This window comes from Muntiacus reevesi, chromosome 5, assembly GCF_963930625.1.
Source record: "Muntiacus reevesi chromosome 5, mMunRee1.1, whole genome shotgun sequence".
Taxonomy (NCBI): Eukaryota; Metazoa; Chordata; class Mammalia; order Artiodactyla; family Cervidae; genus Muntiacus; species Muntiacus reevesi.
In genome coordinates, this window is record NC_089253.1 from 47,266,155 (window position 1) to 47,335,961 (window position 69,807).

The window sequence follows — 69,807 nt, forward strand, 5'->3', positions numbered from 1 at the left end:
TCTGCACTTTGAACTCAGGGAAGGTAGGTCATTGAGACTGGAGCCTTGCCCACAAGAACTAGGGGGACAGAAAGGCCTCTCTGCCTGGGAGCCCCACAGGGCCCCATTCAGATTCATTTCCACTCACTAATAACGAACACTTGGAAATCAAAGGGGTTTGGCCCAGTTTTTTATTTTGTTTTGTCTTTGGCTGCCCCACAGACCACATGGGGTCTTAGTTCCCCAATCAGGGTCTGAACCTCTGCCCCCTACATCGGAAGGGCAGGACAGTGGACCACCAGGGAAGTCCCCAAAACTGAAGTTTCAGAAAACCACTTACAAGAGAATATAAATAGTGAATATTTAGGTTATAATTTGACAAAAGAGGACCAAGACTTGAACTCTGAAACTATAAAATATTTAAGAGAAATTATAAAATAAACAGAGATATACAGTATCCATGGATAGAAAAAAAAAAAGGTGAAATCAGTGTTGTTCCCCAAATGATTTACAGATTCAACCCAATCTGAGTCAAAACTCCAGAAGAATATTTTTTGTAGAAATTGACAAGCTTATTCCAAAATTCATATGAAAATGCAAAGGACAAAAGATGACTAAAATGATTCTGAAAAAGAGCACTGCTGAGCAGCTTGCCCTATGGGATTTATTATAAAACTTCAGTAAAGGCCAAACGTGCATAATGTTGGTATAAAAATAGACACATAGGTAGATGGATCGGATTAATGTCCAAAACCAAACCCAGGTGCACATGGCTAACAAGGCCATTTAATAGAGAATGGATTAAACACCTTTTAAACAAAAGGTGTTGACTCTAAGGAATTTATAATAAAGAATGTGACCTTATTATTTAAAAAAAATAAAAAATAAAAAAATAAACAAAAGGTGTTGGAACAACTAGGTCGCCATAACATAGACAACAAACCTTACCTCACATTGTAGACAAAAATTAATCCATGGACCTAATACAAGACAGAAAGTAGTAAAGTTGTAGGAAAAAAAGCATAGGTAAAAATCTTACTGACCTCAAGGTTAGCAAAGATTTATTAAATAAAACGTGTTAAAAAGAGCATAAAAGGAACATACACCAATAAAATTGACATTAATTTTTTTATACATCTCTTTGAAAGATACTGTTCAAGAAATGAACAGACAAGTCACAGGCACGAAAAAAAAAAAAAAAATGCTTGCAATGCGTATAGCTTTTTGCAGAAACACAAAGACTTGTGTCCAGAATACATGAAGAAGCCTTTCTGCTCAGCAATAAGACAGCACGCTAGGAAAAGAGGGCAAAGATGTGAGTGAGCAAAGAAGAAACGGTCAACGAGCACATGGAGCGACGCCCTAGTTCCTAAGTCACTGGGGAAACACAAGCTAGAACCACGTGAGAAACCAGCAAACACGCATCTGAACAGTTAAGGTGGAGCCTGCCAACCACAAAAAGGGCCGGTGAGGCTGCGGGGCCGTGGGGCTCCTCGTGCTGGGCCAGGGGCAGCGGAACACGAAACGAGCGCTTGGCGAACACCGTCTGAACACATATTTAAACACTACCCACTCCAAGCATATGACACAGCCATCCCACCACCGGACATTTACTCAGGACCAAGAGCAGGCATGCCCACAAACGTCCCAGCAGCCTTAGGCGGCGGGGTCCTCGGCTGGAATCCACCACGCGTCCGCCAACACGTACCCAGAAGGACAGCAGACTTATTACAGGAGCGACTGATGCTAAGTCGCTTCAGTTCTGTCTGGCTCTTTGCACACCTGAGTACTGTGGCCCACCACGCTCCTCTGTCCATGGGATTCCCCAGGCAAGAATACTGGAGAGAGCTGCTATTTCCTTCTCCAGGGGACCCCCTGACCCAGGAACTGAACCCACATCGCTTGTGTCCCCTGCTCTGGCAGGCAGGTTCTCTGCCACTGGGGACACCTGGGGAACCCCTCTTATAGGAGAGTACATGTCAGCAAAAAGCAGGAACCCCCCTGCACCGTTGGTGGGAATGGAAGCCGGTGCAGTCCCTGTGGAGAAAGTATAGATGTTCCGCAAAAAACTAAAAACAGAATCACCATATGATCATCAATCCCACTCCCGGTGGGGGACATGGACAAAATGCTTATCTGAAAAGACATATGTTCACACCCCAGTGTTCACGGCAGCACTGTTCATAACAGTCAAGGCTCAGAAACAAACGCACATCAGCAAAAGAATGTATCCAGAATCTGTGACATATGCACCACGGGGAACCACTCAGACATAAAGAGAATGACATAATGCCATTTGCAGCAACACGGATACGACCAGAGATTATCACACTGAGTGAAGCAAGCCAGAAAGAGAAAGACAAACACATGATCTATTTTATATGACAAGTATGTAATATATGATGTCGCTTATATGTGGAATCTAAAAAAATGCTACAAACGAACTTATTCAAAGGACAGAAGCAGACTCAGACGTAGAAAGTAAACTTATGGCGCCAGAGGGGAAGCGTTGGGGAGAGGTTTTAGAGTTTCGCACTGAAGTATGCGCACGACTGTATGTAAAACAGACAGCCAGCAGAGACCTACTGGGCCCCAGCATCTCGCGATAATCGATAATGGAAAAGAATCCGTACAAACCGAATCACTTTTCTGTACACTGGGAACTAACACAGCATTGTAGATCAAAGGTATTTCAGTGAAAATATTTAAAAGCTAATGAGACTGACCGTGGGGGCAGAACAAAGCTCCCTAAAGACACCCACGTGCTAACCCACGGAGCCCGTGATCCCGTCCAGTTACAAAGGGGAACTGAGGTTGCTGGGCACTTGACCTCAAAATGGGGGATTATCTGGATTACTCCAGTGAGTGACGTGATCACGAGGGGCTTAGAAGTGGGCGAGGGAGGGAAGACGGAAACGGGGGGGACGTGTGACTGCCTGACTGCCATGGGTTGGGGACTGGCCACCACTGGCAATCGCTTTAGGGCTGGAGGTGGGCCACCAGCCAAGGGATGGGGGCCCCCAGCAGCTGAAAGTGCCAGGATTCAGGTTTTCTCTTGAAGTCCCTGCGGGAGCTTGGTCCTGTGACCCCTGGATTCAGGCCCAGTGAAACCCGATTCAGGCCTCTGGCCTTCAGACCTGCAAAATCCTAGATCTGGGTTGTTTCAGGCCACTCGGTACAGGGGGCTCTGCAGCAGCAGGAACCTCCTTCCCTGATGGAGGCAGGCAGGCAGCTGGATCTCCAAGCGATGATGCAGAACAAGAAGTAGCAGAGGAAGGGCCCCGCGCTGACCCCAGCCCCACTCGCCTCTGGGACAGGAGCGTGTCTGCAGGGCCGGGAGGCCAGGCCACTCTGGGGACGCCTAGAGCCAGCAGGGCGGGAGCGGAGAGGGGTCATGGGCAATGGAACACTTGTGGCAGATCACACCATGTGACCCAAGGTGTGCCCGCAGAGCAGCCGTGGATGGAAACACTCAGGTGCCCTTTGAAGACGTGGTCTGGGGCAGGGCCAGAGACACAGGTGAAGAGAGCAGGCTCGTGCACACACGGAGAGAAGGGGATGGTGGGACGGACTGATGGAGCGGCGCTGACATAGAGGCACTCCTGGGAGGGGAGCAGACAGCCGGTGGAAGCTGCTGTCTACACAGTGAGCTCAGCTCGGGGCTCTGTGGTGGCCTGGAGGGTGGGATGGGGGGGCAGGGGCGGTCCAAGTGGGAGGGACATGTGTGTACATGTAGCTGATTCCCTTCACCGTGCAGAGGAAACCAACACAACACTGTGAAGCAGCTCGACTCCAATCAAAAAGTAAACAGGCATCGCCCTGGTGGTCCAGTGGTTAAGACGCCTCACGCCCAGTGCAGGGGGCCAGGGTTCAACCCCTGGTCGGGGAACTAGATCCCATGTGCTGCTTCGAAGGTCGCATGTGCTGCAACTAGGACCCGTGCAGCTCCATAAACAAGGAATAATTTTGAAAAAAGAGGGAAAAAAATACATAAATAAGTAAAGCTTTTGAAAAATAAAGGAAGATGAGAATTTCAAGGGTAAAAGAGTTTTTTAAAAGACGTGGTTTATTGCAGGTCCCATGTGCACCAAATAAAGCGGGGAGGGGGAGACGGTGCAGTCTGTTCGATGGTCTTGGAGCCGGTGCAGGGGCGGCCATGTGGGAAGGGTCAGGAGGAGCGCGAGGGGGGACCTCATGGGGTGAGCAGGCTTCTGCGAGCGTGGCATGGGCGGTGTCACCTGAGGACAGGAGAGGGGGCGGGCGGAGGAGCCAGCACCCCCGGGGCTCAGGGGGAAGGGTCTCCAGGGTGCACGGGTCCGCAGCGGCGCACCGGCCTTCAGGCCTGGGGAGAGCCGATAGAACTTGGCTCTGCTTCCAAGTACTCTGGCGTCCTCGGGGAGTTTCTGGAGGAGAGGACGATGGGGGAGGGCGGAGAAGGCAGATTCACCCTTGACGAGCTCCCGAGTCTGGGGGCTCCAGGGAGCAAAGCGGAGAGGGCCGGCAGGCCCAGGGTGGGCCTCGAGAAGCGGTGCAGGAGAACGCTTGGGGGAGGAATGCGCAGCTCTGTCTTCCGTCCTGGGAAGTCAGCACATGATCCAGACAGAAATAGCACGAACAGCGGCTGCTGTTTAGAAATAGCTGCTCTTTGGAAATAAGCTGTTATTTAGAAACACGGAGGTGAGCGCAGCAAGAATCTACTGAAAGAGCGGGGTGCTTCGGGTGAGGAAACAGGGGGCGGGGGGGGACATGCCCACGACGGACTGAGATGTGTCCCCAAAAGTCTCCGTTTAGAGTCCTGACCCCAGCACCCCAGAAATTTGGAGGTGGTGCCTTTAAAGTTGGGGTTAAGGTAAAGTGGGGTCATGGGGGTGGGTCCTAATCCCGCAGGACGAGGGTCCTCAAAGAAGAGGCGCTCAGGATGCGGACACTCACAGAGGGATGACCCGGTGAAGATGTGGGGAGGAGACAGCCGTCTGCACCCCCAGGGGGAGGCCTCAGGAGGACCAGCCCTGCCCACACCTGGGTCTTGGATTCCAGTCTCCAGGACGGGAGACAGGGAGTGTCCGCCCTGTAAGCCCGCAGGCTGTAGGTCTGTCCCGGGACCCCGGGTTGATGCTCACACTGAACAACCTCTGAGCCCTCTTGGCCTTCATCACAGGGGGCATAAAGCTGATAACACACAAGCATGCATCCATCCAAGGATGGGCAGGAGGGACTCGTTGACACTGGGAGTCTGTTTCTGATGCAGGGACAACGGCAGGAGGGGTGCGGGCCAGATGCCCTGTCCCCGGCCTGTGCGGGGGAAGGGAGGCACAGAGGCTGGATGGACGCCCCCGGGCCCTCTGTCCTGGGGAGCTCAGCCCTGGGAGCCAGACTCTGGGGTGACAGTCCTGATTCCCCTGCTCGGGAGCTCCTCACACCACCTGTCCGAGCCTCCGTCCTCTCCCGTGGCGGGCGCTTGGGCCGCCCACGCCGGCCGCTCTCTTGCTCTCAGGACATTCCTGCTGACGGGTCACCACCTCACTTTCACCCCACTCACCTCGCTGAACTTCCCTCTTAGTCATAGAGTCTGATCCATACAGGGCTACCTGCCCCTGGCCCCAGCAAGTGAGGACTGGTCTAATCTTCAGATCCTACAGCTTGATTGGTACAGGTCTGCATACTTGTCCCCGGAGCCAGTGAGTAAGGACTGAGCTATCCTCACTAACCGACCAGAACTATCTCCACTGTGATCATCGTCAGAAGGGCAGGGAGGGCACGCGCCTCTGCTGGTCTCCCTCTAACCCTGGAGCCAACCTGATGTCAGCTTCAGGTACGTGACCAGTAACCGCACATGGCCGGGTTGCTCCGGGACCACCCCCTGTCCATTAAACCATCCGTCTCTCTCTCTCACCCACTCTGAGCTCTTTCTTTTTTGGTCTTGAGTGGGGCAGGCATAGGGTTTGCCGGCCTGTGGGATGAGATGTCAATGCCCATGAAATGGGAACACGGCTCCGTCTCTCGAAGCATCTCAAAGGCCGGATGCTCCCTACCTGAGCTTTCCAGGCCACCTTCTGCCCTGGCATGGTAAACACACAGGAATGCAGTCATCACTCGGCCTGTGGCTGCGAGCCGGGGACTTGTGGGTGAGAGGCCAGTGAGGGTGACCGCCTCCGTGCTGCCCTCGGGCTGAGCAGTTTCTAGAAAATGCTCTCACTTTTAAAGCAGGAAAAACCCCGGCTGACTGGGTGTTTGGTCACCTGCCCGGGGTTCTGAGTCACTTTGCTACAGGGACTGAGCCAGTTACCGCCAGTGTCGGGCTTAACACACATCCATCATCTTACAGCTGGGGCAGGGGCATGCAGCGCAGGTCTCGCGGGCTAAAGCCAAGGTGTCACAGGCTGGCCTCTCTTGGAGGCCCCAGGGGTGAATCCGTTTTGACTTTCCCAGCTTCTAGAGGCCCCGCATCCTTGGCCTGCAGCCTGCTTCTGCTCCATCTCCAAAGGTGGCGGCGTCGAGACTTCCAGACTCCCTCGGACTCTGACCCTCCTGCCCCTTCTTGTGGGACCCTTGTGATCACTTTTAAGGCCTCCCTATTCATCCAAGATGGTCTTCCCTTGTAGCTCAGTTAGTAAAGGATCTGCCTGCAGTGCAGGAGACCTGGGTTCAATCCCTGGGTTGGGAAGGTCCCCTGGAGAAGAAAATGGAAAACCACTCCAGTATCCTTGCCTGGAAAATCTCATGGACAGAGGAGCCTGGTGGGCTGCAGTCCATGGGGTCACAAAGAGTCGGACATGACTGAGCGAATAACACATTCATCCAAGATGATTGCCGTATCGCGCCATCCTTCCACTGATCATATCTGCAACATCCCCTCACCACATGGGGTCACAGAGCCCCAGGTCCTGGGGACCCAGAGGCTGCATAGCTCAGGGCTCTCGAGAGACACAGAACCGATAAGATGTCTGACTATCTCAATCCACCTTCCTTTCTTGTAGTGAACTGATCACCCGATTACAGAGGCGGAGTCCCAGCGTCTAGGGTCTCTGGGCTGGAGGCCCCGGAGCAGGCAGTGCGGCTCCGGTCTGCCGCAGTGTGGACCCGAGCCCCAGCTCAAGCTGGCCAGCAGGAAGACAGTGGAGCATAGAGGAGCCTGGCTCCTATCCGCAGACCGCGGGCTCACAGGGCCAGTCACGACTAGCGACTGAACAGCTCGTCAAGAAACACCCTCCCAGACACACGTTTAAACGAATACCTGGGACCCCCCCAGGGGCCAGTCGAGTTGACACAGAAAATTCACCTTCACAGGAGTGGCTGCCTCCTGGAGGATTAGGTGGCAGGAGGGGTGGCCAGAAAGGCAGCTCGGAGCAGGCCTCAAGCCCTCTGCCCGGCAGGGACCTCTGTCCCCGTGGAGGAGGGGCTCTCTGTCCAGGACATGACAAGGAGGCCCACAGTTTCTGCAGGGAGGGGACCCTGACTGTCCCCCTGACAGGGCCGGGGGCTTCTGCAAGAGTGGGGCTGGGGGCATCCTCGAGTGCATGGATAGGATCAGGTGAGGATGGGCCTGCGGGTGGAGCCAGCGGCGGGGCTGTGGGGGCGCTGGCCGCCAGTCTGCAGGCAGAGGCTTCTAGGACCCCTGCCCCACTCCACATTGCTCCCCTCCCGGCCCCACGCTGGTCTCTTGACCCCCCCGCCTCGCCCCGTCCCCGCTGCTGTCAGCCTGAGTCCCAGGCCAGAGTTCCCCCCTCTGGAAACCACCGGCCTGCTGCCCTGGGGCTCAGCTGGGCTACCCGCAAGCCCAGCCCCCAGGGTAAGAACAGCTCCGTGTCTGGGCTCCCGCAGGCTGTCTGCACCCCAGTGGGGGCACCCCGGGTCAAGGGGGCGCCCCTGCCGTGGTCTCAGCAGGTGGAAGGAGGGGCGCCCTGGGCAGGGCCCAGCCGGGGCAACAGGAACCACAAGCCTCCCTCCGCCTGAAACGCCAGGTCGGTGGGCAAGGGGTGGGGTGGGGGGCGCTGCTCAGAGCAGAGGGGCTGACCCCCTGCCTCCGCCCGGACGGAGCGGGGCAGAACCCAGGTTCGAGGCAGCCTCACGTGTCTCCTGACACAGACAGCGGGAACCCCGCGCAGAAAGGGAAGGAAGCGGCTGGCTGGCCCGCCCCGCGCAGGTCAGCAGGCCTGGGGCCCCGGGCACTCGGTCAGGCGCTGGGCTGGGGGGCGGGGAGGCGGCCTCCAGCTGCCTGGCTGATCCTGGGAGGCTGGCCCCCGGTCTCAGCCTCTGCACCCCCCTCAACCCCTGACACCCGAGGCCATCTCCCCGCGAGGCTCTCCCGGGGACACGTCTTTACCACTGCCCCCCCTCCCCCTCGCGGCCACCCTCCTGGGAAGGACCACACCCCCCGAGTCTTGGCCCCCCACGGGACCACTCCAAGCTGCTCCTGGCCGTCCCCAGGGCCACACAGGCGGCCTCGGTGGCGCCTCCCAGCCTGGGCCCCTGGTGGCATCATAGCATTGGCCAGGCTGACGGCTGTTCCAGGGTGGCTGCGGCCTGCTCCCGGCTTCCAGAACCTTCTCTGCCCCTGTTAGATCCTCTCCAGCGCTCCGTCTCCTGCTCTTCCGGCTCCTCCTTGGGGGTCCCCGCCCCTGCAGTGCACACCGAGCCGGGGCCTCCTCAGACCCCAGACCTCGGGTCCCACTGCCCACTGGCACCTGATGGGGCCGTAGCAGCATTCACACGCGCCCCTCAGACGTGCTCCTCCGTGGGGGGCATCTTCTGGGAGGGGCCAGGGACCCCTCCTCTCTCTCCCCTCGGCCAGCCCATCCTGCCAGCCTCCCCCGTCCTCTCCTGACCAGGTTTCCTGCTTCCCCCCACCACTGGCCACACCTGGTGCCTTCTGCTTCACAGCCCCACGAAGGCCCCACAGCTCTGGAGTCCTTCCTCGGAAGCCCCGCACGCTCTAGCCCGAGCCCCTCCTGTCCCACCCTAAGCTAACCCCAACCCCTAACCCGTAACCTAACCCAGCAGGCCAGAGGGGACGGAGCGGGGTGGGTTACACGGCGAGCTGCCCACCCCCAACCCCCATATAGACACACAGGAGTACATATGCACGTGCACACACGCGCACACATGCACACACGCACACACATGCACGCGTGCACGCGCACACACGCACACATGCACACATGCGCGCATCCACACACATGCACACATGCACACACGCACGTACACACATGTACACGCGCGCACAAACATGCGCATACACACGCACACACATGCACACGCGCATACACACGCACACGCACATGCACACACACGCACGCACGCACACACGTCCCTGCCCTGGGCTCTCTCCCTGCAGGACAGAGTCTGCAACATGACCCCACTTTACAGACAAGAGACTGAGGCACAGGAGGCTGGGGAACCCTCCTCCGAGGGCTGGCGCTGGGGAGGCGTCTGCTGTCGTCCGGACTCCCGTGGGCAGTTAACTGGGGAAGAGCCAGGACACCCCGGGGCCCCGCGCAGAGTGGGGGTCAGAGTCCTCGCTCCCAGTCCCTCCAGGATTGGAAGTGAAGGCCTCCCAGTGGGGCCGAGGCCCCTGCTTCCCGCCCCTCAGCTCCCGCTCTGGCCACGACAGAATCAGCTGGTGTCCCCGCGACTGAAGCCGGGCCTGGAAGAAGCAGGGCATTGTTCTGGGGACACAGGGGCTCCCCCCCACCCCGCCCACTCGCCCTGCTCTGCTGAGTCACTGCTCCTAAGTCAGTGGGTGTCACAGCCCCAGGCTTGTCTGTCCGGCTGCCTGGGAGGGGTGGGCACCTCGGAGGAGCCGGCACCCCCAGAATGGGCAGGTACTGACCACCCACCACCTGCCCACCACCGGGAACCGGCCCTGCACGGCCGTGGCCGGAGGGTGGGTGGGGGCATCGGGAAGAGCTACACGGTGTGTTTCAGGAACAAGCCGTCCTGGGACTGGGGGGGAACCCACGCCCGGCTCCTGGGGGGGCGGGGTCCCCTCCACTTGTGCCCCCATCCCGGGAGCTCCCGTGGCCCCACCCTGAGGAGTCAGTGATGCGGGCACCCCCTTGCTCTGCTCCAAGGACATCTCCAGGTGGACTGGGGCGTGTGGAGGCTGGGCCCCTCCTCGCGGGAAGCTGGCACAGGGTGGGGCTGTGGGCGGAGGCCGGCCACGGCCAGCTGCCTGGTGGACGGGCCCCAGCCCCGGGTGGGGTGGAGGTGAGTGCAGATTCTCGGGCGAGGTCCCTCTGCCCATCTTTGCTCTGCGGGGCACCAGGAGGGCCCGTGAGTGCTCAGCGGAAGCCACAGACCTTGCTCAACTCTTCCCAACACACACAGAGTCGGCGGCAAAAACCAGCAGTGCAGGGCCAGCCCAGCCCAGCCCAGCCCAGCAGACTCGGGAAGAACAGAGCCGCCGCCAACCCGCCCCTCAGCCCTGGAGCCTCCCGAGTCCAGCCTCCCTGCCCTCCCAGCCCAACCTGGGCCCGGTCTCTCTGGGGCCTCCACCCGGCGCCCCCTGAAACTACCCACTTCCTCTCACTGCCTCGCCCGACTAGCGCCACTGCCCGCTGACTCAGCCCGACCCCGCCCGGCCTTGCTCTGACCTCGCCCCACATGTCCACGTGGCCTGGGGACACCTGTTCCAGCAGGACCAGCCCACCAGCACCACACACGCTCCGGGCCTCAGACTGAACTTCCCGGGGCTTCCCTGGTGGTCCAGGGCTGCGAATCCACCTGCCACGGGGCAGCTGAGCCCCTGCGCCCTACCTACCCAGCCCGAGCTCCAGAGCCCGTGTCTGTAGCAAGAGCAGCCACCACACCACGACTGGCGAGCAGCCCCCGATCGCCGAAATGAGACGAGACCCACACAACACCGGAGACCCAGCACGCAAAGATAAAGAGACAAGAAAATTTAAAAACGGAACTCCTTGTCATCACCTCAATGTTCCCCATTTCAACAAGCGACAGTGCTTGTGGGGGGGCAGAGTAATACCCCCCCCCAAAGCCGTCCACGCCGCACCTCCCTACACCTGTGGAGTGTGACCTGCCGTGACCAAGGGGCCTCTGGGGGTGAGCGAGCTGAGGACCTTGAGAAGGACAGGGTCCTGGGCTCCCCGGGTGGGTCCAGGGTCACTGCAAGGGTCTTAGTAAGTGAAGGAAAGGATGGTGCGCCAGCAGCCAAAAGGATGGGAAAAGGACCACAGAGGAGCCCATGGCGCCTCCAGAAGCGGGAACAGCAGGAACAGATCGGCCCCGGGTCCCGCAGCAGGAAGCAGCCTGCCACACCCGATTTTAGCCCAAAGCAGCCAAGTTCAGACTAGGGGTCTCCAAGCTGTGGGGCGTGACTCTGTGGATTGTGGGGCTTTTTCCAGCAGCCACGGGACCCAGACAGGAGTGCCTCTCCTCACCTACAGGAGCCAGGAGCGGGAAACAGTCGGGGCAGCCTGGCCCTCTTCCTCAGCCCCTGCGGTCACCCATCCCTGTCTGGTCAGTCCCTCCGTCTGTCCCCAAGGCACCATCCTCATCAGGCCCACGCCCTCTACCTGGAGGACCACCAGGCTGCCGTCACATGCAGGAGGTGGGGGACATCCAGGGGACCCCTGGATCCCTGCTCTCTCCACGTCCCCACAGCTCTCATGGCTTCAGGCCTGCCTGAGAACCAGCCTCCTGGCGTCCACACACCATCATTCTGTGGGTGCCTGTGGGTGCTTTGACTATGCCAAAGCCTTTGACTGTGCAGATCACAATAAACTGTGGAAAACTATTAAAACTGTGGAATACTAGATCACCTGACCTGCCTCTTGAGAAAGCTGTATTCAGGTCAGGAAGCAACAGTTAGAACCAGACATGGAACAACAGACTGGTTCCAAATAGGAAAAGGAGTACGTCAAGACTATATATTGCCACCCTGCTTATTTAACTTATATGCAGAGTACATCATGAGAAACACTGGGCTGGATGAAGCACAAGCTGGAATCAAGATTGCTGGGAGAAATATCAATAACCTCAGATATGCAGGTGACACTACCTTTATGGCAGAGAGTGAAGAAGAACTAAAGAGCCTCTTGATGAAGGTGAAAGAGGAGAGTGAAAAGGCTGTCTTAAAACTCAACATTCAGAAAACTAAGATAATGGCATCCAGTCCCATCACTTCATGGCAAATAGATGGGGAAACAGTGGAAACAGTGGCTGACTTTATTTTTCTGGGCTCCTAAATCACGGCAGATAGTGACTGCAGCCATGAAATTGAAAGACGCTTACTCCTTGGAAAGAAAGTTATGACCAACGTAGATAGCATATTAAAAAGCAGAGACATTACTTTGCCAACAAAGGTCCATCTAGTCAAGCCTATGGTTTTCCAGTGGTCATGTACGGATGTGAGAGTTGGACTATAAAAATAGCTGAGCGCTGAAGAATTGATGCTTTTTAACTGTGGTGTTGGAGAAGACTCTTGAGAGTCCATTGGACTGTAAGGAGATCCAACCAGTCCATCCTGAAGGAAATCAGTCCTGAATATTCATTGGAAGGACTGATGCTGAAGCTGAAACTCCAGTGTTTTGGCCATCTGACGCGAAGAGCTGACTCATTTGAAAAGACCCTGATGCTGGGAAAGATTGAAGGTGGGGGGAGAAGGGGACGACAGAGGATGAGATGGTTGGATGGCATAACCGACTCAATGGACCTGAGTTTGAGTAAACTCCGTGAGTTGCTGATGGACAGGGAGGCCTGGTGTGCTGCGGTCCGTGGGGTCACAGAGTCGGACGCAACTGAGTGGCTGAGCTGAACTGTGGGCCCGTGAGTGGGGCCGGGGCTCTCACTTCAGGGCCTCCCACAGCCTGGCATAGCCCCCTGGACACACCACATGGGGCCAGGCAGCCAGCCATCCCTCTGCCCACCGCCCACTCTCCCACCTCCCCCAGAGCTTCTCTGCACCCTGGAGCTGCCCCGCATCCCACCCCAGGGCCTTTGCCCACGCCGCTCCCCAAGTCCCAAAGGCCTGCTGGGCCTCCCCTCACCCTCCTGCACTGTTGCTGGGCGGCCTCCTGCTCGTGGTTCAGGAGGGTGGTGGTCCTCCGCGCTGGGCCGCAGTGGTCCCCTCGGCACAAGCCCCAGCCTATGTCCAGGCCGTGCACTGGTGAAGACGTGGTTTGGGTCTAGATGCCCCAGGAAAGGCCTCCGTGGTGACTCAGGTGGTGAAGAATCTATGTGCAATGCGGGAGACCTGGGTTTGATACCTGGGTCAGGAAGATCCCCTAGAGAAGGAAATGGTTACCCCCTCCGGTATTCCTGCCTGGAGAATCTCATGGACAGAGGACCCTGGCAGACTGCAGCGCATGCGGTCGCAAAGAGTCACACTCACACTTTCACCAGGAAGTCAGAGCTGCCTAGGTCCTGTCCAACCGAAGCGTGCGGCGTGGAAGCTGGCACCTGGGAGCGTGGAGGGCTCTGTTAGGGAAGGAGGGACCCCCAGCCAAACGTGTGGGGGAGGCAAGTCCGCCTGCAGCCGCCCCAGGCGCCCAGCGCAGGAGTCTCTGTGGGCTCCTGGGGCCGCAAGGGCCCCGTGTGGCTGCCCACCCCCTCCTCCCCGCCCATCACACCTTCCCAGAGAAAACACGACGGAGGCAGGCCGTGGCTCAGGGCTCTACTCTCGGGGCTGGGAGGCCTGCTCCAGAGGGCTTGTGAGCCCCTGGGACCCTGGCCTTCCTTTCCCCGGTGCCTGGACAGAGGCCCTGAGCGCCACAGTGCTCTCTCTCCATCTCAGAACCTGGGATTTCACGAAGCCCAGCAGCATCGACCTCTAGCGGTCACGCACACGCATGTGGACGTGTGGTGGGCGGGGAGGGGAATAACCGCACAGGTCGACAGGTCCACCCACGGGACCGGAGAAGGCGACTCTGCCCTGTAGCGTCTGGGCCTATCAGGGGCACCAGAAACACCCACCCAAGCCGCCACCCGCCCACAGCTCCATGTTGGTCTCGAGTCAGGCCCACGCTGGGCTTGCAACTGGAGGACACTCCTGGCCGGGCGGCAGGGCGGAAGCAGAGGCCAGTGGGGAGGAGATGTCCAGGGCGAGCGTGAAGCCACCGTGTGCCCTGGACGCTGTCTCTCCCCGTCCTGCAGAGACCTGGACTGAGGCGACGGGAGCAGAGGCCAGGGCAGGAGACCCTGAATGACCCTGTCCGGGGATCGGGGATGGGGGTGGGGAGGGTGCTTCAGCCAAGCCAGGGCCTGCCCCGCAGGGCGCCCAGGGTCCCTAAGCTGCACCAGGGGTAACTCCGAGCACCTGTGCCCAAGCTTGCACCTACCCGTGCTCCCCGTGCCTGGGCGTGGAACCCCCGATCCCCCTCTGGGCCCAGGCACAGACTCCCCATCCTCCTCTATTCCTGGCCATGGACCTCGCTGATCCCCCTCTGGGTCCGGGCGTGGACCCCCGATCCCCCTCTGGGTCCCAGCATGGACCTCCCTGATCCACCCTGGGCCCAGGCATGGACCCTGTGCCATCTTCCCCTTCGCTCAGGCACCCCCTTCTCTGCCCTAACTCTCCAACAACTCACAGCTCCACCCTTCCCCCACCAGCAGCCCCAGTCCAGGGTCGGCTGACCTGAAGCTAATCCCCTCACGTGGCCCCGGCAGCACAGAGCCTTATGTCTGCCCCCCCCCCCCCCCCCGCCCGCCTGCGGGCCTGAGGGCAGGGTGACTTCGGCCTGAGAGGCAGGCCAGGCAGGGAGGACATGTAGGGGCCCCCACCCACCCCGGGGAGGACCTGGTGACAAAGCACTTCCGCCCGCACCCAAGGGCACCGTGCCGGCTCTGCCCTCCCCCGTGCCCGTCTGCTGCACGCCTCCTCCCTCCAGATGCTGCGAAGTCGCAGGCGCAGAGCATCACTCAAGCCTGGGGGTCAGAGACCCATCCAGACCCGATCCGGGGCAGAGGCCGGTGCAGAGAGCGCCCACTGCCCACCTGCGCCCTCCCTGCCCGCTCCACGGCTGACGGGAGGCAGGGGAACAGGACCGGACGCCTGGCCACCGCCCCACCCGAGTCTGTGGGTCCACACGCGCTGCTGCTCACGCTGCAGGCTGAGTGGCCCGTGCCGCGGAGCGCCCACCGCCCTCCAACCCGGGGACGAAGCTCCCGTGGGCTGCGGGCTTTCCTGTGGGGCAGTTACAGCTCGTTCTCTGCCTCCGTGACCAGGTGCCTTTCTGCCGGATCTGCCCCGCTGGCCAGGACCGCTGGGGAGCAGCCCCAGTGGGCAGGGCCACCCGGCCTCGGAGGGCCGGTCCCCGCTCCCTGGCGTGCCCACCTGCCCCGCACCCCAGCCACGCTTGTCTCATCCCGTGTTTCCCCTGGAGCCGTTCCGGAGGGTGTGTGGGATCGCCACCTGGAACTTGACTGGCGCTTCCTGGATGACACGGAAGATAAGCCCTTTTCTTGTCTGCTTGGCACCCAGGGTCTCTCTGCGTGTGTGCCAGAGGTCAATTGGCCTGGCTTTCTTTTCTCTATCAGGTTGTCTTTTTATGGGTTTGATGCTCTTTTTGTGTCTCAGATACTAGTTGCTCATCATATTTGTGCAATGAAAACAATTTTTTCCTTCTGTGGCCTCCTTTCAGTCTCCTAATATGGCATATTTTGAGAAACAGAAGTTATTAATCTTGGTATAAACTGATCGATCATTTCTCCGCTGAGAAATTGAGAGAGATCAATGCCCGTTTTTCTTTCTTTTTTTTCCAAAAATATGTTTTATATTTTATAAACAAGTATTTTAAATATATTCTAAGGTAAAATCCTGTGAAGGAAGTAGAATGGAAATATGAAATCAAGGAAATATAAATTCAATATGAAAAAAGAAATACATAAAGATTCTCTTCTGTTAAAGAAAAACTTTTCTATAGCCAATTAACAATGTTGTGACAGTTTCAGGTCCATTTTTCTATCAGTACTTTATTTTTTAGAACAGTTTTACACATACAGAGAAATTGGCAGGCAGCACAGAGTTCTACCTGGAGTATCAATCACGGGAAGGACTGATGCTGAAGCTGAAGCTCTAGAACTTTGGCCAGAGCCAAAAGTACTGATGCAAAGAGCTGACTGATGCTGGGAAAGACTGAAGGCAGGAGGAGAAGGGGATGACAGAGGATGAGATGGTTGGATGGCATCACTGACTCGATGGACACAAGTTTGAGCAAACTTCAGGAGGTAGGGAAGGACAGAGGAGACTGGCGTGCTACAGACCGTGGGGTCAAAAAGAGCCAGACACAACTTATTGAAAGAACAACGAACAAGAGTTCCCCTAAACCCACCCCCAGCACACGCAGACACACACACACGTCCCCTATTATAACATCTGGCATTATTGATACATTTGCTAAAATTGATAAGCTAATGTGTACATGTGTGTTAGTCACTTAGTCGTGTCTAACTCTTTGCGACCTCATGGAATGTAGCCCGCCAGGCTCCTCTGTCCATGGAATTCTCCAGGCAAGAATACTGGAGTGGGTTTGCCATTTCCTACTCTAGAGCCAATACATTAGCATTAGCCAAAGTCCATAGCTGACAGTCAGGTTCATTCTTGAGCTGTACATTCTGTGGGTTTTGAGAAATCCAGAATGTCCCGTATCCACCCTTAAACCACCAGCAGCGTCCTTCACCTGCCCTCGTAAGGACTGTGCTGCCTCCCCAGCGATCCTCCTCCCCTCCCCCACCCCCAAATCACTGACCCTTTGCTGTCTCAGTAACTGCCTTCTCCACAATGTCACACGGACGGAACCACACAGACTGTAGCCTTTTCAGATTGGCTTCTTTCACCCACAAATGTGCATCTATGTGTGTCTTTTCATAGCTTGATAGCTCATTTCTTTTTAGTGCTGGATAATATTCCACTGGACCTGAACTTGGGCAAACTCCAGGAGACGGTGAGGGACAGGGAGGCCCGATGTGCTGCCGTCCATCGGGGTCACAAAGAGTCGGATACGTCTTGGCAGCTGAGCAACAGCAACAGCAAAGCTCCATCGTCTGGATGGACCACAGTGTATTTTTTCATTCACCTACTGAAGGGCATCTCAGTGGCTTCCAGATTTGGCAATTAAGAGAAAGCAGCTATAAACATTCATGGGCAGGTTTTTGTGTAGATTCACGTTTTCATCTCCTTTGTGTAAGTTCCAAGGAGCATGGCTCCTGGATCATATACTAAGAGTAGCTTTGGTTTTGTAAGAAACCGCTAAACCGTCTTCCAAAGCAGCGGAGCCATTTGCATCCCCACCAGGGGTGGATGTCAGTTCCTGTTGCCCCATATCCTCACCAGCACTAGGTGTTGTAAGGGTCTGGCCACTCCCGACGGTGTGCAGAGGTAGCTGGTTGCAGTTTTAACATGCATTTCGCTGCAGACCTGAATGTCTCTCCATGGGCTTCCCTGCTCTCTGGACTTCTCACTCGCTAAGGTGTCTGTTCTTGTTCACTTGTTGATTGTTGGATTTTAAGACTTTTCACGTATTTGGGGGACTTCCCTGGTGGTCCAGTGGCTAAGATTCTATTCTCCCAGTGCAGGGGCCCAGGTTCAATTCCCTGTCAGGGAACTAGATCCCACACGCCACAACTAAAGATCTTGCATGCCGAAACTAAGACACGGCACAGCCCAATAAATACACATTTTTTTAAAAAAAGAAGAGTTTTCACGTACTTTGGATGTCAGAGGTCTGTTTCTCGTCGATGGCTTTTCTTCTTGTTCTCCTCACTCTTTCTGTCTCTTTCACAGATTTGGGGGGTTGCATGCATTTCTATTTAAACCACAAATCTGTGTTGGTTTCAAGGTCATGAAGGGAGCCTCCTTGACTTATTCCCTGATATGTTTACTGTTGACCTAACTGACCTAAGGGCTTCCCAGGTCACGCAGTGGTAAAGAGCTCACTTGCCAACGCAGGACACACAAGAGACTCAGGTTTGATTCCTGGGTCGGGAAGTTTCCCTGGAGAAGGAAATGGCAACCTGCTCCAGTATTCTTGCTTGGAAAATCTCATGGACAGAGGAGCCTGTCGGGCTACAGTCCATGGAGTTGCAGAGTCAGACCTGATTGAGTGACCAAGTACAACAACAACAGTACTGACCTGGAATTTACCACCTGGACTGAGGGCTGTGTGCGGTGTGAGAGAGGGATCAAGTCCTCCCGTGAGGCTGGGAAAGACCAAGGGCAGGAGGAAAAGGGGCGACAGAGGATGAGACGGTTGGACGGCATCATTGACTCAATGGACATGAGTCTGAGCGAACTCTGGGAGACGGTGAAGGACAGGGAGGCCTGGTGTGTGCCGGGCCAGCCGGGAGATTTCAGCGAGCAACACGACGCGTTCCTTTAGGCTAAGAAATAAAGACACAGAACAGATGGGGTTGAGAGGATCGCTGCAGTCAGCGATGATTCTTTATTTCTCAGGGTTACATTTATACTAAACCAAGAAGAGAATCTTAAGAAGAGAAAATATTTTTCCATAAACATCAATTTGAGATAACAATCACCAGAACTCTCTGATAACACCAAAGGCATCCCGTTTATCTTAAGGGTGGTCGTGAAAGGCTTATCCACCTGCGTCATGTGTGCATTCAAGGCTTACTAGTGTTCTATTTAACTTTGGATAGTAAATTCCAGGAGAGGGGTGGCAGGACAGAGAGCTATGTCCTTGAAGGGACCCTTGATAATCAATCAAGGCAGCTCCCAGAGTCAGCTCTTTCAAGCCGCTCCCCGCAGGTGTGCTGCAGTCCACGGGGTCACAAAGAGTCGGACACGACTGAGCGACTGAACAGCAACAGAAGTCACCCCCCTGCCCCTCAGTGCGAGGCTCTCCTGCTCCCCCGTCCATCCACCTGTCTTTCTGCATCAATACACACTGTCTCACCAGCAGGCCTTTACTAGAGCGGCTCTCTCTTCACTGACACTGCTCTCCTCCAGGCCACGTTGCTAAGTCCCGTGGTCACTGCCGAGTCCCCGCCTGCCCCTGGCCCATCGTCAGCAACCCCCCACCACGTTCCATTCAGCATCCAGGCCCCCCTCTTGCTCGCAGCCTCTCCCACTGTCTCCTTTGCTGGTCCCCCCGATTCTCTGACCTCACACAGCCGGGAGCCCTCAGGGGCTAGTCTGTCTGCACATCACCGGCGGTTTTGTCTGACCTCACTGCTCAGAAGCTGCTGAGCGCTGATGACTCAAGTTTCTGTCTCAGCTTGGGTCTCTTCCCTCAACCCCCAGCCGCGTGAGCCGCTGCCCCTGAGCAGTGCCACTGCCTGTCCCCGGGGCCACATCATCCCAGCATGACAAACCTCCGAACGAACAGAGCTCCTGGGCTTCCTCCCCCGCCCCTCCTCCTGCCTCTGACCCGTCTCGGCAGGTAACAGGCCCTCCTTTCAGCTAGTTTGGACACACGCGAGTCAGTGTTAAGCCTTCTGCTGCACACCGTCTTTCCAATCCACCAGGAAATCCTACAACCACCCCCGTCCCACCTCAAAAGTCCTCCAGAGCCCAGCTGCTTGTCCCAGCCTCCTTGGCCACTGCGGGGTCCAGGCCATCCCAGTCCCCACAGCAGGACAGGAGCCCCAGCCTCCCAGCTGGTCCACTGCCACCCTCCTTCCCGCTTCCCCCCTCCACAGGGCGGTCAGACTCCCCAGATCGTCCCAGCTGGGTCCTCTTGGAGGCTGGACGTCCGAGTGACCTGCAGAGCTCCGCTCTGACCCCTGACCTCGTCTCTCCTGCCCCCCATCCCTGCCTGGGCTCAGCTGACTTAACAGGCTCCCTCAAGGCTTCCCTGATTGCAACACCCCTTGCTGTCACCCTAGGTCCCCCCTCTGCCCCCACTTTCCCCACAAGCTTCTCCCTCCAGTGACCTGGTCAGTGCCTCTATCATGTGTCACCTGCCTCCCCTGCCTGGAGGATAAACGCCACAAGGCAGGAAGCCTGCTTCCTTCCCTTCACTTCCCCAGCACCCAGAGCTTACCCGGCACAAAGGGGGTGCTCCCTGATCACGTGTAGGGATGAAGCGGACACACATGGTCCCAGAGGGACTGGCCCATGAGATGCCAAGTGGAGGTTAAGGGGAGGGGCTGCCCATGCCACTCTTCTCGACCCTCACCTCGGGTAGACCCCCACCACACACACACACACGCGGACACATGCATGTACACACACACACATCCACACACGCACACACATGCACGCGCACACACATGCCCGGGCCAGGGCTCGCCCTCCTGGAGCACCCAGGGCTGGGCTGGGAGCAGCACAGAGAGCGTCTCTGCTCTGTAATAAAAGGACAAGCAACCTCTGCAGCGGGTAGGGGCCTCTCCACCCTTTGGGCCACCGGAGGGTCCCTTCTCAGAGGCCCCCTGCCACCCTCAGGGGAAAGTCAAGGGTGTCGGCTTGCCTCCCACGAGCTCCAGCTCAGGACAGTCAGAGCTGGATGCCAGATCAAGCCCGTGGCTCCTCCAACAGTTCACACTGCCTCGTGCCCAGAGCCCCCAGGGGCCTCGTAAATGTCTCTGAAGAAGAAGGAGATGATGCTCTAAACGTTTCTTTTCTTAGAGGCCCGCTTCTGAGCACTGCCGTTGCAGATGTCACGGCCCCACTGGGCATCGGGACCAGGGAACACCAGCTGGGACTACCTTCCACCGAGTGCCCGAGTCCAGCCCAACTAGGGCCTCGATGACCACTCCAACACCAGGGCCGGGTAACGACTGGAGCTAGGGCCCCACTTCTGGGCCTGTGTGGGGGACAGCCTTGGCCCCGAGGCCAAGGTCCGGTTCAAGGGCAGGATATGAACCTGCTTGGCCCCTGGCTTTACTCCTTCAGAACCAGGGGAACCCAGTAAACACTTGCGGAATGGCCAGGAGAGGACGCAGGGCAAAGGAAGGGTCACTCATCTGTGGACATCAGGCTGACCAGCATGGGGGGGGTGGTGGTGGTTAAGGTCAGGATCCTGGTTTATTTGGTAGTTACAGAAAAGATGGGAATTCCAATCTTGCCTGTGTAAGCTACAGAACCTCGGTTTGACCCCCCGTTTAGGTGGGGAACTGGGAGGACCACTCAAGAAAAAGTGTCCCTGAGTGAGTCCCCCTGTGAAGATTCCCCCTGTTCACATCTTGCTCAAATGTCACCTCCTCAGAGAGGCCTGGCCCCTGTGAACTAGAAATTGGCACTTGCCATCTGCCTCAGCGAGGATGAAGTCACGTGCTGCTGTGGCTGCTGACCTCCAACAACCCCCGAAGGGAGTCCAAGGTGAAGAAGGGACAAGGCACTCGGTGCTCAGGGGGAAAAATGGCAGGACAGGTCTCTAGAGAGTTAGAAGTCTTCAGGAACTGACTTTATGAGCCCAATTCTTGCATCTCCTCACATCTAGAAAAGCATCAAAGTCCTTCATGGAGACAACTGTTCTTCATGACTAGCGAAGCTTCACAAGACTAGCAGAATCCTTCTGGGAAAATATATGCTTGATAGCATGCAATCCCCCTTCACCAAAATCACATACACTGGCCATCCCCCCTCTTCTCTGGAGCAGTTTCTCAGAGCTATCTGAGGTGCTGTCTCCCAGGTTGCAATCCTCATTTTGCCCCCAAATAAAACTTAAGTCACCACTCACATGTTGTGCATTTTTAAAGTCGACAGTTCTTGGTGACCAACCAAGTTACCCAGAGTGGACTGGAGCCTTGGTACACGACCAGAGGCCTCTTATACCTGTCTGCCTCCTTGGAGAGTCCAGACAAATCTGGGTAGGTGAACAGCGAAGTCTAGCATGCTGCAGTCATTGGGGTCCCAAAGAGTTGGAACAACAACTCCTGGTTCTCGGATCTCCCATATTGGTTGATAATCCTGAATTTTATTTGGTGGTGCAACAGGCACCTGCCCACTTCCAAATGAAAGATACTGGGGGGGTGGGGTGCAGATGCTGGTTGACCCAGACTAGGGCACACTCATCTAAAGTCTAGATACTGGGTGGGGCTCTGTTGAAAGATACCAGGGTTTGCTCAGTTGTAGGAGACTGAGTGGTCTTGGCTGAAGTGGTTAGCTCAGAGGCTGATCTGATACTTTTCCTCAATAGAAAAGCTACCTTAGTAGAATTTGTCAGGATAAAAGTGAAGATATTTATTACATAAGAGCTTTGCTCCAAAGAAAAGGGACAACTTTCACGTTGTGCATTTTTTTAAGTCAACACCCCCACATCAGTCACTTCCCGGCATAGTTTTCTGCTGAATTTCCTTCTTCCCGTGACCTTCTCTGAAATGACCTGTCCGAATTCCTTTCCTTGATAACACCCACCCCCTCCTTTGGCTGGAACCAGGGTGGAGGTTGAAGCTGATTCTCCCCTTGGGCAGCAGGACCTCAGCTCCCAGGCTGAGGGGTCACTGGGGCCTCAGACAGGGCCGTGAACTAGCCAGACCAAGGGACGCGCTGTCCTACCCCAGAGGCTGGCAAAAGCGGATCCCGAGTGGCTGAACTGTGACCTGCTGTCCCCTCCGCCCTACACACACACACACACACACACACACACACACACTCCCCCCATGGCTGGCAAAAGCTGATCCCAAGTGGCACACACACACACACACACACACACACACACACACACACACTCCCCATGGCAGCCTTTGAGATTCGCTGTAAGGTTGGGATGGGGCCAGTCTACAGTGGGAGGAGAGCCCAGGGTTACCAGGGCCGGGCCGGGCCTGGTGCTGCTCTGAGGTGCGGCGCTGGGGCTGGGAGGGCTGTGGGCCACTTGGAGGATGAGGGCGGCTGGAGTCTCCAGAGAGACCACCTGGGAGGCTCCCAGGGCGAAGGAAGAGCTGGGGACAAGCGCGCCCAGGGAGGGAGCAGGTGGAGCGGGGAGCCCTGGGGAGCCTTGGGGAGCCGCGCGCCCGGGGTGGGGAAGCAGCCGCGGCTCCGGGAGCCTCGCCCGGCTGAGGGGTCTAGCAGGGCCAGGTCCGGTCCCCTTCTGCCCCAAGAGGGCCGTGGCAATTCTCCGGATCGGCACGTGGCCCGAGGGGGGACAGGAGGCCGGCGCGCCCGGAGCAGACGCGGCAGCTCCTAGGCGCGGGTGGCCCCGCCCCTCGCTCCCCAGAGCCGCCCCGCCCCGCCCCCTCGCTCAGGCCCCGCCCCGGCCAGGCCAGGCCCCGCCCCCATCGCCCAGGCCCAGGCCCGGCCCGGCCCCGCCCCCATCGCCCAGGCCCCGCCCCGCGCCGGCCCGGCCCCGCCCCGCCCCCCGCCGCCAGCCGCAGCCCACGTGACCAGCCCCGGTGCAAACAAGCCGGTCAGCTGACGCGGCCCAACTGCGCCGTCATCCCGGCTATAAGCGCGCGACCTCCCGGGCTCTCCGCTTCGACCGGGCCGCCACCGCCATGCAGACGCCCAGCCTGCTGCCGCTGCTGCTCGCCCTCGGCCTGCTGGCCGCACCCGCCGCCGCGGTCATCAGGTGAGCCGCGCAGCTCGCGCTCCCCGCGGACGCCCGCGCACCCTTGTGCGCCCGCCGGGGTGCAGCTGGGCCGCCCCCGGGCCTCCTGCGGGGCCTACCTGCGGGCGGGGCGGGGGAGTCTGCAGGTGCGGGGCTCGCCCGGGGGTCTGCGCGTCTTCTCCTCCCTGCCATCATGGGGTGGGCCGGAGGTAGCAGGAGGGCTGTGACTGGGAGTCGGCTCAGCGTCCCCAGGACAGGTAGGGTGGGAGCGTGTGCCCAGGGGCCCGCACTCGGCTGGAAGACAGGAGACCCAGCGGCAGGCCCCGGAGGCCCCTGGGCTTGGGTAAGTCATCTTTGCGCCTAGGGTCTCCCTGGCCAGCTGTGAGCTGGGCGTGGCCTCATCCCGGTCTGTTCGGCCTGAGATCTTCCCACAGGCCCTGGGCCGGTTGGAGGACCCTCTGGACACCCTGAGGCCCACAGGGTCGAGAGGGAGTCAGCCTCAGGATGGGTCTGGGGGAGTGGCCCAGCTGGCACCAGGCCCTGGGCGGCTTCCCCCACTGCTGGGCTGGGGCTCTGTCCCACCAATACCTGTTGCCTCAGTAAGGACCACGCCCTCCCCAGGCCTGGGGGCCCCCACTGGGTCCAGCGAGGCCGAGGACTATCAGGCTGGTCCAGGGCTGTGCCATGCTGTGTCAGCGAGATGGAGGGTCCCCCCACCCTCTGGACCTCACCAGGCAGGCTGCTTGCCCAGCAGGAGAGGCATGCGGCAGGCCCACCCGCTTCTGCCCTGCCCCCACCCTTGCCCAGGCCTGGAGCCTAGTGCTGGGCCTGGGCCGGCATTCTTCCAGCTCTGCTGTGGGCCTTTTGCCTGTGGGCAGGTGGGTGGGGTTTCGGGGCTGCAGGAGCTGACAGGGCCCCCCCGCAGACCTGAGCCTTGCCAAAGAGCTGGCTTGTGTGGGCCCCTGCGTGGGCTGTGGCCTAGGGGCAAGTAGCCCTAGCTGGAGCAGTTGTGGGGAGCAGCTGCAGGCCTGGACCTGCCCTGGCCTCACCCCCAGGCCTTCCACTGGGGGCGCCAGCCTGGAGCTTCTCTGGTTGGGGCAGCTGAACCCAAGCCCCCACATCTTCGCGTCCCGTGGCACTACTGGCATCTGTCTCCTTAGTGACTGGAGGGTGTGTCCCCCTCCCCCACCCCCAGACAAGAAGCCCAGGCTCTCCCAGCCTGTCCCTTCTTAGGCAAGAGCCGGTCCCACATCTTCCTGGAGCATGCCCTTGGCCTGCTGGGAGGAGCCACTGCGACCTTGAACTCGCAGATCCCCAGGCTGGGAAGACGTTTCATGCAGTAGTTCTTCTTGTCAGGTGGTTTCTTCTCCCACCTCCTGGGGCAAGTTCAGACCCCTGTGGAGCTAGGGGTGGAGAAGGACCCCTCACACTGCCCCTGCTGCTGGGCAGACCACCCAGGCTGGCATGTGTGCTGGGAGGCGGGACTCCTGGGAAGGGTCCTCCATGCAGGGGCACCGGGCCTCGCATGGAGTGTGGCCAGCCTGGCAGCCCCCACCTCCAGGCCCCAGGTGTCAACCTTGACCTTAATGGGGAGAGAGTGACGGGGTTCAGTGCGGCCTGGGATGAGGACTGGAAGGAAAGAGGGGGTCCTGTGAGGAGCCTGGGGGTGGTCAGGGAGAGCTGGCTGCTCAGAGTGGGTAGCCTGGAAGTCCCTCCTGGCGGCCAGAAGGTGGCCACCCCGCAAGTCAGACGGGTGAGCTGGGACCATCTCTGTGGGGTCTGGGTGGGGAGAGCCAGGCAGAGGGGGCCCCACGGAGGGCTTTGGGCAGATGCGATAGCTGACCACTGACCCTGGACCCATTCAGAGTAGGGACGGAAGACCACAGCGGTGCATGTTGGAGCCCCCAGTGGCTGGGGGCGGGGGGTGGGGGAGGAGCAGGCATGCTGGGCCTCCAGCTTGGTCGTGGGTGCGGGAGCCTCCCGGTGGGCCGTGCAGCCAGCCAGGCCTGACGAGCCCGACCCCTCTCTTGACAGGATCCCACTGCACAAGTTCACGTCCATCCGCCGGACCATGTCGGAGGCGATGGGCCCCGTGGAACACCTGATTGCCAAGGGCCCCATCTCGAAATACGCCACCGGGGAGCCAGCTGTGAGGCATGAGCCAGTTCCCGAGCTGCTCAGGAACTACATGGATGTGAGTGTGGGGGCGGGGAGGCAGCCTGGGGCCAGGGGCAGCGGGCTGACTGCCCACAGCGCTGCGGGCAGCAGCCGGTTCCCTGAGCCAGCGTGGGTTTCGGTGAAATCCTCTGTTCTCAGCCTCCAGTGGTTTGCAAGCTTCAGCCGTGTGGGGGGCGGGGCTTCCGCCCAGCCACCCTTGTGATGGGTGTGTCCTCGATGCCCTCCTGACTGAGGGCTGTGACCTCCCTGGCCCCAGCTCCGGGCTCTGCTGCCCGTCCTGGCCCGGGGGGGCGGGGGGGGGGGGTGGCCAGGAGGGTTGGCTGGAGCGGCCTGAGTGCCTCCCCGCCTGCCACCGAGCATCGGCTCAGAGCCGGGCTGGCATCTTCATCCTGGTGACCAGCCCCGCGGGGCTGCCCCAGGCCCTGCAGCACATGAGGGAGCCGGCCCGGCGCGGAGGAGCCCAGAGTCAGGCCGCGGCCTGCCCGCGAGGCTGTGGGTGGGGGCCGGGGGTCCCTCAGCTTGGGTCACCTGGGCTCACCTGCCTGGGAGGCACCCACTGCCCTGGAACCTCGTGCTCGTCTTGCCTGTCTCGTTGGCAGGCCTGGGGCAACCACCGCCCAGTCCCTGCCCCCTACCTTCCTCTTCGGTCAGTGACCGGCCCATGTGCCCACTGCTTATGGAGGGGAAAGCCAGCTCAGAGGTGGAACATTCTGGAACACACAGCATGCTGGGGCAGGTCGTCTGGGGCTGCCCAGTGACATCCTCTCCACGCCCCCCACTCCCTGCGTCTTGGGAAGCCAGCCCCTCGCTGCCATCCGGCCTCTGGCCCACTCAGGTTTAGGGCAGGTAGCCGCGCCCTCTGTCCTGCCCGGGCCAGGAAGCTGTGGCCTCTCGCAGGCATGTGATCGGGCGGGGGGGCGGGGGGGTCTGCCTGGGGCCTGACTGACCAGTTCCTGATTCCTGGTCCCCAGCGTACACGCACACAGATACGCATGTGCACGCGCACCATGCGTATGGAGATTTGCTGAGTCATTCTCCGACCCCCCAGGCCTAGACACTTCTGCTGGGTCATGAGTTACTGGCCCGAGAGAGATACCCGGAGGGGCTGGAGCCAGAGCCCAGCAGACCCCAAAGTCACAAATGCCCGTGCCCCTGACCTCTGAGGGGCCGAGGACGGGGTTCCCCTGGAGACATGTGCCCCTTCATGCTCGCCAGAGCCCTCATCCCGCATCTGGGCCTCCCCCCAAGCTGCCTCTGCTGCCCCGTGTGCGGAGGGGGAAACTGAGGCCCAGAGCAGTGAAGGCAGCGTTGCCAGCACTGAGGGACTTGACCTCCCCATGCGCCTCCTCCCCTGGGCCCCTCGGACCCCTCTGCCCGGGGGCCCTCCAGGCTCGGCCCTGTGGGATCTGAGGGCCCAGAGTCAGGCCCTCACTCAACCCTCATGCTGGGGAGGAGACCTTCCCTCCCAGAGACCTGGACCCAACCAAGGACTCAGGCAGGAATGGCGGGTTGGGCGACTGAGGCAGCAGGCCTGGCCCCGGGCCCCTCCCCTGGCCTGGGCCTTCTCTCGCCCCATGGGGAGCCCCGCGCCCCGCCCTGACAGACCCCACCCCCCAGGCCCAGTACTACGGGGAGATCGGCATCGGGACGCCTCCGCAGTGCTTCACGGTGGTCTTCGACACCGGCTCCGCCAACCTGTGGGTTCCGTCCATCCACTGCAAGCTGCTGGACATCGCCTGCTGTGAGTCCGTCTGTCCCAGGGCCTGCCGTGGACCCCAGAGGGAGGGACCCCGGGCAGAGGAGTGCTGCCCCCACCCCTCTGCCCGCTCTCCCCTCAGGCGCTGGAGGCCAGCCATTCGGCCTCAGCCCACCCTCTCCCGTCCTGGGGCAGAGACCTCCTGGGCCACCTGCCGTTCCCACCTCAGCCACACGCAACAGGCGGCCCCTCCCGAGTCCCTACCCTCCTCCCTTCCTCAATTCAGGGCTGGGACCGTGGGGGTCGAGGGCTGGACCACCCGCCCAGGGGCTTGCTCAACAGGCTGCAGCAGGCAGCAGGGCCCCGCAGAGCTGGTGCAGGGCTGGGAGGGTTGAGGCTGCAGTTGGGGCTGGGCCGGTGGGCTGACAGCCCCGATCGGCACAGGGACCCACCACAAATACAACAGCGGCAAGTCCAGCACGTACGTGAAGAACGGCACGACCTTCAGCATCCACTACGGCTCAGGCAGCCTCTCAGGGTACCTGAGCCAGGACACTGTATCGGTGAGTGTCTCAGGGCCGCACGCCAGGCCGGGGGATTCACCCCCGACCCCAGGGCTGGGCAGGGGTCCACTGAACAACGGAGCCAGGGTCTCAGCTGAGCAGAGGCCCAGGGGGGGAACAGCTGAGTGAGCTTGGCTGGGATACATGACGGGGGGGATGTGGTCCTGTGTGCACGCCGGGCGGTGCCAGGAGGGCTGGAAGGAGAGGCCAGGAGCAAGAGTGCCAGGCCCAGGACCAGCGACTGATGAGTGGCGAGGCTCCTGGCCACCCAGCCAGGCAGAGGAGCTGGTGGGCGGCGGGGGCCACTGGGTGCCGGGGTCGGGTGTGGCCCCATCCCCACAGCCAAAGCTGCTGGCCAGGGGCACCCTCCGAGGGTGCCGGGCAGGACGCTGAGCGGCATCTGAGGAGGTGCCCGCAGGACGTGCCCACCTCCCTGGGGGGCGGGGCGGGGCCCTCGTGGGCTCTGCTCGGGCGGAGCCCCTGGTGCCTGGCCACAGGAGGGGTCTGGGTCGGGAGCTGCGGGGAGCAGGAGCAGAGTAGGAGGTGGTCCCCTCCCAGCCCGCATTCCCTGGAAGGCCGCGGGGCCTGCCCTGAGCCTTGTTGGCAGGGAGGACCCTTCCTCCAGCCGGCCTGGTGGGCCAGGGGCCGTGGCTCCCTGCGGGCCACCCTCCCCCTCCGCGTCTGCCTAGTGGGAGTGGGGGCCTCTGCCAGGCTCCCTCTGAGCCTGAGACAGGATGTCGCACACCCCTCCTCCGCCCCCCAGTGTCAACCCCAAACAGCCCTCCTTCCCACATCCTCCCCGTGTGTGTCTGCAGCCTCTACCCTGGCCTGGGGGAGGGGATGGCGTGGCCTTGAGTCCAAGGTCAGATCCGGGGTCCCGAGGGCGGGGTAGGCGGGTGGGAGGACCTGAGCTCAGGAGGAGCCCGCCGCCTCCTGCTCCCCGGCTCTGCACCCGTCCTTGAAACCGGCCCGGCGGCGCATGGGCCCCGCACCCCCGCTGTCCCCACCCAGGTCTGGTGCAGCGTCAGCAGCCCTTTCTCCTGGGCTGAGTCCCGTGCGCCAGACGACGGGCAGTGGCTGAGCTGGCTTTCATGGCCATGGCTGCCCGCAGGGACGGGGGAGAGGGGCTGCCAGGGGCCCAGCATCAGGCTTGGTGCCCACACGGCCCACTGACCCTGCTGCCCCCACCGCGTGGCCCGCAGGTCCCCTGTGACCCGTCCTCATCCAGCCCGGGCAGCGTCACGGTGCAGAGGCAGACCTTCGGGGAGGCCATCAAGCAGCCGGGCGTGGTCTTTATCGCGGCCAAGTTCGACGGCATCCTGGGCATGGCCTACCCCCGCATCTCCGTCAACAACGTGCTGCCTGTCTTCGACAATCTGATGCAGCAGAAGCTGGTGGAGAAGAACATCTTCTCCTTCTTCCTGAACAGGTGTGGGGGTGGGCTCCGTCGTCCCAGCCCTCCCCGCGGCCCCCTGCCAGGCACTGAGCCACAGCCCTCACTGCCCAGGGGTTGGCGCCCTCCCACAGGCGGACAAACAGTCCATACCGAAGGCTGGGTCCCCCAGCGGGGCGGCCCTGTATCCGGGATCTTGGTCGTTGGGCCTGCCTCCTACGACAGCCCGAGCTGGGCCAGGCACCCTTGCGGTCAGTCTGCCTGATGTTCCTGGGCCTGGTGACGGGCAGACTGGTCCCTGCCTCTGGGTCACTTTCGGCTCAGAGGGGATCAGGCGTCAAGCCCTGATCTGTGCCAGGAGCTCTGGAGGCAAGGGGGCTGGGGCTTTCCCATGGGGGGGACCCCCAGGAGAGCCAGGGTGATGCTCCCACGTTGTAGAAGCAACACCTGGTACCTATCATGCTGGGGAGGGAGTCCTTGGAAAGGGGTCTCAGTTCTCCAGCCCCTGGCCTCTTCCCGGGATGGTGCTACAGGTCTTGAGAGGAAGCCCCCGATGCGGGCAGTGGTGCAGGTGTGGCAAGGGGGGGTGTGGGCGGGGGGGCCGGGCAGCCTGCCGCTCCTGGTCACTGGCCACCACGCCCCACGTGCCCCCTCTGGGTCCGACCCTGGGCACTTCTGGTGGAATTCCAGCCCAGAGCCTTTGGCCCGGCCTCTGTGTGGATGCTGGCCTCTGCCCCTTGCTCAGTCAGTGGCAAAAACTGAGCAGCTGCCGGGGGCCGAGCCGCCTGCTAGGCACTGGGAGCACGTGAGCTCTCGGGTCCAGGGGAGGTGGGAGGACCCAGGAGCTCGGCGCTGGGAGCATGTGAGCCCTCGGGTCCAGGGGAGGCAGGCGGGCTGCAGAGGACCCAGGAGCTCGGCCCGGCCTGAGGTCGGGACAGATGGCCTGTCTCTCTGATTCCCCGGGTGCAGGCTCGGGCAGGAAGTGGGGGCAGGGCAGCTGGCTTGCAAGGGCAGGGCTGAGGCTGAGGAGGGCACCACGTGGGTGGTGGAGGTGACGGGAGGTGGCGGCCACAGCGATGGGTGGAGGACGAGTTTGGCACGTGCCGGAGATAGCCGGGCAGATGATGCTGAAACCACGAGTGTGAGTAAGAGGTGGGGAGGGTCGGAAGCGGAGATCTGAAGCGGGGGCCAGTCTTGTGGTGGTCGGGACGGAGAGCGTCCCCCGGAGCGGCAGGTGCAGAGGACCTGGGGCGGGCACAGTGGCTCCAGCCCTTCTCCTGCAAGCCCCTGGCTTTCCTTCCAGGCGGGTGAGGTCCCTGCCCCGGGTCTCCCAGCACTCGCATCCTCCTCTGCCTGCTGGCCCAACCCTGGCCATCCTAAGGGGGCAGACCGGGACCCCTTGCGGCCCAGGCAGGATCTCCTGTCAGGAAGGGGCTTGGCCTGTGGTTCCCGGGGTGTGAGATTGGAGCTCTCCCCCCTGCCAGATCCTCCCACCCCTGCACGCCCAGGAAGGGTTCTGGTCACCTTCTGAGGGCCCCGCACCAACCCTGACCCCTGTGCCCATCCAGCCTGGCCACCCGCAGGCTGGATGCCTGGTGCAGAGGCGGGCAGGACATGTGACTGCCTCCTCCCCCACAGGGACCCGAAAAGCCAGCCTGGGGGCGAGCTGATGCTGGGCGGGATCGACTCCAAGTACTACAGAGGCAGCCTGACCTACCACAACGTCACCCGCAAGGCCTACTGGCAGATCCACATGGACCAGTGAGCGCGGGGCGGGGTCCCGCCCTCGGCTCCGCAGGGTGGGACGTGGCTCGTGGGGGCGCCGCCCATGGCCTTGCGTGTAGCAGGGGCCTGTGGGGGGCTGGGGGGCCTGCCCAAGGGGACCTGGGCCCCGTGTGCTGCCAGCCCTAGGTGCTTCCTGCCAGCTCCCGGTGTCCAGCCAGTGGCCTCCCCCGCACGTAGCTCCCTTGGGTGACCTGTTCTTGGCTCCTCCGGCCCCTCCCCACCCCCACTCTGCTCACGCCCCAGTCCTGCAGGGGCGGGCAGGGGCCCCGGGGCCCCGGGAGGGGACTCAGGCCCGCGCCCCTCCCCGCAGGCTGGACGTGGGCAGCAGTCTGACCGTGTGCAAGGGCGGCTGTGAGGCTATCGTGGATACGGGCACGTCCCTGATCGTGGGCCCTGTGGAGGAGGTGCGGGAGCTGCAGAAGGCCATCGGGGCCGTGCCGCTGATGCAGGGCGAGGTGAGCGCCGGCAGGGCCGGGGCGGGCATCCCCGCCGCCGCGGCCCCGCTCACCGGCTCCCCTCTGACCCCCTGCAGTACATGATCCCCTGCGAGAAGGTGTCCAGCCTGCCTCAGGTCACCGTGAAACTGGGGGGTAAGGGCTACGCGCTGTCCCCGGAAGACTACACGCTGAAGGTGCGCGGGGACTGCGGGCGTGGGGCGCGGGCGCGGGGCGTGGGGCGCGGGGCGCGGGTGGCGACCGGCGCTGACGCTGTCGGCCGTCGCAGGTGTCGCAGGCCGGGACGACCGTGTGCCTCAGCGGCTTCATGGGCATGGACATCCCCCCGCCCGGTGGGCCGCTCTGGATCCTGGGGGACGTCTTCATCGGGCGCTACTACACCGTGTTTGACCGGGACCAGAACCGGGTGGGCCTGGCCGAGGCCGCCCAGCTCTAGTTGGCCGCGCCTGCAGGCAGAGTCCGGAGGAGGGGGCGCCCCGCCACACACACTCACACTCATGCACACTGCACTCACGCACCCAGCCCGGTCCTCCCGAGGCCCGTCGGGCTGCAGTTCCGCTCTGTGGTTCCCCTTCCCTGGTGTCTGAAATGTTGCTTGCTTATCTGTCTGTCTGTCTGATGGAGAGGTGGCCTGGGGCAGAGCCAGCAGGCAGCCCCGGTGCAGAGTCCTCTCTCTAACTTGGAAGACACAGCCTGTTAGGTGGCTGTGTGTCCCGGGACCCCCGCCCTGGGTGGTTCCCTCGGGCCGGCTGCCCTCCCGGTCGCTGCGCCCGCCTGTTCGTCCTGGACGCCGTGAGGGAGGGGCCTGCTGAGGCCTGAGGACGAGCTGGCAAGGGTGGCAGGGGCCAGAAGCCAGTCTCGCGGGGCCGTGCCGGGGCTCGCCTTGTCGCGGAGAGCGTCCAGGGCATTCTCTGGCCCCAGGTGGGGTGGCATCGGAGGGGAGGGCACTGGGGCCAGCCTTCTCTGTGGCCGCCCCTTTCTTGAGTGGCTGGGAGCCAAAGTTGGCACGAAAATAAAATTGTTCAGACCTCTGCCCGTGTGTCGGTATCTTTTGTGCCCGGTGGGGAGGGCACGCTCCCTGTGGAGGCGGGCGAGGAGCTGGCGCGAGCAAGCGGCCCTGCGCTCGCCTCAAAGGGAGGGCGGGCTCAGCCTGGGGCACCCAGGGCCCAGACACTTTCGCCTCCTTCCCAGCCTCGTGGCTGAGATTCTGCTGCTGGGGGTGCTAGCTCGTGGGGGGCCCAGCGCAGTGACCAGTGATGTGGGCCTAGCTCGGGGCCTCTCTTGGGAGCGCCTGCACCAACGCACGGTTTTCAGGCCCAGGCGAGTGCCCGCCACACGTCCTTAGCAAGTGTTCCACCAGCAGTGGGGCCCCCAGTGTTCCCCGAGCCCCCTGCACCCCTGACGGGCCTTAGGAGGAGCCTGATGGGGCAGGTGGCGCATGGTCAGCCTGCCTCCCTCCTGGGCCTCCTCACCAGTCCAGGGAAGCAGTGTCTCCATGACTAAGCCCTGCCAGTGCTGGGTTGGCAGGGTCCAGGGATCCAACACCGGCGTCCCCTCAGGCTGGTCTGGCCTGTTTGCTAGAGGGATTGGGGGTCGGTCAGAGCAGTTGCAGAGCCAGGAGGTTTTGAGGGATGAATAGGAGTTTCTGAATGCTTGGTGGTGGGGCAGATGCCTCTGGGATGGGTAAATGGACCCTGCTTGGAGCCCACCCTCCCGCAGGGGTTGGGGTCTGATGTGACATTTGTTCTCAGCCGGCAGAGCTGTACCTGTCACCGGCCTGGCCCCAGGGAGCCTGGAGACTGTACCCCAGAGCCGGGCCCTAGCAGGACCCGGCCTCTTCCAGAATTGCAGGAGGGATCGTGAACACGTGCCCAGTGTTCTCTGCACCTGAAATTCGAGCCAGGAGCGGGCAGAGCTCTGCAGGGCTCCTGGGAGACGGTCATCAGCGCCAGTGACCTGGGAGCCTGCAGGGCGGAGCTGCCAGGGGGGAGGCCCTCACGGCCCCTGCCCCTTGGCTGTGCGGGGCCTCTCTGTCCTTAGAGCCTCCCAACCCCCCAGGCTGGCAGGGGCCCCCTCCTCCACCTGCCTCGCTCACGGAGACTCTCAGCAGAAGGCTGTCGGGTCTGCAGGGTGGGGGCCACGTGTCCTCGCCTCTGGGACAGAGGGACGAGACCCCTGAATGCCACATGGGTTATTAGCGCAGACTGAGCCCCCAGCTCCTAACCCAGGCCAGCAGGGTGCCAGTGTCCTGCCCGGAGTCGGCTCCACCCAATTGGCTGGGCTTCTCTGGCCCCTGGAGTCTGATTCTGGGCTCGGACCCAGCTTCTGTGACCCGACCCTGAGCCTCGAGTCTCTGTCCTGGGAAGGCAGGTGACAGCTGGGTACTCCTGGCCGCAGGCCTGACGGACGCCAGGAGGAGCCCAGCACAGGGCCTGGCGTTCCGCTCCAAACGCTGGCCCTCACTCTGGCTGGCTCGGCCCTGCTCTGCGCCAGCCCAGCGGGCTCCGGTGGACACGTCCTGGCTGGAGGACACCCAGTCTCGGGCTGAGCTCTCAGGAGCTGACCTGAGTCCAGCGCCTTCCCTCGGCTGCTGTGATGAAGGCCCTGCGGGATGATGCATCCCGGGCAGTGGGCTGGGGTGGGGAGAGGTAGCCCGGCTCCACCCAGTGTCCAGGAGCAGACCCCTGTGGGCCTGGCACCCTCTCCCACACCCGAGGACCAGCTGGACTCGGGCAGGCCAGCCCGTCGGCCTTGCAGCCTGCACAGCCCTGGGCAGCACCTGGCCCAGGGAGGCCAGCCGGCACGCCAGGGAGACCAGGTTCCCAGGCCACACACAGGCTCAACGGGCCCCTTAGGTCAGGCGCCACCTGAGACGGATCTGGCCACCCCTGGGCCAGGCCCTTGGAAAGGGGGCGGTGGCGGATGGGTGAGGGGAGAACTGAACCCCGCTCCCCAGAAGTCCCATCGCCCTCTCACCTGTGGGCCTGCGCCAGCCTAGGGTGTGGTCGGGCAGGGGCGGGGCTTGCTCTGGGACCCCGCCCCCTGGAAGGGGGTTTTAGTAGCATCTTTAAAGCCAGCTCTTCCTGGGTTCCTGATCAGCCCCAACCAAGGCCAGGCCAGGGGCCAGAGGGCTGGGGGCTGAGCAGGGGAGCAGTGGGCCTGGACAGGAGAGGGGGCCTGGCCAGGGAGGAGGCTGCAGACAAGGGCTCGGGCTGTGTGTGCAGGGGTTCTCGAGAGAAGGGGCTTCAGAGAGGGCCTGGCACAGGCGGGCCAGGAGTCTGAGGAGGAAGGGCCCCTGGGAAGGACCCAGGCTGGGAGGAGAGGGGGTCCTGGAGACAAGGGAGGTGGGTTGAGCCGGTCAGAGCAGAAGCAGCCTTCACAGGAGGAAGGGCTGGAGCGCAGCCTGTGGGGGGAACAGGGGCTGGAGGGAGGGGCCAGGCTGCCACCGGGAGGGTGGCTTCGTGGGGAGGGGGTGGAGGGAGGGGCCGCTGCTGAGAGGAGGACTACTCAGGAGGCCCCTGCCCAGCGAGGAGGGGGCCGCGGCTTCCCCAGGGCGAGGGTGTTGTTGGGACGACTGCAGGAAGGGCAAGCCATGTGGGGCGAGTGTCAGAGAGAATGGGAGGGAGGCGGGGTAGACGGGGCTGGGGGCCTGGGAGGGGAGTGAGGGCGATAGGGCCTGCAGGGCAGCTTGGGCAGGTGGGGACCTGAGCTCCAGGGGACAAGTGTCACAGGGTCTGGGAAAGGACACCCGGCCTCAGGGCCAGAGGCCCATCAGCTGAGGGGTCGCAGTCTCCTAGACAAGACGAGGCTTCATGAGGGAGCCGTGTTCCCCGGGCACACGCAGGGGCTCTGGGTTTGGGGAGCGTGAGTTCAGATCTGGGGGAAAGTGGGGGCAGGAACTCTGTGGGGGTGGGCTCAGGGAGGACGGAGTCCCGGCCCGGGTCAGGTGGTGGCCTGGTGGGGGGCACCCTGCTCAGGGAAGGACTGCAGTTGGGGGCCCCAGGCCCGGGAGGGGCCCGAGACTCAGGAGGAACTAGGGCCCTGGTGGGGGCTTGGATAGGAGCGGGGTCCTGTGGGGACAGGCGTGCAGACAGGAGTCTGGCTAGACGTGAGGGCTGACTTGGTGAGGACAGGCTGGGGGCCCCTGGGCTCTCTGGGCAGAGGGCTTGGGGAGGCCCAGATGCCCACCGGGCCTGGGACTAGGTGTGTGGGGGCAAAGGCTGAGAGGCAGAGAGAGCCGGTGGAGCAGGAAACTCACGGGCAGAGAAGGGGCAGCACAGAGGGGAAGGGGCTCTCCCCGGGGAGGCAGGTGGGGAGCTCAGCGAGGTGCTGGGGGCTCAGCCAGAGGGAGGAGGCAGGGAGCGGGGTGGGGTTCGGGAGACGCAGTCGGGTGGCGCGGGCACCGGGGCTGGGCGCTGCGGGACAGCCCATCCCTGCCCAGCTCTGCCCGCCCGCGAGGGTCGCCGCTTCGGCCGGCGCCCCCAGCGCCCACCCCACCGGCGGGAGGAGGCGGGGAGGTGGCTGCGCCAGCCGCCACCGTGAGTCAGGCTTGGGCTGCAGCCGCCGGCCGGTCCTGGCGCTGCGGAGGGCGCGCAGGCGGCTGAGGAGCGGCGCTGCCAGTCCGTGCCCCTCCCCGCGCCGCCCCGCGCGCTCCCCGCGCCGAGGTCTGGCCGCCGGGACGCGGAGCGGCGGGACAGCCAGCCACCGGCGGGACGGCGGAAGGACGCGCGCAGCGAGCGCAGGGTCGGGCCCGGCCGCCAAGCAGTCGCCAGTAGGTGAGCGCGCGCCTTCCCGGCGGCTGCGGCAGACCTGGGCCGGGCTGGGGGCCGCGGGGGCCGGGCGGGGGCGGGCGCGGCGGGGCCCCGGCTGCCCGACCCCCGGGGCGGCGCGGGGCGGGGGCGCGTGGTCTGAGAGGGCTCGTTTCGCAGAGTGTCGCTGTGCGTCTGCTCCTGGCACCCGGCGAGTGCGCGCGCTTGGGGTCCCAGCGCCGCTCCGGGCCGGGTCCGGAGCCGGGGCGATGCGCGGGAGTTCGGAGCCCCGCGGGCGGCGGGTTCATCCTTCTGCGACTGTCTCGGGCCGGTGGCGCGGTGTGTGTGAGGGTCACAGTGCGGGCTTGTTTACCTGGCGGCCTCTCCGAGCGCACGGGGTGTGCTGGTGTCTGGAGAGCCGGGCGGTGGTGCTGGCGTTTGTGGCCCAAGTGTCAGCGTGTGCCAGCGTGCAGGTGCCGGGCAGAGCCTGGCGGAGGCCGTGTCATTGTGGGCGTGCGTCCCTGTATGTGCGCCGTGTCTGGGTGCTGCTTGCTGTGTTTACTGCAAGAGCCTGTCGGTCGGGGTGCTGCGGGGTGTGGGGGTGCTGCTGTGTGTCAGTGGGTGAATGTTTGTGTGCAGACGGCGAAGTGGTGGCCGTCCCTGCCAAGGCTGCCTGGAGGGCTTTGGCATGGGTGGGGGTGGGGAAGGCAGGTGGCTGGCCAGCAGTCGGCTGCCCCTGTGGGATTTCCAGCCCCCGGAGCTGTTTGTGAGACTGCAGGGGGAGTCTGTAGGGGCCAAGGTGGGCCCAGCTCACCCTCCATCTCCCCCTCCCTGCAGGCCCAGGGCCCCGGCCAGTGCCCAGCCCCGCTGGGAGCCCCGGCCAGCACCACGGACGGCGCCCAGGAAGCCCGAGTCCCCCTGGACGGGGCCTTCTGGATCCCAAGGCCCCCAGCAGGTTCGCCCAAGGGCTGCTTCGCCTGCGTGTCCAAGCCCCCAGCTCTGCAGGCTCCGGCGGCCCCGGCCCCCGAGCCCTCGGCCTCGCCCCCCATGGCGCCCACTCTGTTCCCCATGGAGTCCAAGAGCAGCAAGACAGACAGCGTGCGGGCTGCCGGCGCCCCCCCGACCTGCAAGCACCTGGCGGAGAAGAAGACCATGACGAACCCCACAACCGTCATCGAAGTCTACCCAGACACCACGGAGGTGAATGACTACTACCTGTGGTCCATCTTCAACTTCGTCTACCTCAACTTCTGCTGCCTGGGCTTCATCGCCCTGGCCTACTCCCTCAAGGTGAGCCGGAAGGATGGAGGAGGGGCCTGGGGGGGTCTGGAGAGCCGGGGGGTGGTGCTGTCCCCCCTCCCTCACAGAGAAGCCCGTGGGTGCAGCAGGTGTAGCGGAGAGAGTGGGGGACCTAGGGAGACGCAGAGGTCGGCCAGGTAGCTCAGGACAGCAGAGGGCCTGCCCATCCCGCCCTGAGCCAGGGAGCCTTCCAGGGTGTCCTGGCAGGGCTCAGCGTCCTCGGGGCGAGGGTCTCTGCATGGCCAGTTTGGCCTCTGAGGTGGGGACCTCAGTGTCCTGTCCCCTGGGTGGGGACCTGGGAATTAGGCCTGGCCGCAGCTGCCCCTGGGCATTGGGATGGAGCCAGCGTGGAGGTGCAGAGAGCTTGGACTCCTTCCCCTGTCGACAGGAGGAGGGCTGACGTCACTGCTGGAGACCTTGTCCCAGCCGTGCACGGGGAGCCTGAGGCCAGGCAGGCACTCGAGGGGGCTGTGACCGTCACGGGGAGCTGCCCCTCACACGGTTTCCAGTGACCCATCCTGGGGGAGTGGGGCAGGGAGGCCGGGGCAGGGAGACCTGAGTGTGTCCCATGCAGCCCGACCCCACACTCTGGGTGTGCACGACTCAGAAGGCCCTCCCTCACTGCTGTGATGGGAGCTGGCCGGAGCGGAGCAGACAGGATACCCCCGTCCCCCGCTCCCACCCTCGAGGGTGCAGTGGAGAGAAAAGGCCCAGGACGGGGGAGGGAGCTGTGGTCGACTCACACTTGGGGTCCGGAGATCCCTGCGGGTGTGTCAGGACCCAAGAGCCTGGGGCTGCTGGAGCCCAACCCGCGGAGGGGCGGGGGTACACCCGGGCCTCCCTCTCTCCTCCGGCCTCCCCAAGGGCTGGGCTCTCGTCTCGCCAGGTCATCCCTTTTCTTGGGCCCAGATTTGAGTGTCCGGGGCCGGGCGCATTTCCCTGATTGCAGCTGCCTGAGGCGGGGGTGGGGAGAGGGACCATGGCGGGGTGCGGGCTGGCACCAGGGGGATGGAGGCTGAGACAGCTCTTCTTGCTGCTCTGAGCATGGAGCACCCCCACCCGCCCCTGCCCCAGCGTCACACAGCCTGGCCACCTGGCCTTCCTGCCTCCTGACTCATCCTCAGGGCCTCCATCACCCCTACTGCTCATCTCCAGGCTAGTGTATCCAGCCCTGGGCTCCATCAGACAGGAACTGTGTCCCGTGAGTGTGTGTGCATGTGGTTACGTGCGAGTGTGTGCGAGGGCATGAGTGTGTGTGCAAGAGTGCATGCATGCATATAGGTGTGAGCGTGTGTGTGTGTGTATGCCTGAGCTGTGCAGGCATGAGAGTGCATGTGTGTTTGAATGAGGGTGTGAGTGTGCAAGTGTGTGTAATTGTGTGTTCTGTGTATGTGTGCATATAGGTATCAGCGGGCATGTGCCTGTAACTATGTGTGGATGTGTGAGTGTGTCTATGCACGTGTGTACAACTGTGTGTGTGTGAGTGTGCTCGTGTGCTGCAGAGGCAGCAAAGGGAAGGGGGGCCCAGGGAATCCGGGGGAAGCGCCCCCAGCCTCAGCTCTGCCTCCGGGGCCCTCTGCCAGTCCCGCCAGCAGCCCGTGGACCCGGGCACGGCTGTGAGGCTCCTGTGGGCGCCGGCGGGCCCTGGGCAGGCCCATCTGCCGCGGGTTGTAGGTAGGTCACAGGTTTCTGGACTGAATGCAAGGCTCCGCGCTGGGGTGGGGGTGGGAGATGGTGCTTCTGAGAGGCAGGAGGGGCCCCACAGCGCCTCCAGCCGGGCGCTCCCCCACGTCTTCCCTGGGGGCTCTCAGGGCAGAGGGGCGTGGGGCTTCCTGGGTGGGGGGCACGGGCAGCCAGCAAGGCAAGCCCCCTGTCCCCGGCAGAGGGGAGGGCGGACCTGCTGGCCCGGGCTCCCGCACCGGGAGTTCGGCCATCTGTCCGTCCAGCTGCACGTCTCCTGGCCTGCCGCTCCAGACGTTGTTTGCAGCCAGTCACGGGCACTAGCAAGGGCACCTCACGGCCCTGGGGTCAGGAGGCCTTGGCTGGACTCCTGGGTCCCTCCGAGCGCTGATCCCGCGTCACAGAGCCCGTCCCCTTCTCCACTCGCAGAACGCGGCCAAACAAAACAGCGTCCCGGGAGCGCCTGGGGCAGGATGGCCTGCCGAGTCCCCACTGCCCCGTCTGTCCCACGGCCCCCGCCCCAGGCGCGGTCAGGACAGACGGGAGCCTGGGGTCACGGCCTGTGCTGTGGCGGGGGGCAGGGGTGGCCAGACAGGAGCCGCTCCGTCTGCGCCATCTGCTCTTCTGCTTGAGCAGCTCACGACGACCCCCAGCCCCACTTCTTGGTTGGGAGGAGTCTGGCCCCTCCTCCTAGCACTCAGGGCCCCGCACGACCCACTCTCACCTTCGCTTTCTCCTCTTCTCTTTTCTCCTATACATTTGCTCACCCCACACCTGCCTCTAGCCTCCCATTAACTCCTCCATCCACACTGTCTAACACACTTTCTTCAGCTCTTCCCCCGACCCCACAACCACCCGGTCCATCCATCAGCTCTTTCTGTCTAGGTTGCCCACACACCTTCATGGATGCATTTCATCTCTTTTCTTCTCCCCCATCTCCTCTTGACACCTTCATCTCCCAGTTTCCCTGCATCTGTGTGTTTATTCATTTGCCCACACCCTGATTATCGTACCTATCACCTTCTTCCGCCCCTTCCCTCCCTGACCTGTATATAGCCATATCCATTCATTAAACTCTTCTAGTCAATCACCCACTCATTAGTTCATTCAGACACTTCAGCATCCTTTCACTCTCCATCCATTTGTCCCATGAGTAATAAATAATGCTTAGTGCCTAGTAAGTGACAAGCAACACATGGTCCCTGTCCAGGAGAGCTTACCTCCTGATCGGGAGTCAGACAGTGATAAAACCTAGGCTTATGTGAGTCAGGTAGTGATGCCAGCTATGAAGAACAAATGAAACATCATCGAGGACACATGGGGTGCTGGTTTATACACAGTGAGCAAGGAAGGCCTCTTTGATGAGATGATATCTGCGTATAAACCTGAATGAATTCATGCGGTAGCCATAAATGCATCCGGGAAAGCAGATGCCAGGAAAACGCACTGGGTATTGCAAAAGCCCCGAGGCGAAGCCAGGTCATGGGGGTGAGCCTTGGAGCTGGGCCCGGGGGGGTGTATGGGGCCAGGCCACATGCACTGTGTCTGCCCCCGTTGGATTTTGTTTCGCTTTGAGTGAAATCTTTGATGAATTATAAACGAAGAGTCAATATTATGTGGCTTGTGTTAAAAATGATTGTCCTTATTACCGGGGAAGATAGCCCATAAGGACTTAAGGTGTTGGGGAGCTGGGACCCGATCAAAGGCTGTTGCCTCAGTCAAGTCTTGGTTCAGAGGGTGGGAGCAGAGAGTGGAAGCGGGTCCTGTATTTTGAAGGGAAAGTCAGTAGACGGTCCTGGTGGATTGGACATGAGGTGAGAGGAAAGAGAGAAGCGCCAAAGACTGCTGCTGTTGAGTTGCTCAGCCGTGTCCGACTCTCTGCGACCCCACGGACTGCAGCCCACGAGGCTCCTCTGTCCACGGGGTTTCCCAGGCAAGAATACTGGAGTGGGGTGCCGTTTCCTGCTCCAGGGGATCTTCCCGACCTAGGGATGGAACCTGTGTCTCCTGCATTGCAAGCAGATTCTTTACCTCTGAGCCGCCAGGGAGCTCAAAGGATACTCATCTGATGTATTGAGAGAACAGAGGTGCCATTTATAGACGGGGAAGGAGGCTGCAGAAGGGACAGGTCTGCGAGAAAAAGACCCTCACTCACCTCGTCCACCCACCAACGCATGCACTCGTGTTTCCACCTCTCTACCCGTCCGTTTTCTCTCTATAAATTCATATATTCATCTCCCTTCCTTCCAGAATTTCTCTTCCATGCTGCCAACCATCCCTAGATTCACTCCTCCACTTCCTTATTAAACTCCTGTTCCTTCTGGCATTTCTTTCTTTCTTTCCTCCTGCTGTTTATCCCCCAACCTCATCCATCCAGTAACAAAAAGACAGCAAATACTGATAACCACCAAACAGCAATAGTTATTCATTGAGCTTATATATTCCAGGCACCCTTCTAAGCATGTCTCATTCTTTAATTAAATGTAATATTTTATTTAAAGGTAGCAAAACCCTATGAGATTGGTGCAGTTAACTCCAGATGAGGAAATGGGGGCACAGAGGTACAAGGTAACTTCCCTGAGGTCACCATCAAGTTCCTTTCTTGGACCCTTTGACTCATTACACTTTTCTTTCTGTAGTCATCACCCTTTTTTTTTAAACTAATTTGTTTTTTAATTGAAGGATAATTGCTTTACAGAATTTTGTTGTTTTTCTGTCAAACCTCAGCATGAATCAGCCATAGGTATGCATATACCCCCTCCCTTCTGAACCTCCCTCCCATCTCCCTCCCCACCCCGCCCCTCTAGGTTGGTACAGAGCCCATCTGAGTTTCCTGAGTGAAACAGGGAATTCCCGTAGGCTGTCTATTTTACACATGGTGATGTAAGTCTCCATGTCACTCTTTCCCTACATCTCACCCTCTCCTCCCCTCTCCCCATGTCCATAAGTCTATTCTCTATGTCTGTTTCTCTGTTGCTGCCCTGCAAATGAATTCGTCAGTACCGTTTTTCTAGATTCCGTATATATGCATTAGAATACAGTATTTATCTTTCTCTTTCTGACTTACTTCATTCTGTATAGTAGGCTCTAGGTTCATCCACCTCATCAGAACTGACTCAAATGAGTTCCTTTTTATGTCTGAGTAATATTCCATGGTGTATATGTACCACAACTTCTTTATCCATTCATCTGTCTATGGACATCTAAGTTGCTTCCATGTTCTAGCTATTGTAAACAGTGCTGCAATGAACAATGGGATACACGTGTCTTTTTCAGTTTTGGTTTCCACAGGGTATATGCCTAGGAGTGGGATTGCTAGATCATATGGTGGTTTTATTCCTAGTTTTTTAAGGAATCTCCATACCATCTTCCACAGTGGCTGTATCAACTTACATTCCCACCAGCAGTGCCAGAGCATCCCCTTTCTCTACACGCTCTCCAGCATTTGTTGTTTATAGACTTTGATGACGGCCACTTTGGTGTGAGGTGATGTCTCATTGTGGTTTTGATTTGCATTTCGCTGTTGTTTTCCTCTAGTTCTTTGCACTGATCACTGAGGAAGGCTTTCTTATCTCTCCTTGCTGTTCTTTGGAACTCTGCATTCAAATGGGAATATCTTTCCTTTTCTCCTTTGCTTTTTGCTTCTCTTCTTTTCACAGCTATTTGTAAGGCCTCCTCAGACAGCCATTTTGCTTTTTTGCATTTGTTTTCCATGGGGATGGTCTTGATCCCTGTCTCCTGTACAATGTCATGAACCTCCATCTGTAGTTCATCAAGCATTCTGTCTATCAGATCCAGTCCCTTAAATCTATTTCTCACTTCCACTATATAATCATAAGGGATTTCATTTAGGTTGTACCTAAATGGTCTAGTGATTTTCCCTACTTTCTTCAGTTTAAGTCTGAATTTGGCAATAAGGAGTTCATGATCTGAGCCACAGTCAGCTCCTGGTCTTGTTTTTGCTGACTGTATAGAGCTTCTCCATCTTTGGCTGCAAAAAATATAATCAATCTGATTTCGGAGTCAACCATCTGGTGATGTCCATGTGTAGAGTCTTCTCTTGTGTTGTTGGAAGAGGGTGTTTGCTATGACCAGTGCATTCTCTTGGCAAAACTCTATTAGCCTTTGCCCTGCTTCATTTCGTACTCCAAGGCCAAATTTGCCTGTTACTCCAGGTGTTTCTTGACTTCCTACTTTTGCATTCTAGTCCCCTATAATGAAAAGGACATCTTTTTTGGGTGTTAGTTTAAAAGGTCTTGTAGGTCTTCATAGAACCATTCAACTTCAGCTTCTTCAGCGTTACTGGTTGGAGCATAGGCTTGGATTACCGTGATATTGAATGGTTTGCCTTGGAAATGAACAGAGACCATTCTGTCATTTCTGAGATTGCATCCAAGTACTGCATTTCGGACTCTTTTGTTGACCATGATGGCTACTCCACTTCTTCTAAGGGATTCCTGCCCACAGTAGTAGATATAATGGTCATATGCAGATACACCACCCTTATGGCAGAAAGTGAAGAGGAACTAAAGAGCCTCTTGATGAAAGTGAAAGAAGAGAGTCAAAAAGTTGGCTTAAAGCTCAACATTCAGAAAACTAAGATCATGCCATCTGGTCCCATCACTTCATGGGAAATAGATAGGGAAACAGTGGCTGACTTTATTTTGGGGGGCTCCAAAATCACTGCAGATGGTGATTGCAGCCATGAAATTAAAAGACGCTTACTCCTTGGAAGGAAAGTTATGACCAACCTAGATAGCATATTAAAAACCAGAGATATTACTTTGCCAACAAAGGTCCGTCTAGTCAAGGCTATGGTTTTTCCAGTGGTCATGTCTGGATGTGGGAGTTGGATTGTGAAGAAAGCTGAGCGCCGAAAAATTGATGCCTTTGAACTGTGATGTTGGAGAAGAGTCTTGAGAGTCCCTTGGACTGTAAGGAGATCCAACTAGTCCATCCTAAAGGAGATCAGTCCTGGGTGTTCATTGGAAGGAGTGATACCGAAGCTGAAACTCCAATACTTTGGCCACCTCATGCAAAGAGTTGACTCATTGGAAAAGACCCTGATGCTGGGAGGGATTGGGGGCAGGAGGAGAAGGGGACGACAGAGGATGAGATGGCTGGATGGCATCACCGACTCGATGGACATGAGTTTGAGTAAGCTCCGTGAGTTGGTGATGGACAGGGAGGCCTGGCGTGCTGCAACTCATGGGGTCGCAAAGAGTCGGACACGACTGAGCGACTGAACTGAACTGAATAATGAGCAATGTTGAGCATCTTTTTATGTGTTTGTTAGCCATCTGTATGTCTTCTTTGGAGAGATGTCTGTTTAGGTCTTTTTCCCACTTTTTGATTGGGTGGTTTGTTTTTCTGATATTGAGTTTTATAAGCTGCTCGTATATGTTGAAAATTAATCCTTTGTCAGTTGTTTCATTTGCTATTATTTTCTCCCATTCTGAGGGTTGTCTTTTCACCTTGTTTTTAGTTTCCCTCGCTGTGCAAAAGCTGTTAAGTTTAATCAGGTCCCACGTGTTTACTTTCGCTTTTATTTATTTATTTTTTAAAACATGTTTTGGCCATGCTCTGTGGCAGCAGGATCCTAGTTCCCTGACCAGGGGTTGAACCCGAACCCCTCGCACTGGCACCACTGTACCAGGGAGGTCCCGTCTAGCCATCACCTCGTGCCTGTTCATTCACTCATCTCTTCCTATTTCACCACACTTTCTATCCATCTTTCATCTCTCATTTACTCATTCACTCATCCAACTACACAGCCTTCCTTTCTGCTCTTCTCCACCCTTTCTCTCTATCTAGCCACCCCTTCTATCAATACAGCTAATCATTCATTCATTAAAACTTGGACTCATCAATCCTCCTTCTCTCTCGACTTTTTTCTCCTCTTGACCTTGTATCTACCGACTCACACCCCAGCCAGTCATCTGCCAACCATCGGTACATTTCTGTGTCTTCCTTTCATTTATTCACGCTTCCTGTTCAGTCACCTCTAAATTAAGTTGCTCCTTCATCCGTTTGTGTATTCACCCTCCCTTTCTTCCCTCTACTCCTTTCTCCCAATTACTCAGCACATCCACCCAGGTAGGCAGCTCTTGCGCTGGTGTCAATTCATCTACGCACCCATCCACTCATCTTCCCCCGCTTCCCTTCACACACTCTCAGTCTATCACCCCAGTAATACACACACTCATCAAAAAGCTGCCCATCCATTTATCCACCTGCTCATCCTCCTGTTTTTCTCATTTCCTTGCTTCAGTTGTCTGGCCCACCTACTCATCCATCAGTCTGTTCACTTGCTGAAGGGCCTTCCTTCTCTTTCCCTCATGCAGCCAACATCACCCAACGACCTCTCTGCCCCCAGGCCACACATCCGTTTATCCATTACGTTCCTCCATGTTTATTCCTCCTCTGTTCAGCCATTTCCCCCACCGCCATCCTTCCCTTCTCTTTGGCTTTCTTCTGATCTGTTTTTTTTGGGGGGGTGGCGGCTACTCTGGGTCTTCCCTGCAGCTCACGGGCTCCTCTATTTGCAGCACAGGCTTAGTTGCCCCTCAGCACCCAAACATCCCTGCTCTGTGGGTTCTTTCCTTAGTGTCCACAGGTCTTAATTCCCCGACCAGGGATCGAACCCATGTTCCCTGCGTCGGAAGGCAGATTCTTAACCACTGGGCCACCAGGGAAGCCCTGTTCCTTCTGCTATTCTCGCCTGCTCGTCTCAGCCTCCCCTCCTGACTGCTCCTGCTTCCCAGATCTCCTAATGGGGTGCTCCCAGGCATGGTCCTTGGCCCTCCTTTTCCCGACGTCAGCCCTCATCCCTTGGTGCTCTCGTCCAGTCTCATAGCTTTAAGTAGCATCTTTATGTTGATGCTCCTCCAATTTGTATCTCTGCCCTGGACCTCACCCCTGAACTAGGCTCTACAAAACCTACCTGCTCAAAATATCCAGCTCTATGTCTAGAAGACATTTCTAGCTTCACATCAAAAATCAAACTACTGAATCACTCACAAACGTTCTCCTCCTGGAGTGTCCTACAACCCCCTTATTTCAGTAGATCAAAAAGCCTTGCAATCATCTCAAATTCCTTTCTTTTTTTATCACACTGCACATCTGATCCCAGTAAATACTGTCAGCTGTATCTTCAAAATAGATCCAGAAAAAGGTCAGTTCTTACCACCTTCATGTCTGTTGACCCGACACGACCCACCTGACCACTCACCTGGGCTGTTAAGTGAGCCTTTTTTCTGCTTCTGTCCAGCCTCTGCCCCTGCAGTCTGTTCTCCACACAGCATCCAGAATTACCAGAGTAAAAATGCCAGAGCCTGCCATTTTTCTGCTAGAAAGTGCCAGTGAAGCCCCACACAGTGCCTGTGAAGCTCCCCTCCCCTCTGGGTTCTGCCCTCCGCACACTGGCCTCTGGTTGTCTCTGACCTCGGTGCATCTGCACCGGGGACGTTTATCTTTAAACACCTGTTTTCCCTGCAGGTGAGCATATGACTGCGTCTCCACGTTCCCCTGGGCTTTACCCAAACATCCCTGCTCTGTGGGTTCTTTCCTTAGTGTCCACAGGAAGTCCATCCACCCCTCCACGCTCCTACCCTCCTGCTCATCTATGTCTCCCTGTGTTAGCTCGCCATCCCTCCTCCCATCCTTCTGGGTAACCCACCCTCCAGGCAGCCAGACATCAGTGCCATCTATCTGCCTAACCCAGGCCCCTGCCTTTTGTCCATACACTCACCCATCCATCTATCCATCCACCCACCCATCCATCCATCCACCCATCCATCTATCCATCCACCCATCCATCTATCCACCCATCCATCCATTCACCCGTCCACCCATCCATCCACCCATCCATCCACCCATCCATCCACTCACCCATCCATCTATGTACCCATCCATCTATTCACCCATCCACTCATACATCTATCCATCCACCCACCCATCCTTCCATCCATTCACCCATCCACTCATCTATCCACCCATCCATCTATCCACCCATCCATCTATCCACCCACCCACACATCCATCCATCCACCCATTCATCCATCCATCCACCCATCCACCAATCTACTGATGCAAAGACTTTCTCTTCTTGCCTCTCTTGTCTCTCTCCTCCCTCCCTTTCTTCCTCCTCCCAGACTCTGCTTGCAGTATGCTCAGACCTGCACCTCTCTGGGCTCGATGGAAGGAGAAGGTGGGAGGAAAGGGGACTCCTAAGACCCGGCCTGGTGCACCTCCCCAGGGACACTTCTTCCCAGCCAGAGGATCTTGGCAACAGGTCCGCTGCTGCCGGCCGGCTCCCCAGGACTCACTGGACTCCAGGCCACTCCTCTCACCCGGGCATGTGTGTGACTGTGCTGGGTCTTGTTTGCATCACACGGGGGCTTCTCTTGTTGCAGTGTGCGAGCTGAGTTGCCTCATGCATGTGGTCTTAGTTCCCTGACCAGAGATCTAACCCATGTCCCCTGCATTGGAAGGCAGATTCTCAACCCCTGGATCACCAGGGAAGGGCCCCCTTCACTTTAATAGCCCGTCTCAGAGACCCCTGGGGCTGCCTCTTGTCCACCCGTGCTGTGTGTTCTCAGGCAATCCCAGCTAACTTTAAATGAGGTGGAACCAGTCAAGTTAGGACACACTTGTGATGGCCATCACCCAGTCACAGAACGTCCTCTGAGGCCAGCTTCCTCTTTCATTTTCCCAGTGCTGTTGACACATAGTCGACTGTGACACTGAATACACTTAAGATGTACGTGATGATCTGACGTGTGTGTAGCATGAAGTGACTTCTACAACAGGGTTAGTTAGCACTCCATCACCTCTCATAATTACCTTTTGGTGGGGTTTGGTTTTTTTTTTTTTTTGGTAGTAAGAAAACTGAATTTCTACCCTCTTAGCAACTTTCAAGTACGTAAAACAGCATTAACAATCCGTGTTATTTTAAATAGTTTTATGTTCTTAATATTTATTTTGTTGACGTATTTATTTGGCTGTGCTGGGCCTTCGTTGCAGCGTGTGAACTCTTGGTTGTGGGATCCCGCTCCCTGGCCAGGGATCCAGCCCGGGCCTCTGCTTTGGGAGTGTAGAGTCCTGGCCACTGGACCACCAGGGAAGTCCCCTAAATAGTTTTAGGTTTACATAAAAGTTGCCAGAAAGGAGATACAGAAACTCCTGCACACCCTTCACCCAGACCCCCAGAGGTTTAGAGTTTACCATATTCACCTCTTCTGCGTGTGCGCTCACTCAGTCGTGTCCGACTCTTTGCAACCCCATGAACTACAGCCCTCGAGGGGTTCAGTCCTCCTCTGTTCATGGGGTTCTCCAGGCAAGAATACTACAGCGGATGCCATGCCCTCCTCCAGGGGGTCTTTCTGACCCAGGGATTAAGCCATGTCTCTTGATGTCTCCTGCACTGGCAGACGGATTCTTTACCACTGGTTCAGTTCAGTTGCTCAGTCGTGTCCAACTCTTTGCGACCCCCATGAATCGCAGCACGCCAGGCCTCCCTGTCCATCACCAACTCACGGAGCTTACTCAAACTCATGTCCATGGAGTCGGTGATGCCATCCAGCCATCTCATCCTCTATCATCCCCTCCTCCTCCTGCCCCTAATCCCTCCCAGCATCAGGGTCTTTTCCAATGAGTCAGCTCTTCGCATGAGGTGGCCAAAGTACTGAGTTTCAGCTTCAGCATCAGTCCTTCCAATGAACACCCAGGACTGATCTCCTTTAGGATGGACTGGTTGGATCTCCTTGCAGTCCAAGGGACTCTCAAGAGTCTTCTCCAACACCATAGTTCAAAAGCACCAATTCTTCAGCACTCAGCTTTCCTCACAGCCCAACTCTCACATCCATACATGACCACTGGAAAAACCATAGCCTTGACTAGATGGACCTTTGTTGGCAAAGTAATGTCTTTGCTTTTTAATATGCTGTCTAGGTTGGCCATAACTTTCCTTCCAAGGTGTAAGCGTCTTTTAATTTCATAGCTGCAATCACCATCTGCAGTGATTTTGGAGCCCAAAACAATAAAGTCAGCCACTGTTTCCACTGTTTCCCCATCTATTTCCCATGAAGTGATGGGACCAAATGCCATGATCTTAGTTTTCTGAATGTTAAGCTTTAAGCCAACTTTTTGACTCTCCTCTTTCACTTTCATCAATAGGCTCTTCAGTTCTTCTTCACTTTCTGCCATAAGGGTGGTGTCATCTGCATATCTGAGGTTATTGATATTTCCCCCAGCAATCTTGATTCCAGCTTGTGCTTCTTCCAGCCCAGCGTTTCTCATGATGTACTTTGCGTGTAAGTTAAATAAGCAGGGTGACAATATACAGCCTTGACGTACTCCTTTTCCTATTTGGAACCAGTCTGTTGTCCCATGTCCAGTACTAACTGTTGCTTCCTGACCTACATACAGGTTTCTCAGGAGGCATGTCAGGTGGTCTGCTTTCCCATCTCTTTCAGAATTTTCCACAGTTTATTGTGATCCACACAATCACAGGCTTTGGCATAGTCAATAAAGCAGAAATAGATGTTTTTCTGGAACACTTGCTTTTCCGATGATCCAGCAGATGTTGGCAATTTCATCTCTGGTTCCTCTGCCTTTTCTAAAACCAGCTTAAACATCTGGAAGTTCACGGTTCACCTATTGCTGAAGCCTGGCTTGGAGAATTTTGAGCATTAGTTTACTAGCGTGTGAGATGAGTGCAATTGTGTGGTAGTTTGAGCATTCTTTGGGACTGGAAAAATACAGGTTATTTGTTTCATAAACTGAGAGTAAGTTTCAGATCTGATGCCCCTAAGCCTCCCCCGCCCCGCCCCCAAAGTCCAGGGCACGTTTCCACCCAGCAAGGACATCCTTGGGCAGTAGCCCCATGCAGTGGTCGGGAATCGGGAACTGACCCGGGCTCAGGGCCACCGTCTCCTGGGCCCTCTGCCCTCACGCCCTCCCGCCTGGCCCGTGTGTCCACTCTCGGCCCTGGCTGCTGCTCTTACTGCTCCTTCTGGCTTCAGGTCCGGGACAAGAAGCTCCTCAATGACCTGAACGGGGCGGTGGAGGACGCCAAGACGGCACGGCTCTTCAACATCACGAGCTCCGCGCTGGCCGCCTCCTGCATCATCTTGGTCTTCATCTTCCTGCGGTACCCACTCACCGACTACTGAGGCCCCGGCGGGCATGCCGGCGGGACACGCAGCCCTGAGACGCGGCCGGCACGACGCCGGACGCCCCGCGGTCGGGGCAGGGCCGGGCGTGCCCCCTGGGCCCCCCCGAAGCTGTGAGCCAGGCAGTGAGACCGTCGGAAGCTCGGTCCGTCAAGGCGGCGCCGAGCTTGGAGCAGCCCGGCCTCTCTGCCTCCTGGCCCCCCGCCCGTTCCTGGGGGCCCTGGGTCTCTTCTTGTGCCGCTGCACCCCAGCTTTGAGTGGCTGCCCCCTCCCTGCCTGTGCCCCCGCCCGGGCTCCCGGGGCCCCTCAGACCTGACAGCCCGCAAGAAGGGCTGGAATGGGAGCCTCCCAAGGTGGGGCGGGGGCCCGCCAGCATCTGGGGCTCACTCCCCCCTCGGCCCGCCTCCTCCAAGCTGTGACCCTGCTCGGAGCTCGTGTATCTGTGAACCTCCAATAAAGCACCTGCCCAGCTGTGGCCCCGTCTCCCGGCAGGTGGGGTTCGGAGGCGTCGGGAAGCCCACTGAGGCCCTGCCTGGGGGTCCCGAGGGCCGCATCCAGCTGACTTCTCTCCCGCCTGCTCTGCGGGATGGGACTGGGGGCTTTGGCGGCTGCCTCCTTGGAGAGGCGGGAAGCGGGCGGGCACGGCTGCCCACCACCAGGCGGGAGCACAGGCAGTGGCTGCCGCGCCCTGGCCACGCCCAGCCCCTCTCGGGCACCGGCAGCCGGACGGCGTCCTCCGCTCACGCGCCGTCCCGTCCCCGGAGCGGCCGATGCTGCCTTCCAGTTTCCCAGAGCTGGTCACTGGGGGGACGCGGGCCTCAGGATGCCGTTTCGGGGTTAACATCAGTGCCAGGGTCGGGGATGCGGGGCGGGCCTGGAAGCAGGCGGCTCTGTGCGCGGCCCGCGGGTGCGGTCAGCCTCTGAGGGGCCCTAGACAGGGGCGCAGGCCCCGCGGGACACGGCCAGGGAGGCCCGACTCCGCCCAGGGTGCTGCAGAGCGGCCTGCAGGCGGGTGGGCCCGGGCCACGCCAGCTCGGGTGTCCAGGCGAGGGGGCTCCAGGGGAGGGGGATGTGTGTCCCCAAGGCGGCCAGGAGCCGCCCCGAGGCCTCCAGGCGGGCCTGGCGCACGCGGGGCTCCAAGGTGGCGCTGAGGGTCAGGGCCAGCTTGGCGTGGACGGAGGCTGTTGCCGGAAGTGGGCATTTCGCAGTGCGGGCGTGGGCTGAGAGGGGGGCTCTGGGAGGGTCTTGGGGGGCGAGGGGGGGAGTTTGGGGACCGGCTGGAGGCTGGCGGGGGGAGCCAGGAAGGGCGCCCGCGTCTCCAGCGCGGATGGTGAGGCGGGCAGGGCGGCTGAGTGTTAAGACTGGGAGACTGAGGGAGAGAACAGTTTGAGAAGAGCCCCCCGTGGGCAGGGCAGTGACCCCGGCGCCTACAGACAGCCCCCGGGGGACAGCTCCTGAAGGGGCCTGAAGACCCCCGGCACTCGGGGCCATGAGGGAAGGAGGAGCCGGGAAGGGATGGGGTGCTGGCAGGGGCGCCGTGGCGGGGGGCGGGGGGGTGAAGGGTCACCCCTCCCAGAAGCGGGCTGTGGACCGAGGGGAGAGGGCTGGGGAGGGGGCCAGGTCCGGCGCCTGGGTGGCAGGAGGGGGACAGACAGAGGGGGCGGGGCGGGCAGCGAGGGCCGCGTCCAGAGAGGCTCCTCCCTCACCTGGGCGATGCTGGGAGGCGCGTGGGCGCGGGCCCAGGAGCGGGGACTTCCCCTCGGGCCTCGCTCGGAGAAGGGCCCCCCCCACCCCACCTCCACCCCCGTCGTTGTGTCTGCTGGGGAAGCGGGTCATCCAGACTGGTCTCCGGGGAGGTGCGCGCCCGGCCAGCTCTGGTGGTTGACGGTCCAGGGGTACCAGTCATGGCTCAACTGTGCCCCGCTGCCCAGGGGTGGGAGGGGGACACAGGCCTGGCGGGCCAGGAGGGGCGTCCAGGGCGTTGGGGGGTCAAGGTGTGAGGGTGGGGCTCAGGGCAGTAGCAGCTCTGAGGGCTACCGCCCCTGGGCCTGCAGAAGCCCGTCCCTGGGTGTTGGCTGCACCCCCAGGACACGGCCCAGGGCTCCACGTGGGGACCAGGCCTGCGTCTGGAAGCTTCAGGCCAAGCGGGCGAGGCCCGGGTGGACAGAGGCAGAGATGGGGTGAGGGAGCTGGGCTCTAGCTGTGAAGGAGAACAGGAGCGCTGGGGGGCAGGGAAGGGGAGGGGATGCAGGGACATGGAGGTGCTGACCCCTGACCCTGGGGGCGGAAGGGGTGGGCTGGAAGGGAGAGGCCAGCCTTCAGGAGGTCTCCATGGAGGGCTGGAGTCGGGGGTGCGGTTGACAGTGGGCCTGCCGGGCACAGCATCTGGACACCTGGCCGGCCCTGAAGGTCAGTCACGGGCACTCTCAACACTTCCGGGGACAGGCCCAGGAGGGCGCCCACCGCAGCCCAGGGGTCCCAGGAGGAGTTATGATGGGGGGCTGCAGCCGTGGGAGAAAGGCCCTGCCCCCAGCTCACTTGGCTCATGGGGGACACGCGCACCGCGGGTCACAGGTCAGCCTGGACTCGCCCCGGTGTCCCAGAGCTCTGTCCTGCCCGGCAGGGGTGGGGAGAATGGACAGGAAGTGCTTCCTCGGCTCACTGTCCTCACACCTTGGATGCCAGTGGTTGACTGCCCACCGGGGACAGGTCCCGGGAGGAGGGCATCGCGTTCAGGCCGCCTCAGCCAGCTTCTCCCTGGGCCATGCCCGCCCGGCTCAAGCCTCGGGCCCCTGTCGCCCCGCAGCCAGCAGAGGCGCCCTCGGCTCGTGTCCAGTCCTGGACAGTGGGAAGCAGCAGGCAAGCAGCCCAGAGGTGCCAGTCCTGCCCCTCGTGCTCAGGGGAGGGTGGAGCCCAGGCAGGGACCACGTGGGCCAGGCTGACCCGCACCCGCACAGGCAGGGGGCGGCACAGGCTCCGCCTCGCTCTCCGGCTTCCAGGTCTATGTCTTTGCTCTTCCTCGAGGGCTGGGTTCTCCCGGACCTTCTGCCCGCCCCCCCGGCCCCTGCACTACCCCTTCCCCGTCCCCGTCTTTGTTTGATTTCCACAGTGCCTGGCACGCGTGAGCCTTTGCAGTAAGCACTCAGTAGTTACATATGAATGAAGCCCTGGCTCACTCTCTTCCTGTCCCTCCTGGACGCGGCCCCCAGACTCCTGCAGCTTTGGGGGCATCAGGTGACTTTCCTCCCCCTTGTACTGCCCCGGGTGGCCCTGCCACTGCTCTCACGACCCCCCAGCCTGCAGTCTCCCGTTTAAAAGGATCAGGACCAAGTAGCTGAATGGGGAGCGGATCTAAAGGGCGACTGGCTGTGTGCATGTGTTTGAGTGTGTGTGTGTGTGTGCGCTCACCTGCCTGCAGGCGTGAGTGTGTTGGGTGGAGGTGCCGTGCAGCCTGGGCCTCTCTTGCCGTGACCACAGCCCCTCAGAGTCCTGCAGGGCCCCCACCCACTTCCAAACCCACTGTCTACTCCAGCTTGGCTCTGCCGACATTGGAAACTCACAGAATATTCTTCCTGAATCGTATGCTCTCAGCTCCCCATGGGGGTGCAGAGCTCCTGCTGTTGCCCAAGGACTCCCCCTCCTACAGAGTAGAGAAGACCACTTCAGACGGGGGTACTGGTGGGGGAGGAGTCCCAGAGGGCTGCAAACCCCAGGCTCACTAGACTCACTCCTCTGCGCCTGACCTGAGGATTGGAAGACAGACGGGTCAGGCATGGGGGCTCTTCTGAGTCACACCTCTCAATTCCACCTGCTGAGGCTGGGACCCCAAAGGGGAGTCTCGGGACTGGTTTCCAGGACAGAAAGACGTCACCTGTGAGGACAACCAGAGGGGCTAGGAGAAAAGAAGATGGAATCAATTAGGCCACAAATTCAAGACCATCAAAGCCCAAACACTGGTAGATCTCACACTTCACAGGAGGGGTGCCAACTCAATAAAATAGGAAGTGAAAAAGAAAAAGTTATAACCGACACCACAGAAATACAAAACATCACAAAAGACTGCTATGAGCAACTCTGTTCTGATAAAATGGACAACCTAGAGGAAATCGACAAATTCTTAGAAAGGTATACTCTCTCAGGACTGAACCAGGAAGAAAGAGAAAATACAAACGACCAGTCACAAGTGCCAAATGGAATCCATGATTTAAAAACTGCCAACAACTCTGGTGGCCCAGTAGCTAGGACTCTGTGCTCCCAATGCAGGTTTGATCCCTGGTCTGGAAACTAGAACCCACATGCCACAGTGAAGATGGAGGCTCTCTCATGCCGCAGCTAAGACCCAGCACAGCCAAATTATATGTATATATGCTCCAAAACCAGAAAGTCCAAGACCAGAAGGAAATGGCCACCCACTCCAGTATTCTTGTCTGTAAAGTCGCATGCACAGAGGAGCCTGGTGGGCTGCAGTCCATCGGGTCGCAAAGGGTCGGACACGACTAAGAGACTTGAGCGCACAGATGACTTCACAGGCAAATTCTTTCAAACATTTGGAGGCGAGAACACCCATCCTTCTGAAACTACTCCAAAAAATACAAGGGAAACAACACTCCCAAACTTATGAGGTCACTGTCACCCTGATACCAAAATCAGACAAAGAGACCACACACAAAACAGAGAAAATCACAGGCCAGTATCACTCATGAACATATATACAAAAAAAAAAAACCCTCAACAAACTATAAGCAAAAAATCCTCAACAAAAATATAAGCAGACAGAAGTCAACAATACATTAAAAGGATCACACACCAGGATCAAGCAGGCTTTACTGCAAGGATGCCAGGATTTTTCAGTATCTTCACATCAGTCAATGTGCTGTACCACACGGGGCCCCCCTGGTAGGTCAGCTGGTAAAGACTCCATCTGCAGTACAGGAGACCCTGATTCAATTTCTGTGTCAGAAACATCTGCTGGAGAAGGGATAGGCGGCCCACTCCAGTATTCTTTCCTGGACAATTCCCATGGATCCTCCAATCAATCCATGTGATAGACCACATTAACAAAATGAAGAATAAAAATCATATGATCACCTCAGTAGATCCAGGAAAGGCTTTTAACAAAATTCAATATCCATTTATTATTAAAAAAAAAAAAAAAAAGCTCTCCATAGATTGAATATAGAAGGACCATAGCTCAACATAATAAAGGTTGCATATGACAAGACCACAGCTAACTATGGTGTGGTGAAAAGCTGAAAGCTTTCCCTTAAGATCCGGAACAAGACAAGTATGCCTATTCTTACCACTTTTATTCAACATAGCACTGGAAGTCTTAGACACACACAGCAATTAGACAAGGAAAAGAAATAAAAAGAGCCCAAACTGGAAAGGAAGAAGTAAAACTGTCCCTGTCTGTAGATGACATGATGTTATACACAGAAAATCCTAAAGATGCTTCCAGAACACTACTAGAGTTCATCAATGAATTCAGCAAATTTGCAGGATTGAAAATTAATACACAGAAATCTTCTATACTAACAATGAAAGATCAGGAAAAGAAATAAGGAAACAATCCAATTTACTATAGCATTAAAAAGAATAAAATACCTAGGAATGGACATATCTAAGGAGGTGAAAGATTTGTACTCAGAAAACTTTAAGACACTGAAGACAGAAGTTGAAGATGGTACAAATAGGTGAAAAAATATACCACGTTCATAAATTGAAAATTTTAATACCGTTAATATGACCATACTACCCAAGGCAATCAATAGATACCGTGCAATCCCTAGCAAAATAGTAATGGCATTTCCCCCCAGAACTAGGGCAAATAATTTTAAAATTTGTATGGAAACACAAAAGACTCTGGATAACCAAAACAATCTTGAGATAGAGGAACAGAGTTGGAAGAATCATGGTCCTTGACTTCAAACTAAACTACAAAGCTACAGTCATCAAGACAGTGTGTTACTGGCACAAAAAGAGACCCATAAATCAGTGGAACAGAACATAGAGCCCTGATAAACCCACACTTACATGGTCACTTAACACGACAAAGGAAGCAAGAATATACAATGGAGAAAAGACGAGTGTCTTCAATAAGCAGTGCTGGGAAAACTGGACAGCTACACGTAAGAGAATAAAATTAGAACATTTTTTCACAGCATATACAAAAATAAATTCAAAAAGGACTTAAAGACATTAATGTAAGGCCAGAAATCATAAAACATCTACAAGAAAACATAAGCAGAACACTCTGACATAAATTGTAGCAATATTTTGGGGGAGCTGTCTTCTCAGGCAAGAGAATCAAAAGCAAATATAAACAAACAGGACCTAATTAAACTTAAAGGCTTTTGCAAAAGAAAGGAAACCATTGATAAAGCAAAACAAAAAAAATGACCCATGCACTGGAAAAAAATATTTTCAAATGATGTGATTGACAAGAGATTAACATCCAAAATATATACTTGATCTTAGCCAAAAGGCCAAGAAGCAATATCCAAAATATACAAACAGCCAATACAATTCAATATCAAAAAACTCCCAAATAATCCAATCAAAAGATGGGCAGAAGACTTGAAGAGAAATCTCTGTCTCAAAGAAGACATACAGGTGGCCAGCAGGCACGAAATGATACTCAGCCTTGTTAATTATTAAAGAGAAAGGCAAATTGAAACTGCAGTGAGACATCACTTCACACCTGTCAGAATGGCCATTGTCAAAAGTCTACAAGTAACAAGGTTGATGAGGACGTGGAGAAAAGAGAACCCTTGTACTTGTTAGCGGGAATGTAAATTGGTGCAGCGACTGTGGAAGTGTGGGGTTATACATGATGGAGCTTTACTCTGCCATAATAAAGAATAAAGTCTTGCCATTTGTGACAATATGGATGGACTTCGAGGGCGTCATGCTAAGTGAAATAAGTCAGACAGTGAAAGACAAATACTGTATGATTTCACTTGTATGTGAACTCTGAAACAAATCGGCAAGCATAACAAAATAGAAAGTCACAGATACAGAGAATAAACAAGTGGTTGCCTGATGAGGGGTGGGAAGGAAAGAAATAGGGGAAAGAGCTTAAGAGGTACAAGCTTCAAGTTACAGACTAAATGTCATGGGGCTGAAATGTACGGTGTGGGTCATATAGTGAACAATTATATAACAGCTTTGTAAGCATCTTTACATGAAGTGTACAGTAACATCAACCGCTGTGCTGTGTACCAGGAACTGACACAGTGCTATGAGCCGGTTCCCCTCTTTTTTTAATTGCATTGTTTTTTTGTTCTTGGCTGTGCTGGACCTCCATGCCTGCGCGGGCTCTTCTCGAGTTGTGACCAGCGGGGTCTGCTCTCCAGCCGGGGCATGCGGGCTCCTCACTGCGGAGGCTTCTGCTGCCGCGGGTCACACGCTCAATGGTGCGTGGGCTTGCTTGCTCATGGCGTGTGGGATATTCCCCACCAGCGACTGAACCTGTGTCTCCTGCACTGGCAAGCGTGTTCTTTATCACTGAGCCACCAGGGAAGCCCTTGAATTATATTTTAAAAACAAACAAGCAAACTTGTAGAAAAATGAGATCGGATATTGACTACTGGAAGGAGGGGAAGGGGGAATTGGATGCTGGAAACCCCAAGGTACAATCTTCCAGTTATAAAATAGCCAAGCCCTAGGGATATAATGTACGGTGTTCTTTACTTCATATGCAAAAGTTGAGAAGTAAATGCTGAAATCTCATCACAAGGAAAAGTTTTTTTCTATTTGTTTTATATCTACATGAGATGATAGATGCTGAGCACACTTTTGTGGTCATCATTTCTTCATGTACGTAAGTCAAATCATTACATTGTACATCTTAAAATTATGCAGTGCCATAGATCTCAGAAAAAGCTGGAACAAAAGAAAACCACCAGCACACTTGACAATCAGGGTGCACATGGGTGGCATCTGGGTGCTAATAAGGGTCTGTTTCTTGATGTTGGTGATGGTTACATGAATATTTGATTTATAAAAGCATTAAGTCGTACAACTGTGCCTTATGTAGTTTCCTGCATGATATATATTTATTTATATACATAACCTTTTTCTGTATAAATACATATTTATATATGTGTATACAAATGTGTATTTATAGCAGTGTCATTCATAAATGTCAGTGGGAAATAAATATCTGCTAGCATACATTGTCACATACCTATAAAAATAAAACGGGTAAATGTGCACATCTTTGTTTAGACTCAAACAATTCCCCTGGAGAGTTCACCCTTATGTTTATTCATAAATAACCACAGCGCAGAGAATAGAATGTCTCTGGAAGAAAAATGACTGTGGGAAGGGAAACAGGTGAGCAGGAAACGGTTCATTTGTTTTGTGAACAAAGACGCACAGAGGGGCGCGGGGGTGCCGGTGGGGGTGTCCAGGGAAGGGGGGCAGCACCGAGGCTGGAGAGGAAGCGACCGTGTGGACGGGGTGAGAAGGGCATCTTCACGGGGCGGCACCAGTAACAACAGGCGGCTGGTGACGGGCCATGCGGGTGGTCACATTAGCAAATGCATCAGAGCTGACGGGAGTCCGGGGTTGGTGCAGAGGGCGGGAACATGAAAAGGGACACACTGGGATGCTGGGTGGTGGTGGAGGGTCCTCTGGCCCCTCCGCTGCGAGGCTGCGCAGCCTGCCAAGCAAGAGCTCACCCAGCGCCCAGGCACCCTCCACCAACGCCAGGACCCAGGCTCCCTGCAAAACGGCCAATGCCAGGGAACATCCCAGGAGGACCTAGACCGTCTTACATCGGGAAAGCAAGAAGGGCAAAAGGATAGAGGATGTGTCCAAAATATGCAAGTTGGTGTTGTTGAGTTGCTAAGTCAAGTTTGACTCCTTGCGAGCCTGTGGACTGCAGCATGCCAGGCTGCCCTGTCCCTCACTATCTCCCAGAGTCTGCTCAAATTCATGTACACTGAGTCGGTGATGCCATCCAACCATCTCATCCTCTGTCATCCCCTTTTCCTCCTGCCTTCAATTTTTCCCAGCATCAGGGTGTTTTCCAATGAGTCAGTTCTTCGCATCAAGTGGCCAAAGTATTGGAACTTCAGGTTCAGCATCAGTCCTTCCAATGAATATTCAGGACTGGTTTCCTTTAGGATTGACTGGTTTGATCTCCTTGCAGTCCAAGGGACTCTCGAGAGTTTTCAGCACCACAATTCAAAAGCATCACTTCTTCATGACTCAGCTTTTTTTTAATGGTCCAACTCACATCTGTACATGACTGCTGGAGAAATCATAGATTTGACTACATAGATCTTTGTTGGCAAAGTGATGTCTCTGTTTTTTAATACACTATCTAGGTTTGTCATAGCTCCCCTTCCAAAGAGCAAATGTCTTGTAATCTCAGAGCTGCAGGACCCCTTCCCAAATCCAGAACCATCTGAGGATCATAGTAGACAATATCAGTAACAATTATAATCCTTTGAATAAAATAGGAAACATGAGTCCATACTAAGAGTAGCTAATAAATCAACTGGAGGTTTAATGGACACTGGGATCTTTGGTTCCAAAGAAGCATCTCGGAGAATAATTATAATTACAGAGGGAAACCTAAGTAACGTCACAGCTGGAGAACCCAGCAGGCCCAGTGGATCTAGTGATCCGGTGAGCATCGTCAGGAGGGGGGTGATGTGGGAATCGTCAGCCGCCCCAGAGGACAGCTGAGAACAGCCCTCCCCGCGGGCACGCCTCCTGCTGTGGACTCAGTGCCTGCGCGCCCAGATTCAGATGCCCCAGTGTAACAGCCTCTGGAGGTGGGGCTGTGGCTGGGGGGTGATGAGGGTTAGGTGTGGTCCTGAGGAGGACTCCCTCATGAGGAGAAGCAGAGAGCGGGGACCCCCTCCGCCTCGAGCGGACACGGCGGGACAGGGCCTCACCAGGACCGACCGGCGGCCCCTGAGCCCGTCTGGGGGCGGGTCTGCTTCTAGGTCCTCCGTTCAGTCGCTAAGTCGTGTCCAACGCTTGCGACCCCGTGGAGTGTAGCTCGCAGCGCTCTTCCGTCCACGGGATTCTCCAGGCAAGAACACTGGAGTGGGTAGCCTTTCCCTTCTCCCAGGCATCTTCCGACCCAGGGAAGGAGCCCAGGTCTCCCACATTGCAGGCGGGCTTTTTGCCATCTGAGCCACCAGGGAAGCCCCATACTGTACGGGAGGTTCTTTTCTTTTAAACCTGTTTTACACACAGTGGTGTGCATCTGCTAACTCCAAGCTCCTGACTTATCCCTCCCCACTTTCCCCTTTGGTAATTATAAACTTGTTTTCTGTGTCTGTGGGTATGTTTTTGTTCTGTAAATAAGTTGATTTGCATCACTGCTTAGACTCTGCCTGTGAGTATGGTATCATTTCATAGTTGTTGTTCTCTGCCTGGATAGTCATTTAATTCTATAATCAGCTGGTTAAATAGAAAAGAAACCTATTAGGATTTTGACTAAATTTATAAATACATTTAGAAAGAATTTATAATTTTTATAACATTGAGTTTCCCAAATCTCTCAGCTCATCTCATCCTTTCATTTCTATGAGCCATCTTTCTTTAAGTTCTCCCCTAAAATACTCTACAGTTATCTGTGTAGAGGTCTTCACACAGAATTTCTTAGATTTATTTCTAGATAATTGACTTCTACTGTATATGTCACACTTTCAAATATTTTCTCTTCTAAGTATCTGTGGCTGATGTAAAGAAATGCGGTTGATATTTTTAATATTTTTTTGCCGTTGACCTTTGTTATCATTTCTTCCTTCCCTTTGTTTCTGGCCGCGCTGGGTCTTCACCGCCGTGAGTGGGCTCGCTCCAGCTGCGGCCCGTGGGGCCGCTCTTCCCTGCAGCGCCGGGCCCTCCCTGCGGCGGCTTCTGGTGCGGCAGCGCTTGGGCTCAGCAGCTGTGCTGCCTGCGGAGCCTGGCTGGACCAGGGACACAGCTTGTGTGCCCGGCGTTGGCAGGTGGATTCTCTTCCACTGTACCAGCAGGGAGGCCCTGCAATTGACTTTTAAAGAGTGATCCGCACTCTTACTAAAATGCTTTTATTTTCATGAGTTTTTTTTAAGTTCTGGATTTTCCACATAATCACTGTTGTTGTTCAGTCACCAAGTCACTTCCGATTCTTCATGACCCCATGGACTGCAGCATGCCAGGCTTCCCTGTCCATCACCATCTCCTGGAGTTTGCCCAAGTTCGTGTCCATTGAATCAATGATGCCATCCAACCATCTCATCTTCTGTCACCCTCTTCTCCTTCAGCCCTCAATCCTTCCCAGCATCAGGGTCTTTTCCAATGAGTCAGCTCTTCGCGTCAGATGGCCAAAGTATTGGAGTTTTGGCTTCAGCATTAGTCTTTCCAATGAATATTCAGGACTGATGATTTCCTTTAAGATTGACTGGTTTGATCTCCTTGCTGTCCAAGGGACTCTCAAGAATCTTCTCCAACACCGCAGTTTGAAAGCAACAATCCTTCAGCACTCAGCTTTCTTTATGATCCAACTCCTCATATCTGTACTGCTGGGAAAACCATAGCCTTGACTATATGTGGATCTTTGTCGGCAAAGTGATGTTTGCTTTTTAACACACTGTCTAGGGTTGTCATAACTTTTCTCCTAAGGAACAATCATCTTCTAATTCCATGGCTGCAGTCCCCATCTGCAGTGATTTTAGAGCCCAAGAAGAGAAAGCCTGTGGTTGCTCCCACATTTTCCCTTCTATTTGCCATGAATTGATGGGGCCGGGTGCCATGACCTTAGTTTTTTAATATTGAGTTTTAAGCCGGCTTTTTCACTCTCTTCCTTCACCCTCAAAAAGAGGGTGAAACAGTCATAGCATATTTTATTCTGCCTTTCTATTCCACACACATTTTATTTGTTTTTCTTGACTTACTGCATTTTCTGGAACTTCAATTACAACGTGAAATAGAGACTCTGAGGACAGGATTTCCTTCTGCAATCCTTATCTCAAAGATAAATCTTTCTGGCTGTATGATTTTGGATGATATTTCCTCTAGGTATTTGTAGAAATCTTTTATTAGTTTAAGGAACCTCCCTGTGATTCATAACATGTTGATATTGACATTTTTGCCATCACGCCTTAAATATGAACAACTCTGCCTTTGCAGAAGCATGGATTAAAATAACCCAGCCAACAGGAAGTAGCTCCTGGGAGCAGACGACTCAGAAGCTGGGGGGCTCTGTGAGCCGCGCAGAGAAGGAACAGTACAAGGCCCGGCCCCGTGGTCACTGTCACCCACACCTCTGTGTCCTTCCCCCGGTGGCCAGCAGCTCTGCCCAGGATTCTTATTTCAACAATGGGGCCCTTAAAGACACTCACTCCCTGTCTCACCAAGTTCTCACATCTGGTCCAGTGCACACACACATTTTCAGCCTTTTCTTTCCCAACACAGGAGAAAGCCTCTTCCTACTTTTTCATTTGTTCTTTGGTTTCTCCAGAGCTGGTTCTCAGGTCGGCGCCCAGCTCCCTGGTTAGGAGAATCTCCCCCAGGGCTGCCAGCTGTCCCGTCCAGCCTTCCTGGCCCCCAGACTTTCTCTGAGATTGTGAAAACAAGTCAGGCTGGGGCCTGGGCCCTGGGGCCCCTTGCTGCAGCACTTGGACCCGGACGGAAGTCTCCTCCGGCCATAAAATACACAGAAACGAGCTTGTTGCTCAGTCGCTCAGTCAGGCCTGACTCTGCGACCCCACGGGCGGCAGCAGGCCCGGCTCCCCTGTCCTTCACCATCTCCCGCAGCGTGCTCAAATTCACACCCAGTGAGTCGGTGATGCCATCCAGCCATCTCATCCTCTGTCGTCCCCTTCTCCTCCCACCTTCAATCTTTCCCAGCATCAGGGTCTTTTCCAAGGAGTCAGCTTTGGAAACCATCAGGGAGTAAAGATGACTGCGTGCATGTGCAGCTGGGGCAAATTATGGACAAAAAATGCTAAAAGACCCAAACCCAACTGCCAGTTCTTTTATATTATTATTATTATTATTATTTTGGAATATAATTGCTTTACAGGGCCGTGTTAGTTTCTGCCACGCAGCATCTTGAATCAGCCGCTTGTAGACATGGATCCCCTCCCTGTCGAGCGTCCCTCCCACCTCCCCACTCCCCCTTAGGTCAGCACAGAGCGCCACGCTGGGCTCCCGGCGCTTTACGCAGGCTCCCCCCAGCTGTCTATTTTACACGTGGGAGTGGACGTCTGTCCGCGCCCCACCTTCCCCTTCCCCTGCGGTGTCCACACTGTGTCTGCTTCTCTACCCCTGCCCTGCAAATAGATTCATCTGTACCATTTTCCTAGATTCCACATATATGCTTTAATACGCAAGATTAGTTTTTTCTTTCTGACTTCCTTCACTCTATATGACAGACTCTCGGTCCATCCACATCACTTGAACTAACTCAGGATCATTCCTCTTTGTGGCTGCCAGCAGCCCCTTCTGAAAGGCTGGGAGCAAAAGCAGGGCGCGGCCCATGTCCCTGCAGACTGCCCCACAAAGGGGTGGTCAGACCCCCAGGCCACCCACCCCTCCAGTCCAACTCCGGGACACACTCCTTTCCTCACCCCGATAAGGAACCAGTTAGAACCCCACCCACCCCGGGGAGCAAGTGAGCAAGAGATCTTGTTACTTGTTCTTGCTCCCTGCCTTCTGCAGCAGGAGCCCCGATAAAGCGTTGTCTGAATTTCCTCTCTGGCCTCTGATGAATTTCTATTGATTAAGCAAGCCAAGAACTCTGGGTAGTAACGAGAATGCTCACCTCAATTACTTAAGACCATTACTGGACTTCCCTGGTGGTCCAGTGGTTAAGAATCCACCTGCCAATGCGAAGGACTTTGGTTCCACCCCTGGTCCTGGAGGAGTCGACAGGCCACAGACCAGCCAAGCCTGCTAAGCAGCTAAGCTTTAGCTAAATAACCATTATTCCTGTGCCATACTGATATTTCTCATATACCAGTTGCTTTTGAGTTAATTTGTATTTCGTGAGCGCACATTGTAGATGAAATAGCTCAGCTCTATTATGCTGAGACTGAATGTTATTGAGCAACATTTCTCTTTTGATTAGATTGTGTGATTTTCCCAATTTAATATGTTAACACAAATTATTTGACGTTCCCCAACCCAATATTCATGGCAAATAGAATGGGAAACAATAGAAACAGTGACAGGCTTTATTTTCTTGGGCTCCAAAATCAACCCAGATGGTGACTGTAGCCATGAAATTAAAAGACGCTTGCTCCTTGGAAGGAAAACTATGAAAAACCTAGATAGCATATTAAAAAACAGAGACGTTACTTTGCCAACAAAGGTCCATATAGTCAAAGGTATGGTTTTTCCAGTGGTCATATATGGATGTGAGTGTTGGACCATAAAGAAGGCTGAACACCAAAGAATTGACACTTTTGAACTGTGGTGTTGGAGAAGACTCTTGAGAATCCCTTGGACTGGAAGGAGATCAAACCAATCAATCATAAAGGAGATCAGTCCTGAATATTCTTTGGAAGGACTGATGCTGAAGTTGAGTTGCAATTTGACCACCTGACGTGAAGAGTCAACTAAAGACCCTGCTGCTGGGAGAGATTAAAGGCAGGAGGAGAAGGGGACGACAGAGGATGAGATGGCTGGATGGCATCACCGACGTGATGGACATGGGTTTGAGTAGGCTCTGGAAGTTGGTGATGGACAGGGAGGCCTGGCCTGTGCTGCAGTCCATGGGATCGCAATGAGTCGGACACAATTGAGCAACTGAACAACAATAACCCAATATTAAAACAACCTTGCAAAAAATAAAATAAAACAACCTTGCCTGCTTGGAATAAATTAAAGCTCTCCATTTTGTGTCGTTATTTTAAAGTGTTTCTTTGCTTACTGTGATATATTTTCCTTTGCCTTTATGTTCAGTATGGTGACAGACTTCCAAGTTCCCCTTCTCACACCGTCCTTGTTAGGCTTGAGTGGCAAAGACATGTTAGTCTTGAGTTATTCCAAGGGTATTTTTTTTGCCACTTTCTTTTTGTTGCAGTAGCTGATGAAGTCACATGATCCTAGAGTCTTTTAAGAAGAGAGGTTTTGTTTCAATTCCTGTAATAGTGATTATCTCGTCTTATTTATTTGCTCCTATCTCCAATATCTTACACTAAACGCTTAACTTGTTCATTTTAGTTTGAAAAATGTTTTTGTTGAAATGCAGCTGTTTCACTGAATGCAATGCCCTGATAGTTCCAGGTGTATACCCAATGATTCAGCTGCACATGTACATGTGTGTATATGTTCTTTTTCAAATCCTTTTACATTGTAGGCTAAGACATTAAACATAATTCCGTGTGCTATCCTCACTGCCGTCTGTGTTACGCACAGTGTAACATCTCAAACTGCTAATCGGTCCCTCCCCTGCTTCCCCCTCTGGTTATCATGAGGCTGTTTCTGTGTCTGTGTTAACTTATTAACTTTTATCTTTTCTCACTTTCTTTTTTTATTATTATCCTATCTCTTCTCACTTCAAATATAGATGTGGCCGCTGTTCAGTCTATGACTCTTTTCTATGAAGGCCGTCAAGCGTTTGTACAACCTTCGGAGCAACCATTCCTCTTCATTCCACACGGCGAGTTCCTCCCCAAAGACGTTAAATAAATAAACAGAAGAAGAGATATGCTGCCGTCGTGGTTTCAGATGGAGACACCTGTGCTGCTCCGCCGTCCGAGGCGCGCCCCGCACTTCTCTGCCATCCGAGGGGGCACTTCTCCGCCGTCCGGGGCGCACCCGACACTTCTCCGCCGTCCACACTTGGATGAACCACGGGGTTTTCTCCTGTGTTGTTCTGTGCAGAAGCCTCCAGGCTGGAGGGACGGCCAGGGGGCAGGACCCACGGACCTCGTGTCTTCACGCGTGTTCCAAGCTGCTCTCACCTTCAGCTCCTAGTGGCCCTTCAGCTGTCTCCTTGGGCTATAAGTTTGCTTCTAAGTGCAGGATAACTGACAAGTTGGAGAAGAAAATGGTGCAGCAAAAAGACGGGAAAATACGAAGCTTTGTCACATTTCATGCACCAACTGAATTCATTTCCAATCATTTTCGTTGCTTGATCAGACCAAGTTTCCTAAGATAGTTTTGGTGTCCTGAGTGATGACCCTGCTCATAGTTTTCCACGTTAAAGCTGGTGGAGGGACTGCCGCAGTGACCCAGTGTTTGAGATTCCCTGCTTCCGCTGCAGGGAGCTCCGTTTCGATCCCTGGTTGGGGAACAAAGATCCCGAAAGCCGCTCAGTGTGGACAATAAAAGCAATAAAGCTAATGGAAATATGACCTTGTCTACCTTTTTTCACAAACGGCCAAGTTTTCAGGAAAAGAAATCCGTGGGGTCAGGTTCTCCTGCATTTAAATCATGCTTTTTTTTTTTTCTCTCTCAGGGCTTTCCTAATCGTTCACTTAGCCTTGCTTCCATTTTTTTTTAATTGGAGGCTAATCACTTTACAATATTGTGGTCGTTTTTGCCACACATTGACATGAATCAGCCATGGGTGTACATGTGTTCCCCATCTCGATCCCCCCTCCCACCTCACTCCCCACTCCATCCCTCAACATCATCCCAGCGCACCAGCCTGAGCACCCTGTCTCATGCATCGAACCTGGACTGGTGATCTGTTTCACAAATGATAATATACATGTTTCAATGCTATTCTCTCAAATCATCCCACCTTTATCTTCTCCCACAGAGTCCAAAGGTCTGTTCTTTACATCTGTGTCTCTTTCTCTGTCTCGAATATGGGATCATCGTTACCATCTTTCTAAATTCCATATATATGTGTTAATATACTGTATTGGTGTTTTTCTTTTTGACTTACTTCGCTCTGCATAATAGGCTCCAGTTTCATCCACCTCATTAGAACTGATTCAAATGCATTCTTCTTAATGGCTGAGTAGTATTCCATGGTATATATGTACCACAGTTTCCTCATCCATTCATCTGCTGATGGACGTCTAGGTTGCTTCCATGTCCTGGCTATAATAAACAGTGCTGCGATGAACATTGGGGTGCACGTGTCTCTTGAACTGAACCGTTTGTAGTTATTGGCTTCATGGTGGTTGTTTAATCGCTAAGTCATGTCAGACTCTTATTTGAACCCGTGGACCACAGCCCGCTGGGCTCCATCACCCTCTGGATTTCACAAGCAGGAAGACTGGAGGAGGTCGCCATTTCTGTCTCCAGGGCATCTTCCCGACCCAGGAATCGAACCCAGGTCTCCTGCACGGGCAGGTACATTCTTTACCACCTGAGCCCCCAGGGAAGCTCCTGGTTTTATGGCAAAAACAACTAAATAGTAGCCGTTTCATAACTTTAGCCTATAAATGGATCAGTAACATTACTAACTTCAGTCAAAAATATTTCCCCTATGACCTTGTATTTTTATCCACCACAGTATATTTATCATATGTATCTTAATATCCAAACATGAATATTCTAGTTAAAACTTTTTCATGGAGTTCTAGCTTAATTGAACTGTGGGCAGAGAATATTCTGTATACAATTTCAATCTTTTGAAGTGTTTACACACTTACTTTATGGTCAATCTTTTGTTAATATATCACATGTCCTTGAAAAAATATTTATTTTACAGTGTCAGCTTCAGGCTTTGTGTGACCTGTAGGTAAGATTTCTTCATCGTGATGTCAAATCGTCCGCGTACTTGCTGGCTTCGTTTGGGGGACTGTAATTGATCAAACGTCCCAGCAGCTGTGCTCTGAAATCCAACACCCCACTTGCACTGAAGCCTCAGGCCGCCTCCAGCCGGTGACTCGGATTCCCAGGCAGGCTGGGTCCTGGGGGGCCTGGCTCTCCTTGAAGGAGGCAGTCGGCTTGAAGGTTTTCTCCAAGGCCTTGCCCAGCCTGACCCAGACCCTGCAGCGCCACAGCATCACAAGAGCCAGCTGGTGGGTCCTGCGGGCGCCAGGGAATGCCCGTGCTATGGGGCAGTTTTCTCCCCGTTAACAAAAAGCCTGCGATGTAAGTGAGGTGCAGTCACAGTCAGAGCTCTTCGAATTTTCACAAACGTATAGTCATGTAATCTCCACCAAAATCACGGTATAGAACAAGGCCACCCTCTCAGACCATTCCACCCTCTCTCCACCCTGGGGGCCCAGGCCGCCACTGATCTTTCCTCTGTTCCCGTGATGTTGCTTTTTCCACAATGCCCTCTAAATGGACGCTTGTGCCTTACAAGAAAAGTTATGGCAAACTTCGACAACTTATTAAAAAACAGAGACATCACTTTGCCAACAGAGGTCTGTATAGTCAGAGCTATGGTTTTTCCAGTAGTCATGTATGGATGTGAGAGTTGGACCATAAAGAAAGCTGAGCACCAAAGAACTGATGCTTTCAAACTGTGGTGCTGGAGAAGACTCTTGAGGGCCCCTTGAACAACGAAAAGATCAAAGCAGTCAGTCTTAAAGGAAATCAGCCCTGAATATTCACTGGAAGGACTGATGCTGAAGCTGAAGTTTCAATGCTTTGGCCAACTGATGCAAAGAGCCGACTCACTGGAGAAGACCCTGATGCTGGGAAAGATTGAGGGCAGGAGGAGAAGGGGGCGACAGAGGATGAGATGGTTGGATGGCATCACCCACTCAATGGACATGAGCTTGAGCGAGCTCCAGGAGTTGGTGAAGGACAGGGGAGCCTGGCGTGTTGCAGTCCTTGGGGTTGCAGAGTCAGACACGATTGGGACTCTGAACAACACAATGTGAACAGAGTCACACAACACGCATGTTTCCAAGTCTTCTCTCACTAGCAGCGATGCCTCCGAGAGGCACTCACACCGCTGTGTGTGTAGGAATTTGCTTCTTTGGGTCACGAAGCAACGTTCCATCCCGAAAATGAGGGTCAGCTGGGCTGTTTGAGCTTTGGTAGTTACAAATAAGCATTTAGGGAGTCCCTGTGGCCTAGTGGTCAGGACTCGAGCTTTCACTGCCCAGGCCGAGTTCAATCTCTGGTCGGGGAACTAAGATCCTGCAGGCCGCTCAGCAAAAAAAGCCAAACAACAAGAACAAAACCTCAAAAAACAAACACTCAGCGCTGGATTTCAGGGAGAACATGGGTTTTTTTTTACCTCATTTGTGTGGATGACACTGAGTCAGATTGCTGAGTCATACGATAAATTTACGCTAACTTCTAAGAACCCAGCAAGCTCACTCCACGGGCCGCCCGGTCCTACCCCTCGGCCGGCGGCGTGCCTGCCTCCGCTGCTCCCTCAGGGCCACCCCGTCCTTCCCGAGGCCAGCAGCATGTACACCGCCGTGGCTGCCGTGAGACCGCCCCCCCCACCCCACGGCCAGCGGTGTGTACGCTTCCTCTGTCAGCGCTTGAGATGGGCTAGGCTGGTTCTTTGTTCCAGATGCTCTAAAAGGTACATAGGGGACTTCCTGGTGGTCCAGTGGTTAAGAATCACCTTGCAAT

General features: G+C 56.6%; 2 protein-coding genes across 2 annotated transcripts; both read left to right on the top strand.

Annotated features, from left to right (window-relative positions):
• Positions 1 to 23,225: 23,225 nt before the first annotated feature.
• On the top strand, positions 23,226 to 32,480 carry CTSD (cathepsin D). Its single transcript, XM_065938041.1, has 9 exons — positions 23,226 to 23,399; positions 25,413 to 25,572; positions 27,174 to 27,297; positions 27,697 to 27,815; positions 29,018 to 29,244; positions 30,847 to 30,969; positions 31,304 to 31,448; positions 31,526 to 31,624; positions 31,717 to 32,480. Exons 1-9 carry the CDS (start codon positions 23,326 to 23,328, stop codon positions 31,882 to 31,884), a joined length of 1,239 nt encoding a protein of 412 aa, XP_065794113.1. The 5' UTR covers positions 23,226 to 23,325; the 3' UTR covers positions 31,885 to 32,480.
• A 3,148-nt stretch (positions 32,481 to 35,628) lies between these two features.
• On the top strand, positions 35,629 to 50,818 carry IFITM10 (interferon induced transmembrane protein 10). Its single transcript, XM_065937097.1, has 4 exons — positions 35,629 to 36,219; positions 36,377 to 36,535; positions 37,034 to 37,486; positions 50,200 to 50,818. Exons 1-4 carry the CDS (start codon positions 35,629 to 35,631, stop codon positions 50,347 to 50,349), a joined length of 1,353 nt encoding a protein of 450 aa, XP_065793169.1. The 3' UTR covers positions 50,350 to 50,818.
• The last annotated feature ends 18,989 nt before the right edge of the window (positions 50,819 to 69,807 follow it).

Bases quoted from the DNA above. Each gene is read 5' to 3' on its own strand.
- CTSD (XM_065938041.1), top strand. From the start codon at position 23,326: ATGCAGACGCCCAGCCTGCTGCCGCTGCTGCTCGCCCTCGGCCTGCTG. The intron at 31,449-31,525 runs GTGAGCGCCGGC...GACCCCCTGCAG, and splicing joins TGCCGCTGATGCAGGGCGAG to TACATGATCCCCTGCGAGAA. The intron at 31,625-31,716 runs GTGCGCGGGGAC...CGGCCGTCGCAG, and splicing joins CGGAAGACTACACGCTGAAG to GTGTCGCAGGCCGGGACGAC.
- IFITM10 (XM_065937097.1), top strand. From the start codon at position 35,629: ATGCCCACCGGGCCTGGGACTAGGTGTGTGGGGGCAAAGGCTGAGAGG. The intron at 36,220-36,376 runs GTAGGTGAGCGC...CTCGTTTCGCAG, and splicing joins CGGCCGCCAAGCAGTCGCCA to AGTGTCGCTGTGCGTCTGCT. The intron at 36,536-37,033 runs GTGTGTGTGAGG...CCCTCCCTGCAG, and splicing joins TGTCTCGGGCCGGTGGCGCG to GCCCAGGGCCCCGGCCAGTG.